General features: G+C 38.6%; 2 protein-coding genes and 1 pseudogene across 2 annotated transcripts; all 3 read left to right on the top strand.

Annotated features, from left to right (window-relative positions):
* The first annotated feature begins 26,126 nt into the window (after positions 1–26,126).
* Positions 26,127–26,297, top strand: LOC122890627 (annotated as a pseudogene).
* A 13,312-nt stretch (positions 26,298–39,609) lies between these two features.
* Positions 39,610–40,077, top strand: LOC122889504 (nucleoside diphosphate kinase A-like). Its single transcript, XM_044224702.1, has one exon. The coding sequence runs from the start codon at positions 39,619–39,621 to the stop codon at positions 40,075–40,077; it is 459 nt and encodes a 152-aa protein (XP_044080637.1). The 5' UTR covers positions 39,610–39,618.
* A 577-nt stretch (positions 40,078–40,654) lies between these two features.
* PI4K2B (phosphatidylinositol 4-kinase type 2 beta) lies at positions 40,655–68,986 on the top strand. Its single transcript, XM_044225859.1, has 10 exons — positions 40,655–41,124; positions 48,394–48,530; positions 50,165–50,365; positions 50,978–51,109; positions 52,938–53,091; positions 54,835–54,896; positions 56,517–56,616; positions 60,432–60,565; positions 61,134–61,193; positions 65,999–68,986. The coding sequence occupies exons 1-10, from the start codon at positions 40,815–40,817 to the stop codon at positions 66,170–66,172; spliced, it is 1,464 nt and encodes a 487-aa protein (XP_044081794.1). The 5' UTR covers positions 40,655–40,814; the 3' UTR covers positions 66,173–68,986.
* The last annotated feature ends 3,103 nt before the right edge of the window (positions 68,987–72,089 follow it).

The raw sequence follows: 72,089 nt of genomic DNA, 5'->3' as shown, positions 1-72,089 counted from the left end.
TCCCAAAAGGTGGGGAATTAGTCCCTCACTTCTGAGTGGCACAGAAAACCATCTTCCACAAATGAGAAAACATGGTTTGACCATGGTAATGCCAAGGAAGTTTGTGGCTCTTTACCTTAAGACCCCATAATGTGGCACCTATTCACAGCATTACCACTCTCCAGGGACTGGTTCTTCCTCTGCCAAATCCAAAACTGATGTGAGCTCTGACCGTGTCAGCACATAAAACATGGGTTAGTTTTAGTAGTACACTCCCATTAAGGTTCAGAGATAGCAGTGCATACAACTGGACACCAATTTATTTTACGAGTGGTGTAACTTTCATTAGAACTATAGGCATCCACAAGAGTTGTCTATTCTTTCCAGAGCCACCTATATACAGCTTCCCAAGCTGTATACTGGCTGTATACTGTGAACCCTAGGAACTGCCATTCACATGGACTGTAATGTCCCTTACAGACATAACTTTGCAGCACACCAGCTCTGAATAACCAGTAGGTTGATTGTTGAACATGGAATCAGGGTGAGGAGAGTCAGGTGGGGAGAGTTTAGAATTGGGTATCAGATAACATGGTTTGAGATATTCTTCCCCACTGCAAACATGGTCTGCCAATAGAACCATAATATGATATGAAGTCTGTTGTCCAAGGTTCCATTCCACGTGTAGCTTTGGAAAGGGATCTCCTTTTCATCATGTTTATAACCAGGAGAAAAGACTACACTTCATAGGCAAGTTCATTGCCTCTCTGCATATGATTCAGTTTAAGTAACCAAATATTAACTGAGTAAAATAAGCTAAAGCTTATTTTTCAATATTGTTCCAACAAGGCTTAAAAAGCATTTTTGTGTTTTTTAAAAAGAAATAAGAAATATATACTATTTTCCTTATGGTCCTTGGGGTGTAAAATTCTCTGTGCTAATTTAGGTAATTAGGAAACCAAAAAGTTTGTATTTAGTTTGATAAATGAAAACTCAGGTTTAGTAATCAAACAGACATCCATTCAAGTCCCACCTACTCACTTAGCAGTTTTGTGATCCAGACCTGGGTCCTCTAAGCCTCAGCTTTGTCATCTGTAAAATGTCAATAATAATAATAATGATAGTCAATCAATAGCATACTAAGGAGTATGAAATAAAATTACATGAAACAACACAGCACCTAACACATAATGTATGTTCCAAATGTTAAATATTATTGATTGAGTGGAATCAGAGGTTGATTCCAACTTTTTCTATAAAGGGCCAGACAGTAAATATTTTTGGCTTTGAGGGTCACATCTCTGTCCCAACTATTTAACTCCATAGTGTAGTGCAGACGTAACCACAAATACTATATTAGTGAATGGGCATAGCTCTGTTCCAATAAAACTTTATTTACAAAGTCAGGCAGTGGACTAGATTTGGCCTGTGACATAGTTTGCCATCTCCTGGACTGAAGGAATGGATTGATTTCATGGCACCATAGTACTATAAATGTAGTACCTTTCCATTATTTTTATTGTAAACTCTAGGGTTGATGCTCAAGGATTCCAAGGGAGTACATATGCCTCTCCTCACTTCTTAATGTGCATGAAATAACATCAACTTGAAGGGGAAAAAGTGGACCCTCTTCAAGCTCACAGCTTCAAAACCCAAGAGAAAACTAAATTTGACAAGTGTCTTTACTGGACTCAACATATCCAAGGTGTTTGAAGAGCCATCCTACATTTTCAAATGTCCTAACAGGTACCACATAATTAGGTTTACAATCTGTGCAAACACACGTTGCTCTGCATTCAGTGTTAGATCCCAGTTCTGTCAGTTGTGAATCTTAGCAGCCAGTAGGTGGCATTCCCATTTGATATTAATACTGAATGTTCCAAACAAACAAACAAACAAAAAAACTGAATGCTCACTCAGTTGCAGCTCCTTCCAACTTGAGGAAATAAGATCCCTCCCCACCACACACAAACATTTCAAAATATTTGTAATTAAGGTAAAATAATCATGGTCCCTAGAATTTCATCCATATGACTTTTATAAATGTATTTAAAATTACTCCTTACAGTCTGTAGTAGATTGAATTATGCCTCCTTCAAAAAAAAAATATGACTATGCCCTAATCTCTGGAATTTGTGAATATGAAGTTACTTGAAAAAAGAGTCTTTGCAGATTTAACCATGTTAAGTATAACAACACAAGATCATCATGGATGGCCTGGGTAATCTCCTAAATCCAATGAGAAGTGTCCTCTGAAGACACAGAAAAAGAGAAACATGGGGAGAAGAGGGAAGTCCGTGTGAGATAGAGGCATGGATCCATGGGGGCAGCCACAGGCCACGGAGCACCAGGAGCAACCAGAGAGACTGGAAGAGGCAAGGAAGGATTCTACCCTTGAGGCTTCAGGGGGAGCGCAGCTGGCCAACACATGGTTTTGGACTTCCAGCTTCCAGAACTATGAGAGAAGAAATATCTGTTGTTTCAAGCCACCATTGTTAGGGTAGGCCTAAGAACCAATATGCTGTCCCACTAAATAAAACCAAGTCAAAAGCAAGGCAGGTTGTTTAATAAACTCATGAAGTTTCAAACTCAACTACTTCACCAAAATGTTCAACCTACTGAACATTCTATGATCTTCTATGTAGATACCACTGTGAACATGAAGGTTTATATCATTTGTAAGACAGAATTACATTGGAGACTTGTGTTTCAATTTCCTCAAAGATAACAAACCTGTCTCCTCTAAGATCTAAGCACTCCCACACATCATCCAGGAACCATGAGACATTCAATTGCCCACAACTTTTCCACATGCAGTATTAGAAACAAAGCAGTTGAGCAGTGAAAGACAATTATATGGTTTCACTTATTTGTGGAACATAAGGAATAGCATGGAGGACATTAGGAGAAGGGAGGGAAAAATGGGGAGGGCAGGGACTCAGAGGGGGAGATGAACCATGAGAAACTACAGACTCCAGGAAACAATCTGAGGGTTTCAGAGAGGAGGTGGGTGGGGGAATGAGTTAGCCCGGTGATGGGTATCCACGTGTTGCATGAAGCACTGGGTATTATACACAAACAATGAATCATGGAACAACACATCAAAAACTAATGATGTACTGTATAGTGACTAACCTAACATAATAAGAAAAAAATAAAGTATCATTTGCTAAGTAAAAAAGAAAAGAAAAGAAAAGAATCAGGGACCATGTGCAGATAAACATGCATTAAGGCAGCCTTGAATTAGCTATTCTTCTCTTACCTATTATGACCTTGTTTCTGCCCTCCTTCAAATACATTCAGCAAGCATGTACTGTGGCAGTCAGAGACCGACTGGATACAGTTCTTGTGGTTTAGTTGAGAAAAATCAAAGTCTACTGAGAGAGCCTTAAGAAGCCAGATTAGGGAGCATGTGATGTGTGAGAAAGTACTGGAGCACAAAGAGGGGCACCCCTCACCCAGGGGGCAGGAGGAGGACACGGAACCTGGGGTGAATCTTGAGAGCTCGGTTGGTCGGACTAGGGGCTGAGACATGGAGTGTGTAAGGGAGCAAGAGGAAGAGCATAGAATTCTGGGAATCTGCCAGGGGGTTGGCACGTCTGGATGGAAGAACTATATCCGGAAAAGGCCAGGTGTGCAAACAGAGCTGCAGTGATGAAAGGCCTGGGTAAGGGGTTCTAATTTCATCCTTAAAACAACTGAGTGCGTTGAAAGTGTTCTGCCTTGGGTGTGCACCTTTTACTGGGCATTATGATCAGATTGCTTTTCCGAAATGTTCACCTGCTGGAGGGTGGACGCTGGGTCACGTGGGTCAGGGATAGCCTGGGAAACCAGATGAAGAGTCCATGGCTCCCCATTCATTCATACTTTCAGAAAACCTAGCAACAGCAGTAGGGGCAGAGAGAAGATCTAGAGAGGCTTTGGAGGGGCTAGGTCTTGGGACAAGATAACAGGGGCAGGGGTGGGAAGAGTAGAGTTGAGAGTCACTCTGTGGAGTTTTTGAACTCCTGAGAGATTAAGCACTGTCTTTTTATTCATCTCTGTGCCAGTCCAGCAAGTGGTACAAAATAAGTCTTCTATGTGTGCTTGAATGGGATTTCCTAGGTTTCTATTAGAAACTAAGGTTCCGGGTACTTTCCATCGCGCTCCTGGAATACCCTTCACTTTCAAGTATATAAAGCTGTTATGAGAAATAATTTACAGCTCTCAGAAGGGCCTCCTGTTTTTGTTCGTCTGCCCATTTAGCGGCTTCTTCCTGGATTAATGGCCTGGTGCATGAATCACAGTGACTGCCTGAGCAGAATTAAGTGCTAACAGGAGGGTTTAGGAGAACCAGCTCTGACGCTGCCCGGGCAAAGGCCAGACCCGACTAGAGCCCCCCACTCCACCCAGCCTCCCCCAGCCTCGGATCTTTCCCATGCATCCATAGCACATGTATCTTCCTCATCCTGTAGAGGGTCCTCCTGTTCTTGTCTCTCTAGCTACTGATCGCTAGAGAAATCCCTACGATACTGCCAATGGAAGCCTTTTTAAATCATTTGTGATTGAGTGACCAAGCCAGCAAAGCACGGTAGCCCCAAAGTGCTGGACACAATGGGATGGCAGACTGCATTCTGGAAGCCAGGGTGCCTCCAATGTGCTTTGATATACAGACTTTGACAGCAAGGAGAGAAAGAAATGGAAAAGGCAGGACGAAAAGCTATGCAGAAGAGCAGAGGACACAACAGCAGAGAGTCATTCAAGAGTCAGGCCCCCTGACTTGGGTCCAGGTTGGACAAAGAAAGTCTTACAGAGACACCTTAGGTTAGGTCTCTAAAGACAGGATTTAGCCCACATTTGGGGAGGGGGAGTGCTATTGGAAATTTGAGCTGGATAATAATGCTCACCACTGCCATCTTCTGCCCCTTAAGTACCAGTAGGTCCAAAATGCTTCCTGACACACACATGTTTTCAAGTACCCTTTGGAGGACTGGACTTTCCTGGGTATGAACCACTGATGGGTAGTGAAGGGATGTGAGAGACTGAAATGAAAGAGATAGAGGGGCACTTGGGTAGCTCAGTTGGTTAAGCATCTGCCTTCAGCTTAGATCATGATCTGGGGGTCTTGGGATCAAGCCCTACATTGGGCTCCCAGCTAAGCAGAGAGCCAGCTTCTCCCTCTCCCTTTCCCTCTGTGAATTCTCTCTCTCTCTCTCAATCTCTCTGATAAGTAAATAAATAAATCTTTTAAAATAATGAAATGAAGAAAACCCCGGTGTGAGGGAGGGACCCCTGAGACTCATTCTGGGACCGCTGGTAGAGCGTAGTGCTGTAATAGAGGATGGATAGGAAAACAACATTTAAAATGGGCTAAAAATGAGGTTTCTCATTAAATACTATTCACAGCATGTTTGAGTGGCCCCAAAAGATCATGTTAAACACTAATGTCAGGTCCAATTAAGAAGGCAAAGGCATATAGTAGATGGAAGCGAGCTCTGAACTCAAACCTAATTGAATCCCAGCCTCACTATTTAGTAGCTACTTCCTTGGTCAAGTTACTCATGTTAACGCACTCTGCTTTATCCTCTTCAAAATGAAGATCATGCTTTCTCAAAGGGTTGGCACAATGTCTTCATGCCAGAGGTCATCAAGAGGATGTGACCTAGCTGACCCAGGCACAGGTGGACAGGGACCATTGGAGGCTCCTCACTCCTTCCCCTGTTCTTAAAATGTACATTCTGCCCATTGTTTCCACAGCGGGAGCCACTTCAAGAATGTAGCCTTGAGAGAGTAAGGTGTTGTTGAGACCATCTGGACTTTACATATGACTGAACCCCACTGAAGTATCTATATAAACTCCCAAGGTTCTGATAAGCAGGTGCAAAGAACTACTCATCTTACTGTTAGCCAAGACTAGTTTTATCTGTTCAGTTCCTTTGTTTATTAAAACTGCCACCTACCAATCTGGAGTGGCATGCCTCTTTCTTCAGTCTCAGCTTGCCCTTTGCAAATGGAGGCCAGTTTTGAATTTCACCCAGAGATCACCTGAGGCTACAAGCCAAAGACCAAGTGATCTGATACCAAATCTGCTTGTCCTGATCCCACTGCAGCAAACATTCTTTTTGTAAGCAAGTCCTCTAAATTTTCATTGTATCTTGTTCAAAACTAATGGGAAATTTTTCCTTTTTTTTGTTAATCAAGGTAATATTTACAGTAATTTTAAGTGTCCAGTTTGATGAATTTAACATTAACATTTAGCATTTGACTGCTACCACATTCAAAAAAGTAGAACAGTTCTCCCATCCTAAAAAGTTTCCTTAGACCCTTTCATATTGATTTATCTCCCCTTAGCCTGACCCCAGGCAACCACTGATGTCCCTGTCATTATAGTTTTGCATATTATAGAGTTTCATATGAATAGTCATAATTTGGACATTGTGTTTGACTTGACTTAGTCTAATATTTTGAGAAATTTCCGTGTTGTTGTTTGTATTAATATTTCCTTCTGGGGTGCCTGAGTGGCTCAGTTGGCTGAGTCTCTTCATTTCATCTCAGGTCATGATCTCAGCATCATAAGATGGAGCCCCACATGAGGCTCTGAGCTCCTCAGAGAGTCTGCTTGAGATTCTCTCCCTCTAGCCCTTCCCTCTGCTCTCTTTCTTTCTTACTCTCTCCAAAAAAGAAAAAAAAATCCTTTTTATTGCTGTGTAGTTTTCCATGTTACGGATATATCACATTTTGTTTATCCATTCAACAGTGATGGACCATTGGCTTGTTTCCAGTTTGGGGCTATTATGAATAATGTTGCTACAACCATTCATGTACATGTTTTTGTTAGGATGGATGTTTGCATCTCTTTTGAGTAAATAGCCAGAAGCAGAATTTCTGCTTGTATGCTTGTATGGTGATGAATCTTTAACTTTGTAAGGTAATGCCATACTGTTTGCCAAAGTGACTATACTCCCACCAGCAGTGGATAAGTTCTGATTGTACCATATCCTTGACAACACTTGGTAGTGTCCGTCTTTTTTATTTTATCTGTCCTAGGATATAGTGGTATCTCATTGTGATTTAAATGAACTTTTCTCATCAAAATATCTATCAAATAAACTTCCAAAATCGTTATTGGGAGCATGATTTGCAAAGAGAGAGCCTGGAAATTTATCCTTTCCTAAGCACAGGAGGTGCTGAACAAATTAAACAATGAGACTTCAACTAGTGTACAATATTAATATTGAAATTCTGTAATTACATTTTGAAATATTTCAACTTTAAGATGAACCATTTGCTAAAGCACCTATTTTTAATTGGACCAATTTATGTTCTGAACTGGAATGAAATGAAATGTAGGAGGCCTATAATTATGCAGCATCATAAATGGAGACAACTTCTTTGATGAGGTTTTTCTTATGAAATATTTGTTGAAGAAAGGTACTCTCAGTGAAGGCAAAAAAGGCAGTATTTGTGAAAATATTTGGCCTGAAAAATTTACACATTGCAACATGCAGAAAGTTAAAATCATGAATATCCTTGTATTCATTTCCTCAGGCTACCATAATAAAACAGCAGCCATGGTGGCATAAGCAGACATTTTATCATAGTTCTGGAAGCTCTGGAAGATCAAGGTGTCAACAAGTTTATTATCTTGAGGCCTCTCTCCTTGGCTGCCTTCTGGCTGTGCCCTTACACGGTCTGTTCTCTGTGCTTACACACCCCTGGTGTCTCTCCGTGTCTCTAATTTCCTCTTCTTATATGAATGCCAATCAGATTGGACTAAAGCCCACCCTAATGGCCTCATCTTCACCTAATCACCTCTTTAAAGACCCTACCTCCTACAGTCGCATTCAGAGGTGCTAGGACTTAGGGCTTCCATATATGAATTTTGTGATGAAACAGTTCAGTCCATAACACTCTTGCTTTAGCAGAACCAGTTTCTGACCTCCCTTTCCCTTCCATGTGACACATGAGGAAACATAGCCACTAGTATCTAGAGATGGGTATTAAGAGGACCAGAAAGCAAATGCCCTCTGCCCTGTAATCTGCAGATGGATTGTGTTTTGTGCTTTTCCACGTGTCATTCTTGACCTGCCAGGCTCCACATCCACCTATTCAGACCAGTAATATCTACCTAACCCTTTCACATTGGAATACCCAAAAAGAAAAAAATTGTTTTGTTTCTTATTTTTATGAAATAATATATACTCATAGAAAAGAAAAAGAAGATCAAAACACTGGTGAAGTATGATAAGAAAAGAAAGTATATAATAAGAAGACGAAGAGCACCTCTGCAAACACACCACCCAGGGGTAGCTGGTTACCATATTAGTTGTATGCCCATCAAAATATTGTGTCTTAGGGTCACCTGAGTGGTTTAGTTGGTTAAGCATCTGACTCATGATTTTGGCCCAGGTTATCTCAGGGTTTTGAAATCAAGCCCCACCTTGGGCTCCCTACTCACCAGGGAGTCTGCTCAAGATTCTCTCTCTCACTCTGCTCCCCCACCCCACCCATGTGTGCACACACATATTCTCTCTCTTTCTAAAATAAAAGAAATATTTAAGAAAATATTTTGCCTATGCAAATACTTGTATGCTTTTTTTTTGGAGATTTTTTCTTTTTTTCTTGTATTTATTTATTTCCTCACCATAGCACATATCCTCCCCAATGTCCATCTTTTTAATATTAAAAATAGAAATAACCATAATTTTTCAGCTTTGTTTTTCCTACTTAATATATTATGGACATGTTTCCCTTTCAGTAAATAGTTAACACGGGACCTTTTAAAATCCAGGCTGGCAACCCTGCCTCCACTCAGAGCTAAGTTTTACTTAGACTCATTGCAATAAAGTGTAATTTCAGGGCCAAAAGGGCAAAGCCACTCAATGTGAAGCAAAGTCTAGGCAGTAGCCCATACAGTTCCAACCATCTTCCTAAAGGTGAGATGTAGAGATTGCCAAGGGGATGCTGGGCCCCGAGTCAGGGAGGCTGTCTCGTGATTTGGAAGCAGACAGCAAACAGCTTCTGATATCCTACAGGCTTGTGGGACTCTCTCTCCCAGGCAGGAGCTGTGCTCACCTCGTTTACTGAACTTCCTCCAGATTGAAATTGTGAACCTTGTCCACTCCTGATCACAGTTCTCTTCTCTCATTTAGGACACCAGGGGGCATCTTTCTTCCCCTAACTCTCAAACAGACACATAAAAAGCAACTCAGCATCACCCCCTCCCAACCTAGAGGAACTGTCAAAAAAGAATTTGCAAACATCATACATTTGCCTCTTTTGCCTCAAATACACAGTCCATCTTCCGGGAATTGGGCCCAGGGGTGTATAAGAAAAAAAAGATGTTTGCGCTAGTCTGTTCATTTCATCTCCTCAAGATAGGAGAAATTATAGGAAAAAAAAGCCCAGCAACACAATACCCTCTTAAAGAAGTGCTGAATGTTCCACCATAGAAATCATGTCATAACTGATTTCCTATTTCTAGATATTTTACCTTATTTCCAACTCTATTAAATGACACACCAGGGAATATCTTGGACATGTATTTTGCACTCTTGCCTTAATATGTTTCATTGGAATATATTCTTAGAAGTGAAATTTATGGGTTGAAATGTATACACATTTAAAGTCATGATAACTATTTCTGGGGTGCATGGGTGGCTTAGTTGATTAAGCGTCTGACTCTTGATTTCAGCTCAGGTCTCAGGGTTGTGCGTTCCAGCCCCACATTGGGCTCCACACTGGGTGTGGAGCCTACTTAAAAACAAAAAATAGAATTGGGGCGCCTGGGTGGCTCAGTGGGTTGAGCCGCTGCCTTCGGCTCAGGTCATGATCTCAGGGTCTTGGGATTGAGTCCCGCATCGGGCTCTCTGCTCGGCGGGGAGCCTGCTTCCTCCTCTCTCTCTGCCTGCCTCTCTTCCTACTTGTGGTCTCTCTCTGTCAAATACATAAATAAATAAATTTTTTAAAAAAAGAATAAAATAAAATAAAATAAAGTCATGACAATTATTTCTAATCTGTTCTCTAGAAATGTTATAGCAGTTTATATGATTTCAGTTATCTTGGATATATATCTCGAAATGAAATTGAGGGTCATTTGGTAAATGTATATTTAACTTCTAGAGTAATTATCAAATGGTTTTCCAGAGCAACTTTGTCACTTTATATCTCATCTACAATGTATGAGGATTCTGATTTCCCTAGGTCCACATCAACACCTATTATTATCTGTCTTTTACTATAGCTATACTAGCAGGAAGTGATCTATCTCATTGTGGTTTTGATTTGCTGTTCCCTAATGATAAATGAAGTGCTCATGTACTCATCGGTCATTTGTATATCTTCTTTTAAAAAATCCCTATTCAGATCCTGTGTCCATTTATCAAACAGATAGAGTTAGGTGTTCCTTATATATTCTGAAAACTAGTTCCTTATTAAATATATGACTTGAAAACATTTTTCCCATGCTATGTATTGTCTTTTCCCTTTCTCAATAGTGTTCTTTGAAGCACAAAAGTTTTAAATCTTAATGAAATGCAATTAATTTATGTTTTCTTTTTTTGCTCTGCTATAGGTTTCACATCTTAAGAAACCATTGCCCAGTCCAAGGACAAGAGCATCTATCCCATGGGTCTTATAGCTTAAACTCTTACATTCAGGTTTTTGATTCATTTTGGGTTGTTTTTGTATACAGTAGAAGGTAGGGATCTAACTTTATTCTTTTGCATGTAGATATCCAGTTATTTCAGGACTATTTGTTGAAAAGACTGATCTTTCGCCCCACCGAATTGTTCTTGGCACCTTTGTCAAAAACGAATTGACCATAAATTGATTTATTTCTGAATTCTCAATTCTATTCTAATGATCTATATTCTATCCTATGACAGTACTATATAGTCTTAATTACAATAGTTTTGTAGTAATTTTTGAAATCAGAGTATGTCCTTCAGTTATTTTCTTTATGTTTTTTAGGATTTTTTTGTATATTCTGGGTCCCTGGCATTTCCATATGTATTTTCTACCATTAATTTGTGAAGTTCTTTCTATGTCGATAGTAACCTTTTATTAAACATACTATTTTTTCTTGTTTCTTGTTTTTTCTTTTTAGTAATTTTAGTATTTAATTCATCTAATCTATTAACCTGTCACTCATTGTTTCAGGATTTGTCTATAGCTAACTTTTTGGAACATTACTAGTGTTTGCTCTGCTGAACATAAGCTAGCCCTTTAATCCTCCCATCCTTGATCACTATGAACTCAGACTCTACCTGAGTCATGATCTTGTTAGCTTCTTCTTATGTAAATAGTGCAAAAGATAAAAATGGCCAAGAGTTATTTACCATTCCTCCCATCAAGAGATAGGGTCTACATGCCCTCCCCTTCAATTTAGGTGGGTTCTGTAACTGTTTTCATCAATAAAATATGGCAAAAGCTCACTCTGTACCTTGGTGTAGGCATTAAAAGACAGGAAGCATTTACTTCCTCGTCCTTGGAACATTCTCTGAGAGCCTTAAGCCGCCATATTAGAAATCTGACTGCCCTGAGATCACCATGCTCTGTGTGGAAGCCCCCAGCAGTGGGGGTGGGGGGGAGTGTCCCAGCCTGCCAGTCATCTTCCAAGAAACCAGATGAGTAAAGACTTTCAAATCAGTCATCCACAAGCTAAAGCCACCAGGTGACCCCAGCTGACAATCATATAGAAGAATCATCCAACTTAGCGTGCCTGAATGCATAACCCACAAAAATCATGACATATAATTAAACGGTCATTGTTTTGAGTTTGTCAGTAATTTGTTACACAGCAATAAAGAACCAGCAGTTAGCCTGAGGTATTATCCCCCCACATACCGGTAAGATAGATGGAGGGAAAAAAATGAAGCATGTAATCCTTTAAAAAAAATACTTCCCTTTTAAAAAGAGGAGGAAAAATAATGGGTGCAAATCAAACATGGAAACTCCGTTAAGCTCTTGTCCTCTTTGCAGATTCTGAACAAGAGATTAAGACTATATGGGAGGTAGAGAGGTATAAAAAAGGTGAGGTTTTGAGGAAGTCAAATTAAGGTGGTGGATTCCTCCCTTCCTTAATTAATCTCCCTGAATACTCCTTCCCCAGATATAATCTAGGAAGAAGATTGTTTTTAATCCCCATATTTCTAGAAGTGAAGAGATCTTAGGAAGAGTAGACGGGCCAAATTCTATGCTTGCTTTCAAAGCAGAAACTACTCTAAAACTGCTTTAGCTGTTGGTGGAAATATAAAGATGCATTTGCTATGGAAAACAGTATGGTGGGTCCTCAAAAAGTCAAGTGTGGAATTATTTTATGATGCAGCAATTCTATTTCTGAGTGTATATACCAAAGAACCGAAAGCAGGGTCTCAAGGAGGTATTTGTATACGCACACTCAGCAACTTTCTTCACAACAGTCAAAAGGTGGAAACAACCCAGGTGTCCACGGATAAACAAAATATGTTATATACACAGGATGGGAAATTACTCAGCCTTAAAAGGGAAGGAGACTCAGGCACGTGCAACAACATGGGTGAGCCTTAAGGCATTATGCTAAGTGAAATAAGTCTTTCACGAAAGACAAATTTCACTTAATTCCAATTATATGAGGTAGGTAGAGTACCAAATTAATAGAAACAAAGAGAAGAATGGTGGTTTCCAGGAGCCAGGATGAGGGGTATATCGAGAATTATTGTTTAATGGGCATAAATATTCAGTTTTGCATAAAAAAAAAGTTCTGGAGATTGGTTACACAACAAGGAGAATATGTTTAACACTACTAAACTGAACACTTAAAAATGGTTAAAATGGCAGATTTTATGGGGCACCTGGGTGGCTCTGTCAGTTAAGCATCCGACTCTTGATTTCCCCTCAGGTCATGATCTCAGGGTACTGAGACAGAGCCCCACACTGGGCTCTGCACTGAGCGTGGAGTCTGCTTGTGATTCTCTCTCACTCACTCCCTCTGCCCCTCCCCCCAACACACGTGGTCTCTCTAAAAAGAAAAAAAAGAAAAAGGCAAAGTATGTGGTATGTGTATTTTTCCCACAATTTAAAAAAAAAATGCTCCAGATTTTTTTCTAGGTGGAGGTTGGGGGCTGTAGATTTTGGAAAAACAGCTGCTCTGCTGGGAAGGCTAAATTGTCAGCAATTCCAAAGATCAATTGTCTTCATTGTACAAAGAACTTAAAAGGGACTTATTATTTATGGACTATCATTCAGAAATTATACATTTTTAGCTCCCAAGATTAAATAATGGACACTAGTAGGAAGTTTTCTTGTAATTTAAAGCTGATCTGTAAGTATGCTTATGTTTCAAAAGTGTTTATGTTATAGCACTAATTTGTAGTAGCAAATATTAGTGTGGCCCTGTGCCATGCTACATGCATTAGGATGGGTTAGATTACACTGTGACACTGTGACAACAACCAATCCTAAAATAAGTGCAATCTTACTTAAAATTAATTAGACTTTATTTCTCACTCATGCTACACAGGGTGGCTAGAGACTGTGTTTCAGCATATTTTCTTTATCCTAAGAGCCAGGCTGATAGAGCTGCCAATATCTGGAACATTGTCAGCATCCTATTTAAAAAATAATAATTTTTTAAAAAGCATATACCCAAAGGTAACCAAACTGAAAAATTGGAGGGCATAGTCCCCAAGATTGTCCTCACTTCTGACACCAACTGCAAGTTCAGAGTTTCCCACAAATACCTTCAGTTTCAATAATTCACTACAAGGACTCAGAGAAGTCACTGAAAGCTTTTATGCTCACAGTTACAGTTTGCTACGGGGAGAGGATACCGATAAAAATCAGCTAAGGGAAGAGACACATAGGACAGAAACTGGGAAGTTTCCAAACATAAAGCTATGCTGTTCTCGGGATGCATTACCCTCCCAGCATCCATGTGGGATGATACACTCAGAATATTCCTGACCAAGGCAGCTCACCTGAGCTTCTGTTTCCAGAGTTGTTATTGAGGTTAGAGAGGCTCAATTAACTGAATGATGTAATGATTGATTGAATCATTGACCGATAACATGTGACCCAAAGTCCCCACCCTAAATCACATGCTTGGTCTTTCTGGGATGGCCAACCCTTGCCCTCACCAAAGACACTCCTATCAAGTAGGACACTGAGCCCCTCCTCAAAGCTGAGGGCAAAGGCCAGTCCTTTATTCAGGAAAGGCTAAATTCTGTGTTATCCAGCATATGTCAAAACACACATGCCTTTAAAGCTTCCACTCAGAAGGAACACGTGGCACTTCCTTTCATGTTCTTTTGGTTAAATCAAATCACAAGACCAAGCCCCACAACTTAAAAGGGGACAGGGAGATACCCTTCCCCTAGATGATTAGATATAGGCGATTCGAGATCCAGTCTATCTGTAAGTATTTTTTTTATTTTTATTTTTTTTAATTTTTAAATTTTTAAAAAAAACATAAAATGTATTATTAGCCCCAGGGGTACAGGTCTGTGAATCACCAGGTTTACACACTTCACAGCACTCACCATAGCACATGCCCTTCCCAATGTCCATAACCCCACCACCCTCTCTGTAACCCCCTACCCCCGGCAACCCTCAGTTTGTTTTGTGAGATTAAGAGTCTCTTATGGTTTGTCTCCCTCCCGGTCCCATCTTATTTCATTTATTCTTTTCCGACCCCTCAAACCCCCCACATTGCATCTCAGGGAGATCATATGATAGTTGTCTTTCTCTGATTGACTTATTTCGCTAAGCATAATACCCTCTAGTTCCATTCACATTGTTGTAAATGGCAAGATTTCATTTCTTTTGATGGCTGAATAGTATTCCATTGTATATATACACACCACATCTTCTTTATCCATTCATCTGTTGATGGACATCTAGGTTCTTTCCATAGTTTGGCTATTGTGGACATTGCTGCCATAAACATTCGGGTGCACATGCCCCTTCGGATCACTATGTTTGTATCTTTAGGATAAATACCCAGTAGTGCAATTGCTGGGTTGTAAGGTAGCTCTATTTTCAACTTTTTGAGGAACCTCCATGCTCTTTTCCAGAGTGGTTTCACCAGCTTGCATTCCCACCAACACTGTAGGAGGGTTCCCCTTTCTCCGAATCCTCACCAGCATCTGTCATTTCCTGACTTGATAATTTTACCCATTCTGACTGGTGTGAGGTGGTATCTCATTATGCTTTTGATTTGTATTTCCCTGATGCCGAGTGATGTGGAGCACTTTTTCATGTGTCTGTTGGCCATCTGGATGTCTTCTTTACAGAAATGTCTGTCTATGTCCTCTGCCCATTTCTTGATTGGATTATTTGTTCTTTGGGTGTTGAGTTTGATAGGCTCTTTATATCTATAAGTACTTTTATGTGCATTATTCACTTAATTCTCTCAACAATTCCTATTATTACCTCCATTTTTCAAATAAAGAAACTGAGTCATTGTGAGGTTACGTGACATGTCCCAAATCACACAGCCAGAAGGCCTGGGCTAGAAATGTCTGGTTTTCAGCTCAAGCACTCCAGTTCCATAGCTCATGTTCTTTAAGAAAACAAAAAAGAGGGAAGGAGAAAAGTTCATATTTAAGAAATCAGAATCAAGAGGGATGCCTGGGTGGTTCAATCAGTTAAGCGTCTGCCTTCTGCTCAGGTCATGATCCCGGGATTCTGGGATCCACTCCTGCACTGGACTCCCTGCTCAGTGGGGAACATGCTTCTGCCTCTCCTCCCCAGCTCATGCTCTGTCTCACTATCTCTGTTGCTATCTCCGTCTCTCTCCAGTAAATGAATAAAATATTTAAAACTAAAAATATTTAAGAAATGAGAATAAACCTGAGGAAGGCAAGTGAGGCTCACAGAGGATGATAGTAATGTCCCAGGCACCAACTGCCACCAAAATTATCATCACGTCTCATAGGCTGCAATTTTTAGAAAAGCATGAATAGCGACAGAAGGAGGAATTGGCCACCAGGAGCATGGAGAGATACCAGCATAATAACTATCTTATCTCTCTACTAAAAAGATTTAGTACTAGAAAGCTGAAGTGAAGTCTCATATCCTTAAAATTCATTACAGCCATAAAAAGCACCACCATATTTTCATGAGCTATTAAAACAAACAGTTAAAAAATAAAGCCCAAAGAGAAAAAAAATAAAGCTCATTTGGTATCCAATAGCCTTCACAAGATCATATTTTTTCATGTATTTGTGAAGCAACAAAATTTGGCTAACTGTAATACATCTCCTTGTAACTGATTCTGCTTTCCACATTCTCTTTTGCATCCTAAAAAAAGAAGCTACAATTTCCCTAACCATATAATTTCCAAATTACACAGACTTGTATCACCACATGAAATGCATCCTCTTCCTTTCTCCTCTTCACCTTTCCCAACTGATCTTTCATTTTAACAATTCTTGATGAAATCCCCCACAAACATAGAGTAACCTAGGCATGGGCATAAGAACAGTATAAAGGGAGAGTATTAACATTTATTTTGGCACCTACTGTTTGCCCATCACATCACATGTTCTTTTATTTCACTTAATAATGGCCTTAACCTTTAAAGGAGGTGTTATTGCCCCCATATTTCTGATAGGAAAGCCTCAGAGACGTCAAGTCATTGACCCAAGGTTGAACAGCTGTACAATAGTTTTTGCAGATATTGTTGATTGCTCATCAACCACTATTCCCCCCACCCTTTTTTTTTTTTTTGCACGTTGAACATGCTTCTCATTTAAAAAGTTGAAAATTCTGAATACACTTTATTTCAAACTTCTTTGCCTCTAGGGCATGAGTATATGACAATCTAGCCAATAGGGCATGAAGGAGAGTCTGCTGGGGATTTGAGGAAAGTTTTCTCCCTGATTAAAAAGTAAAATTCAAGGGCACCTGGGTGGCTCAGTCATTAAGTGTCTGTCTTTGGCTCAGGGCAGCTCCTGGGATAGAGCCCTGCATTGGGCTCCCTGCTTGACGAGTAGCCTGTTTCTCCCTCTCCCACTCCTCTTGCTTGTGTTCCCTCTCTCGCTGTGTCTCTCTCTGTCAAATAAATAAATAAAATCTTTAAAAACAAAAAAAAATCATAAGTAAAATAAAATTCACAGAGATGCCTGGGTAGTTCAGTCTGTTAAATACCTGCCTTTGACTCAGGTCATGATATTGGGGTCCTGGAATGCAGCCCCATGTTGGGTTCCCTGCTCAGTGGGGAGTCTGCTTCTCTCTCTCCCCTACCCTCCACTCGTGCTCTCTCTTTCAAATAAATACATAAAATCTTTTTAAAAAAATAATAAAATTCACAAAAATAACAAATAATAAATAAAATAAAGTTTATACACACAAGAAGGACTCTCTTTCTCTCTACTCGTTGTTTGTGGATGAGCACTTATAATGATGTGATACCTGAGCTACAGCAGCCTTCTTGAAACTGAAGGTATAAACCTGATGTTGAGTACTCTAAAACCCTCTAAGGATGGTGGAAAGGAAGAGTGGCTTTTAACGATATCTTTGAAGCTCTTATTTAATTAACCCTGGCACCTCTCTACCTTAGGATTTAGAACAGTGCCTGATGCCTCTTAGGCATTTAATAAACCTCTATTGAATGAATAAATGAATGGTTTTAACTTCTCAAATTTGTCTTCAAAGAAGATAAATATCCACCTGAACTAATCTTCATCTACCCTGTAACTCAGCAATTCTAGGTAGACATCCAAAAGAAATGAGTGGTATGTGTCTATAACAGACATGTGGAAAAGTGTTCATAATACCTTCAAACTGGAAACAATTCAAATGTCTATCCACAGGAGAATGGGTAAGTAAATGTTGGAATATTCATTCTTTGGAATACTATACAACAATATAAAAGAAGAAGCTATTAATACAATAGCATGAATGAATCTCACAGACATAATATGGGGTGAGAGCCACTGTACACACAAGAGTACATACTACATGATTCCATTAAATAAAGTTCAAGTGAACCCATGGTGATAGGAGTCAGTGGTTACCTCTGGGAGGTGGGAATGGTTATTGAGCAGTACAGAACATGAAAGAATCCTCTATGGTGATAGAAATTGTTCTACATGTTGATCCGAATTGTGATTATAGAAGTTTATACACATGTAAAACATCGTCAAGCTGTCCATTTCACAGGTGTGCCTCTTACTGTATATGCAATGCCTAAATTTTTCTTAAGGATAAAAATAGTTGTTTGTTTTTTTAAAGGAGGTATAGGACATTTTTAAAAAATATTTTATTTATTTATTTCAGACAGAGAAAGGGATACCCAGCTAGCTCAGTCAGTAGAGCATGAGACTCTCATTTCAGACAGAGAGAGAGAGAGACAGAGCAAGCACACAAAGAGAGGAGGGGTGGGAGTGGGGAGAGGCAGAGAGAGAAGCAGGCTCCTGGCTGAGTGGCGACCCCCATGTAGGGCTTAATCCCAGGACCCTGGGACCATGACCTGAGCTGAAGGCAGATGCTTAACTGACTGAGGCACCCAGGTGCCCATAGGAAACATTTTTCACTCAGTATTTGTTTAAGGATTATATTATTTTAAATGCCTTACAAAATAACTTTCATAGTAACACTATTAAGTTGGCATTGCTATCTATATACTACAGATGCAGATATGAGACTCAGAGAACTTAAGTTACTTTCCAAGGTCACACAGCTAATTAGTGTCAAGGCTGGTATTTGAATACAAGTTCCCAAATCCTGTGATCCTTTCTCTGTGTTTACTATAAAATGTGCAGGCACCTGCATAGCCAACCTGCCAAGGTCATGGAAAGAATAATCGCTGTGACCCAGGAATACTCTTCCAGAATGTGGATTTTCCTATAGAAATTGCCTAAATAGAACAGAAACGCCTTTATGTACAAAGATAGTCATTGCAGAATTTATAATAGTGAAAAACTGGAAACAACCTAATTATTCAACAGCATATAATTAAGCAAATGATAATACATATATGCAGTAGACTATTATGCAGCCATTAGAAATCATGCTCAAGAAAGCTTATGATGTAATTTTCAATGGGGTGAAATGGAATAGAAATTGAATTTGCTTTAAGAACACAACCATGAAAAGCAAAAAATTTTTCACTTACGCCTGTAGAAAGAAAAAACCTGAAAGTGTTTGCATTTAAAGAACATTAACAATGTCTGCCTCTGAAGAATGTGATTTGGCAAGGTGGTTGTAGGATTTGGGGTGGGCGGGGGGTTAGGAAGAGGACAGGGACTTTTTTTTTTTTTGCCTTATAAACTCTGCATTTGATTTTTTACAATGAATATGCAGAATTTTATGATAAAATTATGACTCATTCAAAACAGCTGGAAGGAAATTTGTAAAATATTAACAATGTTGTCTTTGGATAATGGGATTTGAGAGATGTTTAATGCCTTTTTTCACTTTTCTATACTTTATAAAAGTCCTCTGATGAGCGTATGTTTGCTTATATCCTAAAAAAATAATTTATTTCAATGAGATGATGCATTTGAAAGCACTCTGTAATCTGCGAAGCAATTCAATTATAGGTGATTTTATAACTACCATAAAGCCTATTAAATGCCGGCAATGCCTTTTGTAAGAGAAGAGGGCAGGTCCTCTATCCTACTGCCCAAGCATTCAAGCATTGCCACAGCTGCCTCCTTCAGAAGGTGGAGGGAAGCTGAGCAAACCACCACTCTCCCACTCGGGACAGTTGTAATGCTCAAGAGTCATTCTGGCAAAACCACAGGCTTTAGTTTGGAAGAACATTTCTTGGGGCTGCGCTTTCCACCCAGGCTGTATATTAGAATCACTTAGAGGTGATTTTTAACTGTTTTAAATGTTTTTAACTGTTTTAAATGTCCTATCCCCAGGGGCTGCAATGCAATACCCAGGTACAGGTATTTCTAAGATGTATTTCTGTTATGCCCCAATAATGGGCCCATGATTAAAGGAGCGAGACTGATACAAAGTGAAGGTCAAGCAAAGCTTTATTTCGCTCCAAGCATCAAGAATCTAACCGAACGTTTGGGCCGCACCTCTTACAAGAGAGGGCGACCCTTCTCTGTTTCACAGGCTAGCTTTTAAGGGCAAAGGCCACTCGATCGGGCCTGGCCATGCACAGGTGGCCAATGAGATTGTAACACACACAGGATGCTAGGTGACCAACTGAGTTACAATTTACCCTAGTAAACATTTGAACCAGCCTTTTACACCTTGATTGGGATTGGCGCCAAAAGGGCTCCCAAAGGGCGGGGTCCATACTCCTTGGTAACCAGGGAGACAGCAAGCATGCCCCCCACTGATCGTATGTCTCCACCTGGCCTGACCCACCTTTGTATCTGGACTTTGTTACCTGTAAATCCCCTGGGGGAAGGGGAGCAGGGACAGTTTCTAAATAGGTCCTTACAATTTCAGGTAATGCTAATAAGCAGAAGGGAGAGGGATGCCGTCCAGAAATGCTGTGGATACATTTCCTACCCAAGTGCAGAAAAGAGTTCTAAAACTCCTCTGGGAATGTTTAACTCTTTAACCAAAAAACCAGAAAAGCATTGCTTTCTTCAAACCAACCTGAGTTTGATTTTTTTAAGTAATAATTTTAATCCCTACTACTACTTTGACAGTTTATAAAGGGCACTCAAAGAGTTAATCTCATTTGATGATCTCATTGAATTACAATAATGTATGTAAGCTGCTAACAGGTGTAAGTAACTGCCTCCACAATTCTGGGAGGTAAGAGAGGCAGAAGCCATTATTTACATTTTGCCCAGGAGGGAATGGAGCAGGAAGTGTTTAGAAGTTTCCCAAGTTCTAATAACAGATTTGGACTCACGTACTCCTTCCTCCAGCTACAACATGCTGGTTTTGATCTGCCAGTGACATTACACTGGAACAAAAGATTAGGAAAAGCCTTGCCTGCCTCCTTTCTCACTGCATCGAAAGCAAAGTGTATGTATTGTGTGAGTGTATTTCTCGTGGGATTGTGACACCCAGTAACAGTGGTGAGAACAGAACCTGGACACATGAGAAAGTGCATGTTGAATGAAAGAATAAATGACTCTAACTTCAAAGATAACACTATGCCCATTTGTCTTAGTCCTTTCAGACTGCTATTGCAAAATACTGTGGACTGAGTGGCTTGTAAAGAGCAAGCATTTCTTTCTCACAATTCTGGAGGCTAGGAAGTCCAAGATCAAAGCTCTGGCAGATTCAGTGTCTGATGAAGGCTCACTTCCTGGTTCATAGATGGCAGTCTTCTTCATGTAGTTTCACATGGCAGAAGGGGTGACGGAGTTCTCTGGGGTCTCATTTATGAGGACACTGATCCCATTTATGAGGGCTCTACCCCCATGACTTAATCACCTCCCAAAGGCCCCACCTCCCGATACCATCACTTTGGTGGTTAGGACTTAACACATGTAGCTTGGAGGCACACAAACATTCAGTCTACAGCACCATTTTAGAGAGGAGGTAACTTGAGACTCCAAGGGGAAAGGTAACACGCCTGAGGTATCAGGACTTACAGGAGACAGACATGGAAGGAAAGAGAACTAAGGACAGTCAATCTTGGACTCTTTTTTTTTTTTAAGCTTTTATATATTTATTTGTCAGAGAGAGAGAGAGAGAACACAAACAGTGGGAACGGCAGGCAGAGGGAGAAGCAGGCTCCCCACAGAGCAGGGAGCCCAACGAGGACTAGATCCCAGGACCCTGGGTTCATGACCTGTGCTGAAGCAGATGCTTAACCCACTGAGCCACGCAGTCATCCCCCAACTTTGTTCTTTTACCCACTATACTCAATTACCAACTGGTTATAGTTTTAAACAACAAGACCTAAGGATCACAGCATTAAAGATAATTTAATGGCAACTCTACTCCAGATATTATAAACAGATATTATAACAGGAGGAATATTAAACAGGAGTTGGCAGCAGTGATTTGCTATTATAGTGTTTTATTGAAAACAATTCATTTTACTTAAGATTTACCTCCAGAATCCTTAGTCTGACTAATGACAATATTCTGAAATGATTTTAAAAAAAGATTTTGCTTCCTGAAAAATTCACATAATATAGTATGTGACAGATCACCAGAGTCATATATTTATATCCACAATTACTAGATACGAATAAAAGAGCCCTGGAGAAAGGATTTCATATATGCTTTTAATCAGGAAAGAAAAGACCTCTCTAATCAATGTCTTGCAAAACCTCTCTAATCAATGTCTTGCAAAATTAACCAAAATCCTAATCTGAAGCTCAAATAATAGAAAAATGAAATGATCCATCTACTCATGACAAGGAGACTGAAATCTTATAAAAAATGTTGAACGTATATATGGACGAAAAGGACTGACACTGTCATTTGGTAATTGGCTAAATAACAGTCATAAACAAATGGAAGAAATAAATAAGTTGAGAGCAGAAGTCACAATGTTCCCAATCATTGTCAAGAGGCCACAACACATTCATCCAGAATTTTGATGCAGAACAGAGTTGACAATGGTAAAAGGTTTTATAATTCATCCATCCATTGTCTATCTGTCTAGCCATCCAATCATCCATCCAATAGGTTTAACCACATCAAGTTGTCATTATTTGATCTTTTTTTTTTACATAAAAGGGGACAATTTCATGTGGTTCAACATAAAATATTCAGTTAATACTTGTTGAATATACTACTACTATATTCAACGCATTCTGCAATGTTTGGGGAGTAACGCTTGAATGAGAAATACACTCCATCCCTGCAAAACCCCAGTGGAAGAAATACTTACCAACTACTATTTGTAAGAGACTTATGAATGTACAAAGTACTATGAGATTATACTGATATATATGCGTAGGAAGAACATAGAGCAAATTGTCAGTAGGGACATGGTTGGTGGGAGTTTATAAAATTTTTTTTCCATTTCCTTATTTCCATTTTAAAACTTTTTATGCAATGAACATGCATTATTTTGTTCATTGGAAGTTCTTGAGAATGTACCATGAAGGTTGCAGAATTGATAGCTATTAATAAATATGTAAAAACGAAAGGATTTAAAAGTTAAAACAAATGAAGCAACCCAAGTAAAACAAATGAATGAGAGACTGATTATATATAAACAATGACCAAACCATATATAAAAACAGACTCTGACCCACAACCTGCAGCAATCAGCCTGGGAAACCAACCTATTATCTGTAGTAACTAGGCCAGGAAGCTAACCTTCAGACCACTATTTTTATCAAGCAGCCATTAAGCTAGACAATAATCTTTGTAACAATTGACCCCAAACAGCCAGGACTTGATTAGTAAGTGAACTTCATTAATTTTTTAACTTTGGACCAGCCAAAGATAGCCCAATACATAGAATGCCCCTAACCAGTCACATAGAACACCCCCTTCTAGTCAGCCCATCTCCAGCTTCCCCAAGCCAACACCCTCTAATTAGGACACACCTGAAGCCTTCTCTTTGTTTCGCTATAAAACTTTCCTGCTCCTCTGCCTGCCTTTCGGTCTCTGCCAAAATGCGAGTGATGATGGCTGACTCCCTTGCTGTTGTAGGCTCTAAATAAAGATACCTTGCCTGTTCTCATTTGGTTTGTCTTCATTTATTCTGCAGAATAAAAAGAAAAAATAAACTCGGGAATGAGCTTAGCACAAAATTCAAATGACAAAGGTAACAAAAGCATATGCATGTATGAGAAATGAGCATTATAGTAAATCTTCATACCCCACTAATCATAGGGACTAGCTGGGTTCTGATTAAGCCCCAAGAACATGGAGACGTTTTACTTCTTTATATTTCCTTCTTTATACCCTCTTCCGCATGGTTTACCTCTAACCCCTTAACCTGGAAAGGAAAATCCAAAGCCGCAAAATGTCACTGCAGTTGTTCAATCTTTGAAGGCTGAATCGATTTCAGAAAGACCTAGGAACCGAATTTAATCACTAAAATATCAACTCCATGAGGGAAGGGAGCATGTCCGTTCAGCTCAGTTGAACAACTGACATAAACATGTGGATGCAACCAGAGCCTAAGCACCTGCAAGAAGACAACTCACATGACTAGGTCATTTCAAAAACCTATCTTACTTCCCTGAAGTCCCCAAACCAAGATATAGTCAGAGAAAACCAATGATCCAACACACCAAATGTAGCCCAAACAGACTAGCCACACAAGAACCAAAGATTGGGGTCATAACTCCCTAGTAATTTGTCCCATGATGCTCACTGCTTAGTTGGATACAGCTGCATTTCTAAACTCTTTCTCTCATGCTCACTGGATAGTAAACATGAATTGCTATTAATAATAATTTTCCACTGCACGTCCGGAATAATCCATCCAGAGAAAATTGGAACTTCTTCTTTGCTGAGGTCCAGTCCCATCAATTTGAGGCTCATTTTATAGAAAGGCCATTGAGCAAAATTAATGTACCCAAACAAATAGAGTTTGTCCTTGTAACTGATTCAGAGTATGACAGGAAACAAAAGGGCTGCCTTAATGGCCTCCTCTGGGAAATTTATTTTCAGAACATTGAGTTATTTCCTTCTACTCTACCAGATTACATTAAAATCTTTATAAAAAAAAAAGAAGAAGAATAAGAAGAAGAGGAAAGGAAGAAAAACAAAACGTAGTTGTCTGTTTTCATAGAAATCACTTTAAGATTCAGCTTCATTTATATTCACTTGTTATTGTCCAAGTCAAGTAATGTTATAATCTCGGGATTATTTTGTTTCTTTCCATTTTCCATTTTTTTCTCATTTTCTTCACACTGCCCCCAGATGTTTTACTCCCAGCCTCTTAACCCAAAAATGCATTTACCACCATGTTCCAGAAATGAGGGCAGCTGAGCCACCTTAAAATTCTACCATATTTTGCCATGAGGTAGTACTTTGGACAGTTACCTGAAAACTCTGGTCATCTCTTTTCTGCTGTATTGGAAAAGTCAGTAAAGGTATCTGCCTCACTCTCAGTCACTGGGAAAGAAAAAAAAAATGCCCCCTTGTAGTCTCTGGAATGTTCTAAACTATGTGATCTGTTTGCCTCCAGACTTCCTCCATTACAACAGACAGGACCTAAAAGCAGCCCATTCATGGGCTAACCTTTGAAGTGATGAAGCATGAAAACCTATCCAAACAGGAAAGATAGTAACAAAAGAAGTCAACCAGAGTGCCATGTTGGAAACTAGATTTAGAAAATACAAAGAGAGAGTTGGCTGGGTGGCAGGAAGAGACTCTGAAAACTTGCAAGGAGAAAGCATGAGTGAGCCCATTGTACTCCTAAGCAGTGGCCATGAGGTCAGGAAAGCAGGACCAGATGAGCAGTCAGTGGTTAGCAGGAAAAGGACAGATGAGATGGGGCAGTACTGAATTAGAATTATGGCAGAGAATTGGTGACCCCTTGTTGCTGGGGGGTGTGGATGAGGGGTAAGAGAGAGGCTACTTCCTGGCCAGGTTTCTCTCAAGTTCAGCTGGATGGTAGTTTCTGTCACATGAGCTTCCTATTATCATGTGTAGATTTTTTTTAAATCCCACAAAACCCTATTGCAGAAACCTGAGTGAGTGTGCATCTCTTTTTTAATACAAAAGGGCTGGACACACTCACTCCTGTAAATACAAAACTTTGTCACATATTGTGGACCTTAACCTCCCCACACAAAGAGGAGGAACACATGCATGAAATTGTAGGCAGGCGGTCTAATCTAGCTCTGTTACTGATTGGTGGGGTAATCCTGAATAAGATGTTTTTCACCTCTAAACTTATTATTTCTACCATAAAATGGAGTTGGACCAGATATTTTCCCTGGGTAGCTATTTATTGAGCACCTGCTATGTGGCAAGTTCTGCACTAACTGATGGGGCAAGACAGTGAACTAAGCACAGTTTTTGTTCTTTAGGCTTATGTTCTAGTTGGTAAACAGGTAAACAGTTTATTAGAAAAATTGGTATTAGTTCTAATTAGAGAGTTTATTTGGACTGGTGAAGGAGGGCCCCAAAGAAGTTTTTTCAGGGAAATTGAGACCTGGAAGAGGGAGTGGGTATGTTCTAGCTAGATGGGAGGAGAAGAATGGTCAATGTGTCCACCTGGTTAGACTATAGTGCCCAGTTATTTAATCAAGCACTAGTCTAGGCATGGCTGTGAAGGTATTTGGGAGATATGGTTCACATCTATAATCAGTTCATTTTAAATGAAAGAGATCAGCTTTGCGCAGTGGCAGTATCGTAGCCAATGAGGTTTATCCGAGGCGCGATTATTGCTAATTAAATGAAAGAGATCACTCTCCATAATGTGGGTGGGTCTCAACCAATCAGTTGAAAGGAAATTCAAGACTACAGCATCATCAACTCCTCTCTGAGTTTCCAATATGCTGGCCTGACCTACAAAATTTTGAACTTGCCAGCCTCCACAATCACATGAGCCAGTTCCTCAAAATAAATCTGTTATATCCCATTGGTTCTGTTTCTTTGGAGAACCTTGACTGATACAATCCATGTGCAGCCATAGGCACAAGCCCTGAGAGAGGAAACCAGAAGGATGGGTTACAGAAAGTGGGGAGGGGAAATGTCCAGAGCTTGCAAAGCTTTGTCAACTCAAACAAGGTTTTTGGATCACATTCTAAAGTATCTAATTACGTTCTAAGTGAAGCCACTGAAGCTTTCTGCAGAGGAGGAACATAATTACAAATGCAAGTTGAGAAGATAACTCTGTCAGCTCTACAGAAGAGAGACATGGAGTGGAAGTCCTGATGGACACTTTCTATGGCTAATATCTTTTTCCTCCCTTACCTCTTACCACCAGAATTATAATTTAGTTTGGTGTCCATCTCTTCAAGGTGACTCAGGAAAACTGGAATCACATTCCCAACTCCAAGGATAAATTGATTGTCCAAGTCAGTGCAATGGTCTCATTATCCTTGTCAATGATTGATTCCACTCTTGGCATGTGAACCAGTTCTCAGCAAGGAGTTTTGAGGGAAGGTCTATCACAGGAGACTTATGGGAAAGGTATTTTTACTTGTAAGATTGCACTAGGGGACAATCTCTTCCTGTAGATATGGCCATGTCTGTGTATGGACATGCCTACAGCACTGCCTAGCCATGTTCACCCATAAGGGTAGCAGCCTGAGAGTAAAGCCAGCAATCTAAGCATGAGCTGAAATGGTAAAGAACCTGAGTCTCTGGTGACAGTGATGAGCCCCTGAGTCAACCAGCTCCCAAACTTGCTCACTTGCTGGCCTTCGTCCTTTGCAAGATAATGAATTTCTTTTAAACCAGTTTGCTTTGGGATTTCTGTTTTTGCTTTCCATGACATCTAAAATATTTTGGGGGTTAGAGCAGAAATAAGAGTCTAGTTAAGAGACTATTAGAGTGGGGGCACCTGGGTGGCTCAGTGGGTTAAAGTCTCTGCTTTCAACTCAGGTCATGATCCCAGGGTCCTGGGATCGAGCTCCGCATCAGGCTCTCTGTTCAGCAGGGAGCCTGCCTTCCTTCCTCTCTCTCTGCCTGCCTCTCTGCCTACTTGTGATCTCTGTCTGTCAAACAAATTAAAAAAAAAAAAAAGAGAGAGAGAGACTGTTGGAGTGGTCAAGAAAGAGATGATGATGCTTTGGATGGGGCTGGGAGTGACGAAAGGAAAGAAGTTGATGACTTAGGAGATATTCCAAAAGTAGAATCAACGGGATGAAGAGTGGGTGGATGGAGGGATGGATAGATTAAATCCTTAGGAAAGTGCCGTCCATGTTAAGAATGACTGTCTTAGTCCATTTGGTGTGCTCTAACAGAAATATTACATGCTGGGTGGCTTATAAACAATAGAAATTGATTTCTCATACTTGAGGAGGCTGGGAAGTCCAATTAATGGCACCAGAAGATTTGGTGAGTGGTGAAAGCCTGCTTCCTGATTCATAGGCAGCCAACTTTTTGCCGGGTCCTCATGTGGTGAAAGGGACACCAGAGCTCTTCGGGATTTTTTTTTAATAAGGATACTAAATCCTTTAATGAGAGCTCCAACCTCATGACCTAATTACTTCTCAAAGACTGCACCTCCAAATACCATCCCAATAGGAATTAGATATCACCGTATAAATTTTGGCAGGACACATTTAGCCTATGCTAATTTCTTAATAGCTTAATACGACATTTGAAAATTTTTTTGTGGGCCAGAAATGATTGCACTTTAACTTCTGAGGTTCTCTTGCTTCTACTTCATTGGCCAAAAATACTAACTCTGAGATAAAAGTTAAAAATAGTATCAGCATGTACATTTCTTTGTTAATCTACGTCAGTGTCCAGAAGTCTAACTGGGAGTAGAAAGGACTGTGCAACCTCTCTCAAGTGTTTCCTCAGAGCCAAGAGTGACCATTTCCAAAGAGCCAGAGTTTCTCGAACAAATAAACTTATCTTTTATTCTGAGGCCAACTTAAAGAGAAAGCCTAGTAGAGGAGCTACTTCTAGAAGTTGGTGGCTGGAGGTCATTTAGTGTAGGTGGGGCATCTTCTTGGATGGCTTGGACAGGTTCGGGTATGTTTACAAGCATATGGATCCTGGCCCCTTCTTAGCCTTTGATTACACCTGGATCCTGGCAGGTGGGCCTGTCATATACTCAGTGAGGAGGGGACCACCTGAGGAAGCTCAGAGCACATTTGACATGTCCCCCAAAATGAATGGAACCACATTCAGCTTGTGGTGTTTCATAGGCAGATTTTCTGGCAGGTTTCCTGCGACAAAGAGTTTTCATTGTGAAGTTTAGAATCATGATCTTTTCACCTAAGGAAAAAAAGAAAAAGCACAAATCTGGTTATATGCAGAAAGCAGTTTTGCTTTGGCTTACTCTGTCTTGTGACTACTTTTTAGGTTGGTTAATGTTTTCCTTTTTTGTAAAGCTGTACTAATATACATACCACGGCTTTGATGGGGGAACCTTCCATTTGATAATAACAGGTGCAAGTTACTGTGGTGGCATTTTACAGCGGAATGCATAGCTCCCCTCGACCCTTTCACCCCCAAAATTCGTGTCCACTCAAAACCTCAGAATGCGACCTTATTTGGAAATAGGGTCTTTGCAGATATAATTAGTTGAGATAAGGTCATACTGGATAGTCAAGGTTCTAAATCTAATGACTGGTGTTCTTATAAGAGGAGAAGACACCGAGAGATACACAGAGAGAAGGCTGAGTGACTTTGGAACAAAAATTAGAGCAATGGGTTTACAGGCCAAGGATGTTGGGAGTTACTGGAAGCTGGAGGAGGCAAGGAAGAGTCTTTAGAGGGAGTGTGGCCCTACCAAAGCCTTGATTTCCAAGTTCAGGCCCTCACTGTTGGAGAATGACTGTTGTTTAAACCCCCAAGTTTGGGATAATTTGTAAGGACAGACCCAGGAAATGAATACAGGCTTCAAAGCCTGAGCCGCAGACTCTCTGGAGGCCTGCACCTGTCACCTATTTCTTTCTCTCTGTTCAGGACTTAAGGATTTGACCTATTTTCCTTTTCTTTCCACACCTGTTGTCACCCACTCACCTGCTCTCCCCCAAGCCTAGCAGCGGGAGTGGGGGGGATACCCAGTTTGCCCAGCTCCCTATTTTCCTGCTGACAAGTTCATAGCCCTCTCCTTATTTTCAGTGTTTTTAATTCTTTACTTCAGACAAACAGGCAACCACAGAATTAAAAATCCCGGGGAAATGACAATGTTTATAAAACTTGTTAAACCACAGCCCTGTTCTCTAGTTCCTGGATTTATCTAGCACCTGCAATTAAACTGGCATTTGGGGATTATAGCTTTCTATCTGTTGAAATAAAAACAAAATTTGAGTTTTACACATCTATATAGTTGTCAAGTATTTAAAAATTTTCCTAATATAAGCTGCACAAACTGGAAGTACCAGTTTAAACTGGAAGTTCATTTTAATGAACTACATGCATTTTTAACCACCATCACAGATTTGCATCCCGTGAACCCATCCCTCTCCTTATCCCAAACCAGGATTTTGAAAAAGCAAATCTGACAACTCTTTTCTTTTCTTTTTAAGGATTTTATTTATTTATTTGACAGAGATCACAAGTAGGCAGAGGCAGGCAGGGGCGGTGGGGCGGGGAAGCAGGCTCCCCACTGAGCAGGGAGCCCAATGCAGGGCTCAATCCCAGGACCCTGAGATCATGACCTGAGCCAAAGGCAGAGGGTTTAACCCACTGAGCCACCCAGGTGCCCCACAAATCTGACAACTCTTTTCTTAACTGCCTTCTGAGTTAGTCTCTGAGGAAGTAGGCTTATGTCTTTTTTGTTCATTCTGGAGCATGGGGCTGACCAACTCCCTCCCTCTTTTCTTGCTGAGATGTATCCTTCACTTCAGGAGCTCCTCTTCTCATTTGGCAGTTGTGATCATCACTGAAAAGGTCATGATGGCCCTTGGCTGACATCTGAGAACTTGGTTTTAGGAGAGTTCCCACCATTCCTGGTAAAAGCGATTCACTGTATCCAAACTGCTTGCAGAAACAATATGGTTTATGCTGAGCTCTTTCTTTGCTTTTAGGGATCTGGAGTTTTGATGGATGCTAGGCAGAAGGTACCTATATGAACAGCCCCAATAAAAATCCTGGGTCTGAGTCTCTCATGGGGTTTCCTCATAGATAATATTTCACAAGTGTTGTCATGACTTATAGTTTAGAGAAGGTGTGAGGATCCTGTGTGATTCCACTGGGAGAGAGCTCTTGGAAGTGAGTGCCTGGTTTCCTCTACACTTCATCCCATGTACCTTTTTCCTTTCTTAATTCTGCTTTGTATCCTTTCACTATTATAAATCACGATGAATATGATTATATACTGAGCCCTGTGAGTCCTTCTAGTGAATCATCAAACTGGGGGGTGCTCTTGGGAACCTCCAACACAAATTATCTTGGTGATATTTGGAGAGCAGATATCAGTGCCATCAAAGAGGAGTTGGAGGTGATGGCTTCTACTACAAAATCCATTTACAGAATTCTTTTCAATACAATTTTACTCATTCATTCATTTGTTCATTAATTTCTGTAACTTTTGTCAAACACACTCTATGTTCTGGTCACTCTCTTAGTGGGAACTAGAGGAGGAGAGAGAGAACTATGGAGAAGAGAACAACACATTTCTCCTCGCAAGGGCTCACATCTTCGTGGTGCCTTCAAATAGGGAAATAATCCAACTTCAGTAGGAGAAGATTCCATCAGAGTTCAGAGCAAGGGTTTGGGGAGAATGCAAGGCAGAGACATAATGATCTCTGTTTAGGAAACTAGGGATAGTATTCCAAAGGAATTGACATTAAACTAGAATTTAGATGCTAGGTAGATGTTAATCCAATGAAGAAGAGGGTAAGGATATTCTGACAGCAAGGACAGACACAGAGACATGAAATATTCTAGATTCTAGAAAGAGGGAGAAGTTCAGGATGGCTATAAGTGGGACGAGGTAAAAGATAAGGCTTACGTCAGAGGCTAGAGCCCAGTCTTTGGGAGGAATTACATGCCATAGTAAATTATTAGTTTGTGTTTTGACAAGCAATGGGATAGCATTAGGGATTAGTGACAACGATCAAAACTGTGATTCCAAAAGAACTTTCCATTGGTATCCCAAGTGAAGGGAGGCTGCATAATAGAGTGGCTTAAGAAGATGAAGCCAGACCACCTGTCTTCAGTGTTAACTCTGCCACTTATGTGTGGGTGATGTGGGACAGAGTACTCAACCTTTATATGCCTTAGTTTTTCCATGGGCAGAGAGGGGATAATAAGAATCCTTGCCTCTGTAAGTTGCCATGAGGGTGCATATGTTAATAAACTCAAAGTACCTGGTATAGCAGCTGACTTTCAGTAAACTGTAGCCTTCATTAATATTGCATTAAACCGGCATTTTATTTATACATAAGTTTTTGAGGACAGATTCTGCTTAAAACAAGATCCAATATTAGTGTAAGATAAATTTTGAAAATGACAGGAAACTGGGAATTAAGTTTTCTTTAAATATACCTATATTCTAATTACAACATGCATATGTCAGTGTTGAAGTAGAGCAGAATACAGATTGAAGGGCTTATCTAGAAGATCTATGTGTTTTCTCAATTTAACAATAGATTCCCCGTGAAGCAGAAGTCCACTGCAGCTAGATTAACAAAGCCAAAAACAGATTACCAACCTGTGGCTATTATCAAATTGACTCCAACAGTAGTGTTCTCTGTTTTTTGCATTTACTGATTGCATAGCAGTTGAAACACAACCTTTAGAATCACATCTAATTAAAACTTTTGTCTTAGTGAAATAGTTCTTATTTTTTTTCCCCATTGCTATAAAAACTTTGTATGCCCTAAAATCATTTTGAACATAATTTTTTGGTTAAAAAAATTCAAATGGTGTGAAAGGTATACAGAAGTCGAAGCTCCAGAATTGCTTCTTTTTTTTTCCCCTCCAAATTTCCATATAGAAAGAATTAGTATATTTGGGAGATTCTCCCAACAGCCTAATAGCTATCACTATCACACTCAATTCTATCAAGATTCTTCTGGTGTGCTTGACTATTGTAATTGTTTCTTCTGGCTGTTGGCATTCCTTGGCTTCCCTGGCTTGTGGCCACATCACTCCAGTCTGTGTCTCATCTTCACATCTGTTCCCTTTTGTCTTCTCTCTCAAACCTCCCTCTGTCTGTCATTGCATTTAAAGCCAAAAGATAATCTAGGATAATCTCATCCCAAGATTTTTAACTTAATCATATTTGCAAAGACCTTTTTTTCAAATAAAATAATGCTCACAGGTTCCAGGGATTTGATGTGGGCATATCTTTTGGGGGAACCACCATTCAACCCACTATAACTACCGTATTATGTAAGATAGCACATGCCCATTCACACCACCATCATTCTGTATTCCTCACCCCGCATTGTCCTTTTTCATTACATGTGTTATCATTTTACGTGCTAAATCCTCTTCATTACCTGTTATTGTTTATCTCCCCCATGAGAATGGAAGCTTCTTGAGAACAGAGATGTGTTCACTCCTCTCACTCTAGCGCTAGGAGAACACCTGTCACATAGTAGGGCAGTAAGTTTTGTTGAATGAATGAATGGAGAAACTAGGACATTTTGAATCTGTATTTGCTTAGTAAGTATGGTTTTCAACTTAGATTGGGGAGCCTTGAAGGAAAGAGGGTTGCTGATGGAGCCCAACCAGTAGCAACAAGCCACTCATGGTCCTGACACGTGTATAGAGAGAAAAGTAGATCTCCTGCCCACCCCAATCTCTAATTTTTCATTCCTTTTCCAGAGGCAAATACGGTTATCACTTTTCTGTGTACATTTATAAAAACATTCAATGCATGTATGTATACATGCTTAAGATTAATCTTCAACAGTATTTTAGAGTTATGTGTTCTGTTCACTTATTAGAAGAATCAAACTTTTGTTTAAAATCTTTTAAGCTATCCTTAAAATACCTTTAAGCAGGAGCCTGTGTGGCTCAGTTGGCTAAGCGACCTTGGGCTCAGGTCATGGTCCCAGGGTCCTGGGATCCAGGCCCGCATCACACTCCCTGCTCATGGAGAGCCTGCTTCTCCCTCTCCCTCTGCTTGCCACTCTGCTTACTTATAGTCTCTCTTTCTCTTAAATTAATTAACTTAATTAATTAATTTAAAAAATACCTTTAAGCAAAAGCTGTTATCCTTTTTGAGAGAGCTATGGACTCAATGAATTTCCAATTCAATCCAAGCTCTCTTCAGACCCACAAAGTCCAGCTTCATAAATGCCCTAAGTCTCTAATCTCATCTTTTGCTATTCTCCACCCTGGGTTCTAGCCAGAGAACGGAGGGGGCAGTCAGAACCTTCAGCAAAAGGGTGAAAATCTCGGCATGAGATTTGTAATGAAAGGCAACACAATAAAGACCTAGACTACCTTTTGAACCCAGTGTCTTATTTCTCTCTCTCACCACCACCACTCATTCTGTTCTCCTTTTGGCACCTAAATCACAACAGGCACTCCTCAGGGTCTTTGCTCAAATTGCCTCTTATGCCAGGATTTCTCTTTCCCCCATTCTTTTCATAAACAGCTATTTCTCAGCCTCCAAGACTCCTTCTAAATGTCACCTGCCCTTGGGGTACCCAGGTGGCTCAATCAGTTGAGCATCTGATTTCAGCTCAGGTTGTGATCCTGGGGTCCTGGGATTGAGCCCCACATAGAGCTCAGTGAAGATTCTGCTTGCTTCTCCCTCTGCCCCTCTCCCTCACTCATGCACTCTCTCTCTCTCAAATAAACTTTAAAAACCTTAAACAACAACAACAACTAAATGTCATCTGCCCTGAGGGCCCTCCCTTTCATCCATTTGCCCAGCAAAAGAAAACAGCTGGATTGCTGAAGGAAATGTCAGAAATTTCAGTAGTAATTTTACTCCAGCCAAGTCTCTCCCCTACTCCTAGATTCTCTTTCTTAACGTCCTTTCCTGATCTTTGCCCCTCTTACATGAATTCATAGTAGTCTTCACATGGTACTTAGTGTACTGTATTATAATTGCTTATCTGTCTGTAAGTTCCATGTCCTTGTAATCTCCATGAGGGGAAGAACTTCGACCTCTTTGTGGAGTTCTGTGTATTATTCTACAAATTACAGAATCTGAGGGAGTCATGGGATCCCCCCAAATTTGTAGACAGTTGGTCATAAATGCAAGTGGCCTGGGGGCCCCCTGAAATACAGCTGGCTTCTGAAGGGAGAGCAGGTTTACATAGGACTGACCCCTTAACTTACGGGTTCTGTGCTAACACTGGATGATTAGTGCCAGAATTGAACTGTAGCATGCCAGTTGGTGTAGGAGTATCTCTCCTGAATCACCTAAATGCTCCTTGCTTCAGGGTGTAAAAAACCTGAGGCTCCTAGCAAAGATTAGAAATACAGATTTTGGAAAAGTGTCCTTAGACAAAGGCCCATGAGATAGCAGCAATTCTTCCTGCATTTTCTTATTAAAGGAGCATTATTTTAAAAGTAATGGCCACATTAGACATGGTGCATTTAGTCCTGTGTTAAGATGTCCTGAATACATAGATATTGTAGAATAAGTTTGTGGGAGTGGTGGCAAGTTTCATTTAAAGATCTTGCCTCTTCTAGACCCTGACTACTATAAAAAAATGCACTCCCTTGAAGGAATATTCCATGGAAACAAAACAAATATCTGTGAGAAACACTGAAGGTGGCAGAGCCCTCAAAACTGAGATGTTGACACAGGAACATATTTTACCATATTCATGTGAATTTTTAAAAGTCTTTTTTGACTTATTGATTTGCTAACGCAGCTTGGCTTTACCAATTAACTTTTAAGTTAGCTGTTTCACATATATTGAATGAGTCAACTTATAGTTCCAAGGTTTTGTTAAGATAAAAGTCATGTAGCAAATAGTATCATATTATTTAGCAGGTAGTATCATATTATATTTATATTTAGCAAAATATATTTATTATATATAATGTATAAGTTTATCTTTATATCTAGCAAAATATATTTGCTACATATATAAATTTATATTTAGCAAATAGTATCATATTATGAATTAAAAGATAAGGTGCCTTGAAGTGAAAGAGTTACAGTGCAATTATTAATAATTGGATATGTTTTTAAAAGCCTTTTTGATATATTTTCCAGAAATTGAGAAAGTAAAAAACTCAAAGGAGGACCTGAATTAGGTATGTGATGATTAATCATAAAAGTAATTTTTGGTAATAAGATAAAATACTCTGTGATCTTTGGTACATATTTTGAAAGAAAGATCAAAGATTTGAGTGACATTGCTATTATAAAATGTTTCCCATATTCATCTATTTATTTCAACAGATTTTCTCAGCATTTATGTCTTTGAAAACTAAAACTGCAAATAGAACTGATGCTGAATCCTGCCTTACCAAGCAATAAGTAAGAGTCCAGTACTAACACGTAAACTACTGACAAAAATATAGTACCATTTATCTCATTAAAGGATACATTTCGGGGCGCCTGGGTGGCTCAGTGGGTTAAGCCGCTGCCTTCGGCTCAGGTCATGATCTCAGGGTCCTGGGATCGAGTCCCGCATCAGGCTTTCTGCTCAGCAGGGAGCCTGCTTCCCTCTCTCTCTCTGCCTGCCTCTCCATCTACTTGTGATTTCTCTCTGTCTACTTGTGATTTCTCTCTGTCAAATAAATAAATAAAATCTTAAAAAAAAAAAGGATACATTTCCAATAAAATACGTCAAAGGAGGTTGTACCAGAGTAACCCCTTTATGGATAAAAATGCTAAACTTTAGGGAAAATACAAAAACAATTATTTGAAGATACTGGAAAGCAACCAAAAGCGGGCAGGCAATAATAGAAAGGATGGCTGTTCTTCAAAAAATTGAAATACAACAAGTATGATTTATGCTCGTACATCTTTTCATGGGGGTGGGGGAGGATTACTCAGTCTGTACTGTGAACAGCACCTGGAAGTCAATCAGAAAGCCACAGTCCTAATGGCTTAAGGTTAGAGTCTGGAGCTACCAGAACACCTAGAAATGGAGGAGGAAAATCCTGAGAAGGAAGGACTAACAGAGGGAGAGAACTCCAAAATCTACACATACACCCTACCCAAATCCTTGGTTGACTCCTGAACTCAGTGCATGAGAGACTCCAAGGAGCCCAGGAAAAAACAACATCAAGATTGCTGAAAGAAATTATCAAAAATTTCAGGTGGAATTTGACTCTGGATTACTTTACTACATACTAGAATATATCAACACTCATCAGAAGAAGAAAATTGAATCTAGAGGTTCCACAATATATCATCCACAAAGTCTAATATGCAATTCAAAAAATAACAAATATGTAAAAAATGGGAAAATTTGACCCATAGTCAAGAAAAAAAGTAATCAATAGAAATTGCCTCTAAGATAACTCAGATATAAGAATTAGCAAAGATTTTCAAACACTTTACATATACTCAAGGATTTAAAAATATATATAGTCATAATAAATTAACAGATGGAAAATGTTAACAGATACATAGAAACTCTTTAAAAAGAGTCAAATGGAAATTCCAGAACTGAAAAGCACAAAATTTTGAAAATACACCCAGGGGGTGGGTTTAACAGTCAATTAGAAGTAGCTGAAGGCTTGGCAAATTTAAAAACAGATTAAGAGAAATTATATAATCTGTAAAACAGAGATAAACTTATTGAAAAAAATTAATACAGCCCTATTGATCTTTATGACATTATCAAATAGTCTAACATATATATAATGAGAATCCCAGAATGTGACAGGAAAAAGTTTGAAAAAATAATGGCTGAAATTTTTCCAAATTTGTCGGAATACGTACACCTACAGATCCAAGAAGCCAAGCAAAACTCAAGCAGGATATATATAGAGAGAGAGTAAGAGAGAGAGAGAGGGAGAAGTTTATATCAAGAGCATCATGGTGAAATTATTGAAAAAGCAAGGATAAAGAAAAAATCTTAAAAGCATCTAGAAAAAAATGACATAACCACCAACCTGGGTGGGTGGGTGGAGGGACATAATTCAGAAAAAATGAAGGGTAGAGGACAATGAAATTACATTTTTAGACTTGAACTTGGAGGGGGAGCAGAGGGACAACATAATCCAGAATTATTTATCTAGAGAAAGTTTATCTTTAAAATGATGGTGAAATAAAGATAATTTCAGATAATTGAAAACTTAAAATTTATTGCCAGCTGATGTCTATTACAAGAAATGCTTTAAAAAAATTCTTCAGAGGGAATTTATACTAGTTGGAAACGTGGGTCCTCAGAAAGAAATGAAGAGCACTTAGGAAAAATAAAAAAGAGCATTGGAAATGGCAAATATGTAGGTAAATATAAAACAGTATAATGAATAATGTTTTTCTGAAAATAAATAAATTGAAAAAAAACAGTATACATGGTTTTCTTAATTTCTTTATAAAACATGTAATTGTTCAAGACAAAAATTATTGACTATATTTAAATATATGTGGATCTAATATATATGACAATAATAACATTAAGGATGGGAGAAAAGTAGAACAACACTTTCTCAAGGTTCTCACATTTTACATCAGGTACTACAATATAATCTGTATGCACACTGAGATAATCTAAGGATGTATACAGTAAGTGCTAGAATAAGCACTCAAAATTAATGTAAAGAGGTTTAGCAGAAGGCCAATAGAAGACTTAAGATGAAGTATGAAGAAATAATGATTAACCCAGAAAAAAGCAAGAAGGGACATACAGAAGAACAAAAAAAGGATTAAACATATAGAATATGATTGCAAATGACAGTAAATCTAAGTCCAACTACAATATTACATTAAAAATAAGTAGACTAAAATCTCCAAATGAAAGCCAGAAATTATCAGACTAAATGTAAATAATAAAATCAAGATTTTATTACCAACTATAAGCTATTACAAGAGATGCATATTTACAAACACACCCACATAAAGATACAAATTGATTGAAAAGGGTGGAAAAAGATTTATCGGGCAAACAGTAAGCCTGAGAAAAGTGGAGTGGCTATATGACTATCAGACAATATGGACTTCAAGGCACAAGTATTACAAGAGATAAGGGGGGACAGTTCATTACAAAAGGAAGGAAGGAGGGAAGAGCGAAAGGAAGGTAGGTAGGAAAGAAAGGAAAGGATCAAATAAAATCATCAGGTAGAAATAAAAACCCAACTGAAGACATAAAAATCCTGTGTATGCACCTAATAACACAAATTCAATATATATAAAGCAAAACTTCAACAAACTAAAAGAAGAAATAGACAAATCTACAATCACAAAATGTAACCCTCAGCTCAATGAGTGATGGAACAACTAAATATAAAAATCCATAAGGATAGGAGGGCCTGGGTGGCTCAATCAGTTAAGCATCTGACTCTTGATTTTGGCTCGATTTATGATCTCAGATTCCGGGGATTGAGCTTGTGCTCAGCCCACGTGGGGCTTGTGCTCAGCCTGAAGTCTGCCTGTCCCTCTCCCTCTGCTTCTCCCCCTGCTCTCCTCTCTCTCTCAAATAAATAAGTAAATTTAAAAAAATAAATATTTTTAAAAAATCCATAAGGGTATAACTGATGGGAATGACACTATCAATACTGAACTGATATTTATAGAAACAATAGTCAGTTACAGAATCACTCACCTGCAGAATATACATTCTTCTTAAAGAGCACATAGACTGTTTACTAAGGCAGGTAACATGCTAGGATATGAAATGTCTCAATAAATTTCGAGAAAGTTTGAAATCTTGATTTATCTTCTCTGGCCACAACAGAATTAAATTAGAAAAGCAGCTAAATATTTGGAAATTACACACACATTTCAAAGAAATGAGTCTAAGAAGAAACCATAAGGGAAATAAAAAAATATTTTGAAATGATGAAAATGAAAATACAAAATAACAAAAATTGTGAATGTAGATAAAGCAGGGCATAGAGGGAAATGCATAGCTTTAAATATTTCTATTTTTAAAAAATGGAAAGGTCTGGAATCAATAATACACTCTTCTACTCCGAGCAGTTGGCAAAACGAGAGGAATCAAATTCAAATTAAGTAGCAAGAAGGAAATAATAAAGCTCAAAAATCAATGAACTAGAAAACAAAAAATCAGTGGAACCAAAAGACGGCTTTTTAAAAAGATTTTTTAAAATGATAAACTTCTCGCTAGGCAGCTGGACCAGCTGGAGGGGACCATGGCCAACAGTGAACGCACCTTCATTGTCATCAAGCCTGATGGGTTGCAGCGCAGCCTCGTGGGAGAAATCATCAAGCGTTTTGAGCAAAAGGGATTCCGCTTCATTGCTATGAAATTAATTCAGGCTTCTGAAGACCTTCTCAAGGAGCACTACATCGACCTGAAGGATCGTCCCTTCTTTGCCGGCTTGGTCAAGTACATGCAGTCAGGGCCCGTGGTTGTCATGGTCTGGGAGGACCTGAACGTGGTGAAGACAGGCCGAGTGATGCTTGGGGAGACCAACCCTCCAGACTCCAAGCTTGGGACCATTCGTGGGGACTTCTGCATCCAAGTTGGCAGGAACATTATTCACGGCAAAGACTCCGTGGAGAGTGCGGAGAAGGAGATTGGCTTATGGCTCCAGCCTGAAGAGCTGGTGTATTACAAGAGCTGTGCTCAGAGCTGGATCTACGAGTGACAGGAGAGGAGAGACCTCCATGCTTTGTTCATTCCGTTCCCTCTCCCTCCCCTGAGCAGGGGGCCAGGCTCTCACAAAGTTACTTAATTTTGAGAACTTCCTTCTAACCTGGAGGGGATCTCCTGGAACTGGGTGTGCTCACTGTACAGTATTATGTGTTGCCGTCAGATTAAAATATTTTATCCCCTCCCCCCAAAAAACTTCCAGCTAAATTAGTTGTGGGCAGGGGGGAGAGATAAAATACAAATAACCAAAGTCCAGAATGTCTGAACAAAAGACAAGGTCCCCACTCTCGTGGGCTTGTAGTAGATGTAACAAATGTTAGTCACAGAAATAAAGGTGTAGTATGGATTGTAGTAAATTCTACGAAAGAATTCTGCAGTGTAGGATAGTCTGACCTAGGTCGGACGGGGGAGCCTCGGCGGACGTAAATTAACGCCAACCCCAGCGCTCCTCAAGCACACCCACCCCACCTCGCAACTTCCCGCTGCTCCAGTTGCAGGTGACAGCCGCCCCATGCCCCGCCCACTACGCCCCCACCCTTCTGCGCAGGCGCAGGGTTGGCGCGAGGTGGGGCGCGGCTGGCGACTTCGCGGGGACAACCGCCTGGCGGGCCGGGAGTCTGTGAGGTGTCTTGGTTCCGCCACAGCGGCAGCAGTTCTCCGCGATGCCGAGGCCAGAGCCGGGCAGCTCGCCACTCTGAGCCGGTCTCAACACGGAAGGCACAGAGGGAGGCCATGGCGGAGTCCTCCGAGTCCGGGCGGCTGGCGTCGGAGGACGGCGGCGGGAGCTTGGAAGCGGAGGACGACGAGGAGCGGGAGCCGCTGCTGCCGCGGACCGCCTGGGCCCTGCCACCTAAGGGCGCCCCCGGGATCGCCGTCAGGCTCGTGGAGGCTGCCGGCCAGGAGGGCGCGGCCTCTCCTCGCGAGGCTGGAGACAAGGAACTGCTGCTCCGGTCTTGGGACGCGTCCAGCCGGCCCTCCCGGAGCGTGAGTGTCCGCCGGAGCTCGCCCACCCACCCCACCCGGAAACGCCCCCGAGGTGCAGGTGCGACCCGGCCCTTACACCACCCCGCAGCCCCCCTCCCGGTCCCCTGCCGGGAGCGCGTCGCCGCCCAGCCCCTGCAGGGCCCCATCTCTGTCCCACACCAGCACTTGCCTGGGAGGAAAGGCGGTCATGCAGGCACCCCTCCCAGCCGGAGCACGGACCAGGGGGCCCGCCGGCCGTCGAAGCTTGGACCCCTTGCCTTTCTCTCCGCTCCCCGGTTTCCTCGCATCTTTCCCAGGGGGCATAGGCCACTTCACCTAAGGCCTGTAGTTGTCACTCTGATCCTTGGGGCCTCCCGCAAGAGTAAGCCTAAACTTTTGAAATCAGACACTGAGAAAAACTTAGCACGGTAAAATGACGTAAGTTGTTTGCTCAAGTTTGGACTTGAGGTTTGGCTTAAGAACCCTGAACTGTCAGGAAGGTTCCCCGAGTTGTGAATTTGCCAGGCAGATGGATGACAGCAGAGAGATGAACAGCAAGACAATCTAGATGCCATCCGGACACATTTCAAAACTTTCTGGTTAATGTTATTGTGACGTTAGTCAGAGGGGGGCAGAGGCAGTTGAATTTCTCTAGCTGTGATTTCTCTTGCAAAGTTTTCTTTCTGGAGCCCTTTCTGTTCTTACACTTCAAGGGGGAGGAGGGCACTTTTTCACTATTAAGTGGACCGGTAGCCTCAGATAGAAAAGAGGGTAATTGGTACGATGTTGAAGACCAGTAAAAAGTGTAGGCATGCTCTTGCAAGCATGGATATTCCTTGATAAAGTAAGTTTTTTGGCAAGTTGAGTCGAGTTTGGCTACTTTGATAGTAAAATAGGGTACATTTGTATGAATCATAGCTGAAGATGAGATGGGCTCGTTTGTAAAATTATGCTTAAATCTATTTGTTGGCGGTTGGGATGGTTTAAGTGAGATGATGTGTGTACTGTGCCTGTAGTAGAAGTCTGTATGTGATGGCTTAAAGAAAAGCTACAGAAAATGCAGCTTTAATTAATACTGCTTGCTTATCCCTGAGTTTTTAGATTTTACATGTCCTGCTACCACTACAATAATGGGGCTCCTACAATTTAAGGAATTTGGGATAGAATAGGTTATTCAAGTTGTAGTTGAGCTTACATTCAAACATCCTCTCAGGTAAATCGGAGAGGCCCCGGAGAACCAAACTTTCCCCTTCAGGTCTTTCATGAATAAAGCTTTAGCTAATTGCTCTGACATGCCAGGTCTGCTGTCATTACGTTAGCTAACAGGTGCATTGACGGTACAACACTGAACAGAACAAACATGATGATCACAAAGGGACCCACATTCACCTAGCTATGTAATTTGTTTCTGTATTACCTAGAATCCTTCTGTAAAGTAACTAAAATCTGTGTGGCTAGTTTGCTTTTTTTTCCTACGCTAAAGCTACCTGGGTAGCTAGATTTTAATGGAGCCTAAAAGAGTGTGGTTATTCTGTGTGGTTATTCTTGAGTGTGGCTATTCTATGAAAGTGAGGCTTTGTTTAAAAAAAAAAAAAGAAGAAGAAGAAAAAGTATTAAGTCTAGAAAAAGTAAGAGTAGAATAGACTGTAGTACTCTGAATAAAGATTGGTAACTAAAGAGAATTCTCCCGTTTTAAATGGTAATAATTTATATCACAGTTTACAGTTGGCTAAGATTTCTTTTTGTGTAGTTCATGAATTCTCACAACAGCACAACAAGTTGTTATTCACCCTCACCCGTGTTATGAGGATTGAAAATGAACAAAACTGTGATGACTAGTAGTAGGTCATAGAACTTTAGCGGTAAGCCGAAGTCAAGTATACAGGAAGTGGTAAAGCCAGAACTGAGCCTAGTTCTTCCTTTTATGCCCTGCACTTTTTCCATTTTGCTGTAGATCCCGAGTATTATAAAGTAATTGTTATTTGTGGTTATTAATGGAAGTCTTATTTTTAATGGACTAAAAAATAGTTTTGAGTTATAAAAAGTATTTTAAAAATTTCATACTAGTCTCCTAAAAAGTTTATGATTGAGTAATATAACTAGATTTTTAAGTTATTTTTTAATGAGTTATTTTAATAAGTTAATGGTAACTTCCTTTGCCCTTTACCACCCAACTTCCATGAAGCCACCTCTTTAGTTCTAAGCAATTCTTACCTTTAGCTTGATATTAACATGATTTTATCTTATGCTTAATGCATATGCATTTATGCTTATCTATTTTTTAAAGTGTAAATAGGAATTTTATGTAGTTCAGCCAGTGGAAGAATGTCTGTAACCTTCACTTGAGCAAGACACTGACAAAGTCTGGAACCAGCATAAACACAGTGTTGGGTCAGTGTCAAAGTAGAAAGATTAGTGGCATTCCTTGTTGTAGTTGTCATTTTAATCAGTGAGTTGGAGAGTAATAAAGATGATAATAGTTAATACCTAGGTAGCAGTACGTGTAGGGCATAGTTCTATGTGCTTCAGTACCATTAATTCATACTAACCCCATGAAGTGTCTACTATATGTTAGTCTCATTTTAAGGAAGCACAGAGAGATGAAGTGACTTCTCAAGGTCCCAGTTAATACAAACCAGGAGCACTTAGCAGTTTTTTTAGAGAGTCTACAGTTAGGGAATGGTGTTAGAACACAAAGAACTACCAAAGGAAAAGGAAATGTATATTTATAAGCCTTTTAACAATTCATGGTGCTTTATAAATGTATGAACAAAATAGCATCATTTAAAGTAAGGAAGAGGGGCGCCTGGGTGGCTTAGTGGTTTAAGCCTCTGCCTTCAGCTTGGGTCGTGATCTCAGGGTCCTGGGGTCGAGCCCTGTGTCAGGCTCTCTGCTTGGCGGGGAGCCTACTTCCCCCTCTCTCTCTGCCTGCCTCTCTGCCTGCTTGTGATTTCTCTCTCTCTGTCAAATAACTAAAAAAAAAAAAAAAAAAAAATCTTAAAGTAAGGAAGAAAGATGTGGGTGGGAAGTAAGGTAATGGAGGCTGGCATAAGAGTACACAAAATGCACATTGGATGCTTGGTGCAGGCAGCCCACAAATCTGATCTCTAAAGTTCCTGAGGAGCCAACTTGAGAGGAGCACAGTCAATGTGCCCATAAAGTTAAACCAGTTATTTGAGTCAGAACAGACCTGACAAAGGAAAATCTGTCACGTATCTTTTGGAGAAGAGACTACGTGATGAATAGTATCTTTGCAATAAAAGTGATGAGTTTCGTAGGGGTATTTCTTAGAACGTCCCTGAAGCCCATTGTAATAGAAGAATTTCTAATGTGTGGTGCTGTAAGTATTGCTGGATCTGTATTCTAAATGCTGATAATCTGGCTGAATTTAGAGGAAGGTGTTAGAAGAGTAGATGCCCTAGGTGTCTTGATAGTCCTCCATAACTGACCTTTTGAAAGGTACTGATTGAGAAGCCACTTCTCTCTCTCAAGAGATTATTCTTCAACTAGTAAGATGAAGACACCTATTTTTTGTTTTCCATTTATTGCTGAGATAAATCAGTCTCAAATGCTTGAGTGCCTGCTGGGTGCCCGTGGGAACTGAGACCTTGGGGAAACAGTGGTGACCAGATATCAGATGTGTGTTCAATTAGGAGCCTTGTCCCCACATAGCTTTTTAGCCTAATGGTGGAAAGAGTCAATTAAAACAGTTCCAACAGCCAGTGTATTTGAATGGGGAAAACTGGGGGTTCCTTGAACTGTGTCCTGGATTTAGGGGCCAGGGAACATTTAGCAGAGGAAATAGTATCCAATTTGAGACCTAAAAATGGCCCTGGAACTCCCAAGAGCAGGGTTCAGATCACCAAACCAGTAAGCTAACTACTTATCTTTTTAGAAACTATTCCGGTCATTGGGTAAGATGGAATCCCAACCCCTGAAGTGAGGAGGGGCTCATTTTGGTTTATTTATTAATATGAGACCTTGATAATTACTACATGTACTTATATAAAAGGTTTATAAAATGGATTCTCTTATTCTGTTTTCAGTTTTGGTTACTAAGAGGCCAGTGATAACTCTTAAGTGTGTTCAAGGGGATAGTTTGTTAATAAATAATTGTGAGATTTATCAAGGGCCTGCTAGGTACCAGGCACTGTTTTTAAGTGGTTAGAGTATACCAGAGAGCAAAACAACAGTCTCTGCCCTTCTGGATCTTAGGTCATTTTGTCCTAGTGCTGCAAGTGAAGAGATGGAGTTCAAGGATCAGTAAGAATCAGCCGTGGGAAGGAAGCTTGGAATATACATGGGGAATAGCATAGGCAAATGTTGAGAGGATGTGCTGGATATCTTTTGAAAAGTGAGGAGCTCAAATAGGACTGGAACTTGAATAGAAGATCGACACATCTTAGAGGAGACCAGAAGGGAGTACACAGAGGTAGAAGTGATATTTTCCTCAGAAAATTCTTTGATACACCAACAAATCAAAACCTTATAGTTTATTCCTTCAGAGGGATAACAGTAATTTTACCTGAAAAAAAAATTTCTTTTTTTTTTAAAAAGATTTTATTTTTTTGACAGAGATCACAAGTATAGGCAGAGAAGCAGGCAGAGAGAGGTGGGGGGAAGCAGGCTCCCTGCTGAGCAGAGAGCCCGATGAGGGGCTCCATCCCAGGACCCTGAGATCATGACCTGAACGGAAAGCAGAGGCTTAACCCACTGAGCCATGTAGGTGCCCCCCAAAAATTGGAAACCACTGGGCTGTTTTGTACAAGAGTAACATAATCTGACATCTTTTTTTAAAAAATATTTATTTATTTATTTATTTATTTATTTGAGAGAGAGTGAGCACGAGCTGGGTGTGTGTGTGGGGGCGGGAATTAGGACATAGGGAGCGGGAGAAGCAGAATCTCCATTGAGCAGGGGGCCCAACTGGGGCTTGATCTCAGGACCTTGAGATCATGACCTGAGCCAGAGACAGGCGCTTAACCCAGTGAGCCACCCAGGTTCCCCAGATCTGACATGATTTAAAAGAATTACTGCTATAGTTTCTCTGTCGAGTATAGAGAAGGCATGGGTGAAGACGGAGAGTGGTTAGGAAACTCATAATAATCCAGGTTAAGAGTTGATAGTCACTTGGATCACATTGAGGGGATGAAGATGGTTGGATTCTGGGTGTTTATGTAAGATAGAGTCATGCAAAGTGCTAATGGTTTAGATGTTGATGGTAAGAGTTTTAAGATGATGGATGATTCCAAGGTTTTTGGTCTGAACAGCTGAAAGATTTTGAGTTGCTGGCAACTGAAATAGGGAAACTTGGGAGGAAAGCAGTCAGGAAGGGTGACAAAGATAAGAATTGAGTTTGGGGGAGTAAAGTTTGAGCTGTCCATTAAATATCCAAGTAGAGATATTGAGTATAGTAGTTTGGAGTTCAGGGCAGAAGTCCAGGCCCAAATATAAATTTGGGAGTTAATCAGTGCTGATGAAGAAGAGAAAAGGATCATGAACTGAATCTGAGGCATTGCAAAGTCAGTCTGTCAGGGAGATAAAAATGAGCCAGCAAAGAGACAAAAAGAGAAGCCAATGAAGTGGAAAAACCTGGAGAAGGGGAATCCTGGAAGACAAGTGAAGGAGGAGGGGGTGACCAACAGGGTCAAATGTTGGAGTTGGGCAAGGAAGATGAGTTTTGAGGTTAGATTTAGCAATATGGATGACTGCATACCCCAACAAAAGCTTTATGAATGGAGTGGTTGGGACAGAAGCCTGATTTAAATGGGTTCAAGAGAAAATTGGGGAAGAAAAATTGGAGATGGAAAATATAAATAACTATAGAGACCATCAAGAAATGCGGAACATCTAGGAGTAATGTGGGAGTTAGATTTAGGATGAGAAAAATTATAGCATGCTTTGTATGTGATGGAAATGATCCAATAAAGAGGGACATATTGATGCAGGGAAGAAATGCTGAAGAAATGCTCTGAACTCATCAGGAAGAGATAGGGTCCGGTACACAAAGTGGATGAGCTGATCTTGAAGCTTAGACAGTTCATCTATAGTAATAGGTGGAAGGCAGAGGGTATCAGAGCAGATGTGGTGCAGAGGGCTGATGATAGTTTTTTCTGACTGCATCTCTTAAGGCTCATCTGAGGGAGAGGAGGTGTTGAAAATTTGAGAAGAGAGGAGGGTTTGAGAGTTGTCCAGAACAGTGGGAGAGACTGTGTACCTGGAGATGTGTTAGTTCAGGATGCTAGAACAAAATACCATAGACTGAGTGGTTTAAACAACAGACATTTATTTCTAACAGTTCTGGAGAATGGGAAGTCCAAGAGAGAGGGTGTCTCTCATGAGAGAGCCACCTTCTCACTGTGTCCTCATGTGACACAGGGAGAGAGAGAGCATGCCCTTGGCACTAATCCTGTCCTGGCAGTCTTACTCTCATCACTTCACCTAAGTATAATTACCCCCCAAAGACTCTATCTTCCAATATAATTCCATTGGGAGTTAGGGCTTCAAAATATTTTGAGAGGACAGTCAGTCCATAACAGGAATGTAATATGCTTCCCAAGCATTATGAAGGGCCCTCCTGAAGTTTCTGGTGATGAATTTAAATTCAAGTGAGCTATCAGGCATTGTGTTTGTGTTTGTCTAGTTGAGTTTAGTTGTCTGGGCCTCGGCATACTCAGCAGACAGTTCAATTTAACCAGGACTGGAATTTTTCCAGGTGACCATGATGAGGGGAGGGAGGAAAGGAAGAGTGGTTATGTGATGACTGACCATAATTTAAGCTGGCCAAGAAGGGAAATAAGGACACAAAGATTAGTGACAACATGGTAGATCAGTGTTTTGTATACCCTAGGGGGTTGGAAGAATTTTGGGGATTCAGGGTACCAGAGGGAATGAACTAGGAAGAGAGAAGTTACTTGAAATTGAAAGGTATGGAGAGGTTGCAGGTATTAGTAATGACAGATCTGAGGTATGACTTTGCGGTTGGAAGTTGAGGTAGGCTAGAGAACAAAATCACTGGAAGAGAGGAATTCAGAGTAATGAGGTATTGGTGTGATTATTTGAACAAATAGGGATTTTCTTTTTCATGTGTCATTACTTGAAGTTAAGAGAAGTGGGGTTAGGGAGGAAAGAAAGAGGAATCCAAGAAACCCATATGCTGCTTGATTACATTTTTTTCTGTACCTTAATGTCCTAATGCTAATAACCTAACCCAGTATTACAGGTCCCCATCATGAGCATTCTCATAGCTGAACTTTTTTTTCTTCATAGTCTATATTAACATTAGTCATTTTTTGTTTGTTTGTTTGTTTGTTTGTTTGTTTTAATGCGGTAATTGTTGGTTCTTCAGTATTGAATACATTCTTGGATGATCCTGAATTTGCTGATACTGTGTTGAAAGCAGAGCAAGCAGTAGAATTTGGAGTTTTTCCAGAAAGAATCTCTCAAGGTTCAAGTGGAAGTTACTTTGTGAAGGATCCTAAGAGGGTGAGAATTTCATAGATCTAGTATACATAACAGAAGTTTTGGAAAACACTAATTTAAATGTGAAATCATTGTGAGGTTCTGAAGATATTTTCCTAATAAATCTGATTGCACCCTTTTCAAAAATAAAGGTTAGGTTTTTTGTTTTTTTTAACTAAAGCACTCTATTATTTAGAAATAGAGCTCTTCATCTTAAGACATAGTTTGCTGTCCTATTATTTTAATACATGATCTCAAGCATTTATGGAATACTCATATTCACAGCAAAAGATTTGTTGAGTTTATATTCATAAGTCCTAACTTTATAGTAACTCTATTAGCCAAGCAGAGTAGAAATTTAAACTTTAAAAACATATTCAATGTAATTTCCAGATCTTTTTCAAAGGCTTATTTTGCCCTAGGAATTTTTTCCCAGAGGAGCCTGGGCAATCTGAAAATTGAAGGCATTGGAATGTGACATAGTGAAATGAACCAAAGTATAATTTGAGGGCAGAAAAGAGAAGTTGATATGGGACTTTGTTCCACTTAGTCTAGAATTTTTCAGAAATCTATGTTATTATCTCTAAAAGCTTTCTAAATGATACATAGCCAGCAGTTCTTTTTTCAGGAGTAAGAAAGATTATGATTTCATCCTAATATTTTTTACAAAGATCAAAGTTGTATTTTAAAACATAGTCTTTTTTGAATTTTAAATGTATATGTAAGTCATGTCAATCTATCAACCTTTATTCTGAGTTTGATTTTGTAATTTGTTCTTGTTGACTTTTTTACTAGTGATTTAGACTTTATTGCATTATAAAGCAATTATATACTTAAAATTATAGTAAGGCTTTTAAATCTTGTCTAAGGATAATTCACCCTCTAATTTAATATGAATATATTTTATTAGACTGGTAATAAAGATTATAGACTTTAGACATCCATGAGCAGTTTTTTTTAAAGGAGAGAATTTATTTAAAATTGATTCATTAAAAAAAAACTGGAAAATGATTAGGGTAGGAGAATCTCACAGCATAGATGTTCACATATAACTATCATTACCTTTGGATTTAGAGACTACTTTTTGTCATTGGATTTATTAGTTCATTTAACAAATGCTTGAATGCCTACTGCATACCGGGCACTGTTCTGAGTAGTTGGAATACAGCCCTAACAAGCAGTCTCTGCTGTTATAGAAGGTACATCTAATGAGAAAGTAGATGATAAATAAACATATAATTTTGATAATTAATAGATGCTGAAAGATAAAATCATTTGACCTAGAGTAGTGGTTTTCAGATATTGTAAAATCGCTGTAACTCTTCCATAACTTGGAAGTCCAGTAATAAAACAGATAAAGTCAAGAGTTGATCCAGTTAAGTGGCATGGGGTCTTAGAGTCATACCCTCATCTCTACTCTCACCTTCCCTAGTATTTCTCAGAGCACAGTTTGAAAACTACTAGCCCAAAGGATTATTGATTTTAGATTGTTGAATGAGAATGAATATAAAAAAATAATTAAAACTTTACCTCTTAATATGTAAGAGTAATGCCCAAATCTGGTGGGAAGAAATACAAAAAGATTTCTCAAAATGCATTTTGTGGATTATTGTCTCTCTATATCAGAAGTCTAACAAAATTTCTACTTTTTTATATAGAAAACTATAGGTGTGTTTAAACCCAAATCAGAAGAGCCTTATGGTCAACTGAATCCAAAATGGACCAAATATGTTCATAAGGTCTGCTGCCCTTGCTGCTTTGGTAGAGGCTGCCTGCTTCCTAATCAGGGATACCTTTCTGAAGCTGGTGCCTCCCTTGTAGATGAAAAGCTTCATCTGGGCATTGTACCTAAAACAAAGGTAAAGGAGAAATTGTTTTTAATTATGTACTTCTAATTTATAGCCTACTTCTCTGTGAACACTTTAGTAATATTTCTAATGACAGCCTAAAGTTGAGCCTTTGGTTTGGTATCCAGAGTTATGAGAAACTAATTGATTCTAGTGGAAATCCACAAAGTGTCCTAGGGGAATATCCCACACTCATACAAGCTTAGATGGTGCTGACAAGGGAAAAAGAACTAACAGTTTGAAAGCAGAAAAATATTGAGGTTCTAGAACTTCTCCTGAAGGTAGAGATAACTAATGCGCTCGAAAGACTGCTATTTTTTTTTTTTCTTCTTAGCCTTTATAAACTTTTACTTGAAGACTTCCTCACAATATTTGTTCCTAAATCTGCGGACGATTACTTTTTACTTCCACTGGCCAGTTTTTGGCTGTCTCTCCCAGAAATACATGCCATTTAACTGAGTTTGCAAAATCCCTAAGCCTTTCTCTTTTAGATTCTCTGAGGCATTTACTATAGGGTTAAACTCTTCTAATTAATGGTTTTAAAGTACATTTCACGTAGTGTATGAGTAGGAATATTATAATGCCAATTCTAATAACCATTTTTCTAAAACTGTGTGTTTCTAGGTGGTTTGGCTTGTCAGTGAGACATTTAACTACAGTGCAATTGACCGTGCAAAATCTAGAGGCAAAAAGTATGCTTTAGAGAAAGTGCCTAAAGTAGGTAGAAAATTCCATCGGATAGGACTCCCTCCTAAGGTAAATGGGTAAATGACTCTGCTAAGTTTTATTTGGGGGGCAATTCAGCATGTATTAACTGAGCACTGTGTGCTGTAGGCTGCAGATATAATAGGAAGGAAAACGGGTTTTTCATCCTCAAAGAGCTTATAGTGAACAAACCATCTCAGTGCAATATGATAAAGCTGTTAGGATGGTTAAATACAGGAAAGTCAGAGAGGATAAAGGAGGACTGTCTAACTTAGTTTGGACAGGGAGTGTTTCCAGGAGTTTGCACCTACAGCTTTATAAAGAACCAGACCTGGGTTTTCCTCCCAGCTTCTCCACCAGTTAGCTCTGAGACCTAACTGGCCAAGTCCTACTTTCTAAGCCCTAGGCTCTATAAAATGGAGGTGAGAAAAACTACCTCCTGGGGCTGTGAGATTAAATGAAGAAATTCATGTCAAGTACTTGGTATGGTGCCCAGCACACAGTGTAGTAAGTTGTAGTAACTATGTGTACTGACTACATACCTTCTTTCTTACCACTGTAAAATAAAACGTCAGGAATGATTAGCAGCTAGCTAAGCAAGAGTGGGGACAGTAAATGGGAAAGCATTCTACAAGAACTTTGGGCTGTTTTTTGTTCTTTGTTTTTTTTTTTTTAATTGTGATTTTGTTTTGTGGTTGCAATGCATTTGTCTAGATAAAAGAATCTGAAAAAAATTAATGGTTAACTTAAATTGTTTTTAAAATTGTACTCCAGGTATGCAGGAAGTTTGAAAATCTTTATAAGGCCTGTTATTCCTTGGATATGCTGAAATTAAGTGTAATTGAAGAAGGCTATTGTTTCCATGTTTATGACAACTAGGACTTAATTATAAGTGTTTTAAAGAAAACCTTTTAGAAGTAGTTAAAATTTCATGCCAACAACAAGAATATAGTGTTAGGATAAGAAATAGATTTTCTTTATGGAAGTTTATATTTATGAGGCCAGCTAGGTGACCTGTAGGTCCTATGCTGGAAATACATGTAGTAATTTTAGTGACAGAAATGCATTTCTTTTTATTTTATTTTATTTTATTTTTTTAAGATTTTATTTATTTGACAGAGAGAGAGAAATCACAAGTAGGCAGAGAGGCAGGCAGAGAAAGAGGAGGAAGCAGGCTCCCCATGGAGCAGAGAGCCCGACATGGGGCTTGATCCCAGGACCCTGGGATCACGACCTGAGCCGAAGGCAGAGGCTTTAACACACTGAGCCACCTAGGCACCCCAAGAAATGCATTTTAAAGTGGACATATTTTCAAGGAAAGGGTTTTCTTAAAAACCACTGTAGAGTTTATGACTGATTGATAAGTTCTTTAAAATTTATGACAGGATCTATAATCTGCAAAGTCAAAGAATGCATTCTTTTTTAAAAACAAATCTGTATTCTGTATGTTGTTAAAAAAAAAAATCCTGAAGTATTTCATTAGTAAGATAAAATTGCACTGTTATTAAATGACCAGAATAGGTGTACTATTTGGCTTCCATAATTAAAGTCATTTTAAGGAATATTTTTAGAAAACAGCATTTTGAGTTGAGATTATCACCTTGAGAGACATTTTTTTTTTAATTATCCTAAAATAGTTTCTGTGCTCCTCAAAAACCTAGGGTTGAGCATTTTTAATTTGCTATGTATTCTTTGTATAATTATTAAAATTAGTGTATAAAAATAGTTTTGATAAGTGTGGTTATATAAATTAGGGTTAACTTTTTTGTTTTTCTTACTATGTTTATAAAACATTTTATGATAATACTGCTGAGAAGTTAAAAAAGTAATCCCTTTGTTCTTGTACTTTCTTTTCTAACTATAGTTCTTAAAATTATAGATTGGTTCCTTTCAGTTATTTGTTGAAGATTACAAGGAGGCTGAATATTGGCTTAGGAAATTTGAAGCTGACCCTTTGCCTGAGAATATTAGAAAAGAATTTCAGTCACAATTTGAAAGATTAGTTATTTTGGATTACATCATCAGAAATACAGGTACTGAAACTCTCTTATTTGTTCACTCAGATCTTGTTAGCTTGCAAATTATTCAACTCTTTATTTTTTTTTTAAGATTTTATTTATTTATTTGAGAGAGAGAGAGAGTACAAGCAGGGGGAGAGGGAGGAGCAGACTCCCACTGAGCAGGGAGCTCCATGTGGAACTCAATCCCAGGACACTTAAAATCATGACTTGAGCGAAAGGCAGCCACCCAACCAACTGAGCCACCCAGGTGCCCCTATATATTCAACTCTTGATGCAGAAGTCTTGAGGCCACTTTTTATCTACCTGCCTTGGAAAATGGAGATGTAGTACTGATTCCCGTGGGCAAAGTTAATCCTGTACTTGAGATCCTAACTCTTAGAAGGCTCCTGCTGAGGTGATAGAGGTCAGTTCCTGGCCCTACTGGGGAATTTCTGGGCAGTAGGACAAAGCCAGAAATGTTATCTGCATAATATGAATAATTAAAATTATTTGTGTAAATTACTTGAGATGCTTATTTTGACATTAGATAACTGTAAGTATAGTCTATAAATACATTAAACTCTAATTTTTTCTCTTCTAGAAGGGGGCCATGATGTAGATAATCTAAAACAGTGGTTCCCAAATGTGGTTCCCTGGACCTTATGGGTCAGCATTATATGGGGACTGATTATACATGCATCTTCTCAGAGGAGTGCACCCCAGCTCTACTAAAGCAGAAAATCTGCAAATGGAGGCCACCCGTCTGTTTTAACATGTCTTTCAGATAATCCTGATGCACTCTGAAGTTTGAGAACCCCTGATTCAAAATGTTTACTTATTTATATTGGTTTCTGGAAAAGCATTATTATACTTTTCCAGAGTTACCTTCTTAATTAATGTGGTCCTGGATTAATGTTAAAATTGATGTAGAGACTAGAGTACTTCTATGTAGACATTAGGTGAGAAACTACCCAGAAATTTGCCTGGCAATAGAGGTAGATTTTTTTTCTTCCTTAGGTAGAGAAGTTATTCTGGATTTTAACAACCTTGATTTAATAGTTTTGCGGGGGGGGGAGTTTAAGATTTTTTTATTTATTTGAGAGAGAGGGAGAGAGCGGGCACTGAGCATGGGGGAGGAGCAGAGGCAGAGGGAGAAGCAGACTCTACACTAAGCTGGGAGCCTGAAGTGGGGCTTGATCCCAGGACCATGAGATCATGACCTGAGCAGAAAGCAGACACTTAACTGACTGAGCCACATAGGCGCCCCAATTTAATAGTTCTTAATAATAATTATATATATATCTCACAGAGTGGTTATAAGGATTTAATGAATTAGTACATGTCACATACTTAAAACAATGCCTGACACAGAGTAAACTCTCAAAAAATGTTAGCTAACATTTGTAAGTATTTTTTAGTTTGTGTGTGTTAAATTGGAGCTCTTAATATGTAAACATATGCCACAGATAACCAGTCGAGGTCTTGAAAACCAAAGGCAACTAGATTATTCCCTTTGATATTAAGCTATGATACCCATAAAAAATGAAGTAACAGGGATGACAGGGTGGCTCAGTGGGCTAAGCCTCTGCCTTCCGCTCAGGTCATGATCTCAGGGTCCTGGGATTGAGCCCCACATTGGGCTCTCTGCTCGGCAGGGAGCCTGCTTCCTCCTCTCTTTCTGCCTGCCCCTCTGCTTACTTGAGATCTCTCTCTGTCAAATAAATAAATAAAATCTTTAAAAAAAAAAAAAGTAACAAATTTGTTTTCTTTTGAAAGACAGGGGAAATGATAATTGGTTAATCAAATATGAAAAGCAGAAACAGGGAAAGGAAATTAAGGTAAGGAAATTTTAAAATTATACACATCCACACAAAATTTCTATAAAAGATTCCTTAAATTTATGTTATCCTTCATTTCTTCATTTCCTTCACTTAGATCCTTGGTTTTATCTCCTTTTTCTGTCTTTTTCATCTTTTTTCTTTCTTTCCTCTGTTTACATTGCATTTTTAAAATTCTATTTTTCTAAATCTCTGCAGCTTTTTTTTTTTTTTAATGTTGTATTGGAATGGAAGAATGATACCAGCTGGGTACTTATTTTTTAGAACTTGGGAAATTTGTTTTAGAACCACTACATTTATTTTGCCTTTATGTAATAAAAATAAAGGCATCTGATATTTTTTGGTCAACATGTTTATATTTTAGTAATTCACTTCTTTTTGAGTCTTATGACTCAATAATGTGGATGAATCTCAAAATCCTGCAGAGTGAAAGAAGCTACACCCAAAGGGAACACACTGTCTGATTCCACTTACATGAAAACCTAGAAAGTGCAAACTAATCCCTGGTGACAGAAAGCAGACCTGGTTGCCTGTGGGTGGGGCCGAGGCAGTGAGGGAGGGAGAGACTGCAAAGGACACCAGGAAACTTGGTGAAGATTTCACATCTGCAAATGCTTATCAAATTGTACACTTTAGTATGTGAAGTTTATTGTGTGTAAATTATACCTCAGAAAGTTGTAAATAGAAAAAAGAAAAAGAAATGGCAATTGTAGCAGAAATGGGTTTAAAATACACACATAAATATATATATTCATAATAGTTTCTAAATATATTTCATTGGTATATCTTAAGCAAGTAGATTTTCTTGAAAACTTCATTCTTTTACTCTTAAGTATTTTGTGCACTTTCATTGAGTTAAGATACTTGATATAAACTAAAAGAAACAAACCAGACATATATCAAACAGACCTTCATGCTAATACTTTTAATTTTAAAGTTATCTTTTTTAACTTTTTGTTTTTATGCAGGCCACTTAATAATGGCAGCTGTTTATGTTTACGTAATGAGTATTCCTTAACATGAAAACCCTCTTGCTCTCAAGGTCTTTGTTTCAGCTATGGAAGACTGTAGAAGTTAGGAATGGCCTGCATTCTGTAATTAATAGTATCTTGAAGATTCCTTTTGCTAGACCTTAATTTATTTGGTTTTTGGGGAATTGTATTTAGAAACATTTTGTATTTGGACTAATTATTTCTAGGGGACCCTAGAAAAGATTAAGTTTTTAGTAAGGTAACTTTGTTAAGTTCTCTTAAAAATATAAATATTTTGCAAATGTCATACATTTAAGCAGTGCACCTAGCAAAAAATTGTCTGAAACAACATACTTGTAAACCTTAATAGTTCTAGGTCCTCTTCCCCAAAGAGGAAAAAAAAGAAACCATTACTACCTAAATGTATAACATTTAAAAAACAATGATTATAAAATCCTTACTGATTTATAAGACAGTTTCTCCCCTTTGAGGGTAAAAATTTTTATTTTCTGGCAACTTATTTTTTATTTTTATAGGCTCTTCAAATAAAATGTTATAAACCTCAGTAATTTTTTAAAATTAATTTAATGCTTGACCTTTTGGAAATATTCAAAAAAACTTATCAGCAGCCCATCTTTTTCATCTTTAGGAAACGGAATGGATTGATGATAAAGAATCACTTATTAAAATAGCTGCAATTGATAATGGTCTGGCATTTCCCTTTAAGCATCCTGATGAATGGAGAGCATGTGAGTATTTAGAACCACCTATGGATTCTATAACTACCCTATTCCAGAATAGGAAAGCAGCAAAACTTATTGATATCAAAAAAGGAGAAGAAAACCTGGGTGAAGGATAACCATTGATTGGGGCTCTCTGTTCTAGAGGCTGGGGATGGAGAGACAGTGTACTGCAAGGGCCTCGCCTTGTATTGTTTACTTAGCTTTGAATGACTGGGTCTGGTTTTGGTTTTTTGGCTTATGTTAGTCTTATAGAATAACTTTTTACATGTTTACAACCTGAGCATCATCTTTTTTAATATTTGGGTGGAATTTAACTTTAGTGTTTTGGGTAGCATTCACTTACAAAACAGTTTAGGCCTACCTCCCTGCCTTCTGCCTTCCGAGTGAGTGACTATTGTTTTACCTACCTGACCAGTCTCTTTTGTGGTTAAAGGGCTGGTTTGCTACATCTTCTTGAGCTAGTTTAAGACATTTTTATTTTCCTTAAAATTGTTCATGACATCTTGAGATCTAGATTTATGAGTACAAAGTTTTTTATAGAATTATCTTACAATTAAAAATAAAATCCCCTCTATGCATGTGAAGTATTAAGGGGTGAAAGGAAATGATATCTAATTTGCCTTAAAATATTTAGGGGGAGGGAGAACAGGGATAAGTAAAACATGTTTTGTAAAAATTTAAGAATAATTAGATTATTCAAAATATAGGAATTGTACTAATTTTAAATTTTTTTGTTATTTGAAATACATGTAATGTATTTTTAAAATAATCTCGTATTAGAGCACTTGGGTGGCTCAGTTGTTTAAACATCCAACTCTTGATCTCAGCTCAGGTTTTAATACTAGCATTGTGAGTTTGAGCCCTGCACTGGGCTCCACTTTGGGTGTGAAGCTTACTTTAAAAATAAATAATAAGTAATCTCTATATCTATGACTATGCTTTTTTAAATACCTACTGTTTATTAGTGGGCTTTTTTTTTTTTAAATCATTAAGCTTGCCACAGACTTGTCTATTATAAAGCATTGGCCTTTTAACCTTTATTATTTATTTATATATATATAATATATTTATATAAATATATTTATATATAATATTTATTTATTTATTACCTTTATTTTTTGCTTTTTTTTTTGAAGATAATTGGTCTTGTGTTGGTCAGTTTTTCATTATGTTTCTTTGCTTTTTCTCTCATTGATTTGTGTTTTCCATCATTATTCTTTTCTTCTATTGTATTCATCCCATTTTGCTTGCCTATATATTTTTCTCTAGGCATCCTTTCGGTTAAGCCACAGATTAGATAGGGGCTGTTCTGTTGTTTTGCTCTGTATGTTCATGCTATCAGATTTACCCTTTGACGTGAGTAACTTAGGATGATTTTGTTTGGTTTTAAATTTTCTATGCCAGTTGATTTAAAAAAAAGAACTACCCGTTGTCATCGAGTTTTATTGCTTTGTGATCTGTGAATGTGGCTGCGTGAATTCTGTTTGAAATTTGTTCCTAATTCCTTTATAATCTTGTAGATGGTCAGCTTGAAGGTACTTGAAAAGAATGCATTTGGACAAGAAGTTCTGCATCTGTCTATTAATTAAAGTTTATTAGTTGTTAGCCAAGTCATAATTGTTTTTGATCTGTTAATTTTTGAGAGTTAAAGTTGAAGTTCACTGTGATTGATTCTGGCAATTTCTTACTGCATTCTATACCCTTTTTGCAGTGTATTTCATGTACATAAAGGCTTAGCATTTTATCTTGGTGGTGGCTTGTTTTATGGGTGTGAAATATATCCCACTTTATCCCTCTCAGTGTTTCTTACTTTTCTTATTTTACCTGTTGTAACATTGCTATACCTCATTTCTTTTTATTAGCATTTACCTGGTATTATTTTATACTTCTATTTTTTGCTTCCATCATTTTGTTTTAAGTATATAATTTATAAACAACACTTAACTGGATTTTTTTTTTTTACCAATCTGAGATTCTTTTAATAGGTAATTTAATAGGTACATTTAACTCCTTTTAATAGGTACATTTAACTCTAGTTAAAGTCTCAATAAATTACTGATGTGTTTGAACTTTTCCTGCCATTTTATTTTTTTTCTATTGACTGTAAATTCCACTTGTTTTTATTTTTCCCCTTTCCTATCCTTTGTTGAACTGACTTAAGATGTCTTTGTTTCATTGTTTTTTTTTTCCCTCTAATAGTTTGGAATTTATATGCAAATTTATCTTAAAGTGTTAAGTTTAAGGTTCCTATGATACACCTGGGAAACTCTGCTAAATATACAGATGAGAATTAAGAATCTGAAATTTGAAAGAGGAATTTGTGTTGAGGATATAGGTTTTAAACTGTCACCTTGGTAGCAGAAGCCATGGTGTGGTTATTGTCCAGGGAAATCATGGTAAACAAATCCCATCACTAGGACAATGCGAGGTACACAAATATGCAGTAAATGTTTCATGGATGTTTAGCACATGAAGGAGAGAAAGGGGGGAGTGGTGGCATTGAATACAAGAGGAAAAGCCAGCAAACCAGAGAAGTGGCTTAAAAGATAGAAGGTACACTTTGTGAGAGCAGTGTTTCCAAAGCCACACAGGAGAGAATTTTATGGAAGGAGATGATCAAGAATAGCACTACTTGCTATGGAGACATTAAGTAGCATGAGCACAAATGGGCCTTTGGAGAGACTCTTATGAAATGACTGGTGGTCTTAGGAGAGAGGTTTTTTGGTTTGTTTTGTTTTTTTATTTAGGTAAAGAGTGTACTTAGCTGGAGAGGAGCAGAGGGAGAGGGAGAAAGAATCTCCAGCAGACTCTGCACTGAGTGCGGAGATGTAGGATTCAATCCCCCAGCCCTGAGATCATGAACTGCACTGCATTTGAGAGTCAGATGCTCAATCGACTAAACCACCCAGTTACCCCTAGGTGAGAGAGTTTGAACTGAGGGATAGGGATTGGAAGTAAAGGCAGGCATGGAATATGGACTTTTGTGTGGATTGGTCAGGAAAAAGTGAAAAGGAAATTAGATACAGCTTCTGGGAGATGTGGGTTAGAGGAAAGGCTTTCTTTGGAATGGATAGTGTACTTCCCACGGTGCACAAGGAAATAGTAAAAAAGAAGTTAAGAAGGAATGACTCTAGATAGATTTTTTCCTGAGGGCTTTCTAAATGGTAGGAGCCATCAAAGCTGGAGGTTGTCATTGGATGAAACCACAGTGGTTCTGTGGGCGATCATATTGTCATAAGCCTTACACTTTCTTTCAGGAATCTGAATATACACCTACTCTAGAAGATTCTACTACTTTACAAATCTTTCTGATCCTAGTACTATGTAGATTGAATGGTCTTCTTAGAGAGAACTAGAATTAGCCTGGAATATTGGCTCTTTGATCCCTTAAAGCCAGTTACCTATTTACCTACTAATGATTTAAAATTTTGGAACATCGTATGTGTATGCACATGGTCAATTCCTGATGATTTGTTACTAAGAGGTCAGGGAAACGTCAGCAATGGCATTTGATCTGGGGCTGTGAACAAATTATGTGTGTCCCATAATTTCCAAACTCAGGAACCAGAGATTCAGATATAGTTCTTGATGTAGGGCTGTTTGAGATAGGCTCATTATTGAAATTCCTCCTCTTTACTATTTAAAAGTCAGGAACCTGATTAGTTCAGTAATACCTTCCTGTGCTTTACATCTGCACTTGATCTTAGCTGAAAGGCCAAGAAGAGATTGTGCTTTACCTTCTAAATTGACTGTCCAGACTTGGAATTGGGATGATCATTCTCTGATAACTTCTTCCTCTCTTTCTTTCTTTCTTTTGTTAGATCCATTTCACTGGGCTTGGCTCCCTCAGGCAAAAGTTCCTTTTTCTGAAGAAACAAGAAACTTAATTCTACCATATATTTCTGACATGAACTTTGTGCAAGATTTATGTGAAGATCTTCATGAACTTTTTAAGGTAAATGAATTTTTAGTCACTTATTGCAGAAAATGAAATCTTATAATAGAAGAGATTTTCTTAATAGACCTAATTTGCAGTTTAGTGCTTCTGGTATCACTACTTGCAATAGAACCTAACTTAAGAAGGAATTAACAGTTTTACTTTACAGGAGCATAAATTTGTGACGCTAACACTGATTTTGAGGGTATTCTGAGACTATATTAAAACTTGACAAGTTCTCTTCAAAAGTTGAGGTTTTACAAAAGTATAATTTATATTAAACGCTTAGTGAGCTGCTATGATTTAATTGCTCAAAAAAGCCTAAACCCATTGGCTGGAAGGTAATTTTAAATCCTTTTGGATCTAGTTGGGGTATAAATAAACTATTATTGTCATTCTAGAGGCATTCAAAAATAAATCAAGTAAAAATACTCTTTAAATGTTGTTTTAACTATTAAGAAGGCTTCGAAATGGCCTTACATGCTAAGTTGAAGAGTTCATTTGTCTTCCAATATATGTTTCAAAGATCTTGATTTTTGAAATTATAATAACATGGGTTTTTTTTTTTTTTCCTATTCCATGAAAGATTGACAGAAAATTTAACAAAGCCACTTTTGAAAGTCAGATGTCTGTGATGAGAGGTCAGGTAAGTTAATATTATTGTGATCTTTTTCATTAAGAAAAAAATCTTTCGTTGAAACAGTTGTTAACTTTTTTCTCCATGGTGACCCAAAGATGCAGTTCTTTTATGCTGAACCAAAATAGCGCATATGATTAAAAATGAAATGGATTTCAATAGTGGCTTTCCTCTTGTTCTAAATTAATTATTTTTGAACTTTTTGTATATCGTTTGTTAGCCAGTTTCCCTCTCCTTTGAATTCTTTGTCCTTATTTTGATAACTCTTTTCCTAAGTGTTACTGTATTTTTCCTCCTCAAATCTCCTTGCTTGGATGTTTCAGTACCAGGTTCTGTCGCACGTTGATTTTTCTCACAGAATATGCTTGGCCTTTCCCGGAGCAGTCAGTGAATCACCATGTCACCAAAGCTGAGCAGTGACTGAAGCATAAAAGTACTAATTGTAACTCAGTCCTGTCATCCTTCATATCTTCTTTACTTAGAGATACAAGGTATTAGGTCTGCTGGTGTGGACCTGCAGGCTGGCTGACCTACCGACAATGTCTGGTCCTTCCACTCTCTCAGTACTATTTAGATTCCAAAAGGAAGACTTGACATGAAAATAAATTATTGTAAATAATTTTGTAAATATTACAAACAAATTATTGTAAACATTGTCTTCCTAAAGTATGCAGTTAATTTAAGGTAGCTATATGCTGTATACCTGGGGCAAAAAAGTCTAGTTTTTGTACTAATTTATATAACTTTAACAAATACATATAATTAAATTAGATAAGCATTCATTCACCAAATATTTATTGCCAGAAAGTGTTCTAGTGATAGAAATAAAACCTTGAGCAAAATCCAGTTCCTTCTTTGCTAGAGAATGAGCTATGATGAGGAGGCCAGGAGTCATGGAAAAGAGATGGATTATTACTTCTTATACCTCTCTGTGCTCCATTGTATTTATGTGGTCCTTTGCTGGAATCATAAGTTTTAAATAGTAAGTGAAATGGCTGGAGAAGTAGGCCACAGCTAGATCTTGGAGGCCGTAAGTGCCAGAATACAGATTCCATGTGGAAGGGTTTGGAGCCCTGAGAAATTACCATTCAGAAACAGTGTGGTGAGACTAATATTTCTGGAGAGGGCACCTCCTGGGTTGCTTTTGTGAACTCCCTGAACTTGTGCTAAATTCTGTTTATATGTGCATTTTGGGGTGGGGGCAGGCAGTAGGATTTATGTATCAGCAAAAGGAGTCTCCCACCCAAACAAAGGTTAAGGATCACTGCAAAAGGTGAGGCTGGACAGTGAGGTGTAGATTTGCTCAGCAGATGAGGCGGCTGAAGCCGGGGAGCTTTGGAGGGAGGTGAAGTAGGTAATGCAGGCATGTATGAAGGGCTCTGGTGATCAGTGACTATAATTATATTGAAGAGTGTTACCATCCCAAACTATAGTTGAACTAAATTTTCTGGCATAGATAATTATGCCCTAAGTTAACCCTTTTGCTTGAAACAAAATTGATTTATTAGTATGCTCCATCTTCAAGAATTCTCTTATCCCTAAAGATATATCTTATCATAAGAATTCTTTTTAAGGGAAAGCTGTAAATAATTGTGTCAGTTTTAATTGTAGATTAAAGTTAGTACCTGAGGGATTTAAATATAAATTTTAAAATACTTGTCTGGAAAGATATGGAGACATTTCAGTTCAGAGGTCTGTCACAAAGTTAGACCACAGGCTGTCTGCTATTTTAGGTTTACTTACTCAGATCCTGTCTCATTCACAAATAAGTTAAGGTATTACACAAATATGTGTAATAAGATAAAAAATGACAAACTCAAGATCTGGGGGAAGAAAAAGATAAATGATGCCTCGGTTATATGATTTAATTTGATTTTGCTTTTTAAAAAAATTTTAATTTGGTTTTGTCTTTCTGATAGCCAAAAAGAATAAGGTACCCTGACCATGTACATGATTACATATGTGTGTATATATGTATATTTGTATATGCATATGTATGTGTGTGTGTGTGTGTGTGTGTGTGTATCTTTCTTTTTGGTTTTAGCGGTTTTTTTTAAAAAAGGATGTCTGAAAAGTTAGATACTACTTTATGTCCTAAAGTAAATTAGTAAAGTTTGAGGACCAGTGAACTAGTCTAAGAGAGAACAAAGTCTGTATGTGGAAGTTTGTGAGTGTATATGACTTGCCTTTGGCCTAACCACTGCATCCCTACCCAGTTCTCAAATGTGGCATCCATGGAGACTAGTGTTTCTCCTTGCCTGCAGTTTTTAGGCTATTTCTAAAAATAGTCTTCTCTGATTTAAATACACAACAATAGATTTGTTTGTTCTCTCAAATGAAAAAATGGGTGATATATAAGGGAGGGAATCAGATTTTAAGTCAGAGTATAGGGTCCTTTGTTGTTCATCACTTTTCATTCCAGTTATTTGTTCATATGGCTGTTTCTAGAATATGTGTAATGTGTGTTTCTAGAATATGTATACTTTAGTGTGTTTTTTTTTCTCCTGTTTAGTCTTCTCTCTGCACCAACACAGTACATGCTCTGTAGATGTTTCTTTAATAAATAAATGCAAGATCATCAAGTGTCTTCTCAACTTTCAAAGAATCATTAATATTTAGGATAACTTTAGGATTGAGTGATTTTTGCTATTATGTGTTTAAAGATTGTTAAGCTTGTAGAATGGCTTTCATTTTCTTTATACCATTCTGTTTTCCAGATTCTCTATAACAATCAGGTCTTCAGAGTCAGGAAATTACTAGATACTACTTAAATTAGTGTATTTAGGGGCACCTGGGTGGCTCAGTTGGTTAGGCGGCTGCCTTCAGCTCAGGTCATGATCCTGGAGTGTCAGGATCAAGTCCCACATCGGGCTCCCAGCTCCTTGGGGAGTCTGCTTCTCCCTCTGACCTTCTCCCCTCTCATGCTCTCTCTCTCAAATAAATAATAAATAAAATCTTTTAAAAAAATTAGTGTATTTAGACTAACATTTTTAGAATTCAATTTTTAAAAAACCAGAAGAAGAAATTAACCAGAACATTTCATTCCTCAGCCATGCTGGTTTTTATTTTCGTGATAAAGACAATGCTTATAAGTGTGAATTTTGTGAATTCACACTTTTTGTGAATTATCCGAGTATAGCCAGCCTAGAAGATTTTAAGGCAAGAACTTAAAAGGGATCCTAAAACATAAATACAATGAGTAACTACTGTAGATAGTAAAGATTTATTTTCCTGAGTTGTTAAATACTTCAGATTTTCTAGGATCTAAACCATCCAGTTTTATTCTATTCCAAGTATTTGAATTTTATTTATTAGTATGGCTTTATGTTGAAACCTTTATGCTATCACTATTAAATAATCTTTACAAGAACCACTAAAATGTATACTATCCATATATTAGATATTTCCAAATACCCGAAGGAGCATCTTTGTTTCTAAAGTACATAACAAAGGGGAGTTTTTTATCCGATATGTGGAAAAAAAGAAAATGAATTATTAAAATTTTTTTTATCTGAACAGAGTAGAATAGGCTGTAAGCTTTGCATTAAGTTTTATAACCTTATTTATGTGCTCAAGTAGCAATTCTGAGAGTATGTTTAAACATGGAATGTAATATATTTTAATCTTCCTAGTTTAATTTTTTCTATATAAGAGTATAAACTTTTAAATGAAACTTTATTTTAAATGGCTACCTTCCCTAAATTTCTAACTCCCTTGGCTTTCATCATGCTTTTCCCATCGCACGTTTACCCTGTAATGCTTGGAATAATTTAGTGATTTGTGCTTATTGACTCCTCTCCCTGCTAAAATGTAAGGTCTATGGAAGCAAGGGTTTTGTTTGTTTTTTACTGATATAGCCCCAGCACTTAAAGCCTAGCACGTAGTAGGCATGCAATAACTTTTTTGTTTCTGAATGAGTTTATGAAGGCAAGTATGTAGTTAAAAGCAGACTTTTTTAAAGTTTCTATTAAATTCCACTTAACATACAGTGTAATATTAGTTTTAGGTGTACAGCTGAGTGATTCGGCACTTCCATATAACACATCACAAGTTCACTCCTTAATCCCATCACCTGTTTCCCTCATCACCCTCCACTTCCCCTCTGGTAACTATCAGTTTGTTCTCTATAGTTAAGAGTCTGTTTCTTGGTTTGCCTCTCTCTTTTTCGCCTATGATTACTTATTTCTTAAATTCTGCATATGAGTGAAATTTCTTACATTCTACTTTTGAGTGAAATTACATGTTATTTGTCTTTCTCTGACTTATTTCACTTAGCATAATGCTCCCTAGCTCCATCCACATCTTTGCAAGTGGCAAGATTCTATTTTTTCTTACGGCTGAGTAATACTCTTCTGTATGTATATATTCCACATCTTCTTTACCCATTCATCAGTGGTGGCCATACACTGCTGGTGGAAATGCAAACCAGTGCAGCCACTCTGGAAAACAGTATGGAGGATCCTTAAAAAGTTAAAAATAGATATGCTATGATCCAGCAATTGCACTCCTAGGTATTTACACAAAGAATACAAAAATGCATGATTTGAAGGGTTTGAAGGGTTACGTGTACCCTGATGTTTATAGCAGCACTATCAACAGTAGCCTAATTGTGGAAAAAGGAGACAACTTGGACCAGTCTACGTTTAGCTTCTATGTCATATGGAGAACGTGAAACCATGTACTTTATTCAGTCTGTTGGGCTGAAATATGGGGTGGAATAAAAACTCTAGTTATGAATAAATGGTTAAAATAATGTCCGTGAACTGAATGAAGGTTTTTGTCCTATGAACTAGTGAAAATATCTCTTTCCACAGATCTTAAATCTTACTCAGGCCCTGAAGGACGGGAAGAGTCCTGTTCAGCTGGTACAGATGCCCTGTGTGATTGTGGAGCGCAGTCGAGGTAGAAATCAGGGTCGGATTGTCCATTCGAGCAGTTCTTTCACCCAGACTGTCCACTGCAGGAAGCCATTCTTTTCCTCCTGGTAGCAGATGTAAGAGTAAAAGAAGCAAACCGTTCGGCATTATTATGTTGTTAAAACAATACAGTAATGCAAATCTGTTAAGAGCTCCCATTGCCAAAACCTCAAATAATGTAAGTCTTTAAAAGGTTATCTTTTGAATGTAATCAAAAGTTTACAGCTTTTTTGTCCAAATATTAAATTTCTATTTCAGGGAAGAAGTGATAGATCGCCTATATTGTATTTTTGTAGAAAAATTGTATTTTATGTTGTTGATGTTAGTTTAAAAGGTAATTTCTTAGTTTACATATTCTGAAATGACTGTAATTACTTTAGAATCCAAGTAGTAAAGTAAGGTATTTGTTGACTTTGAATAACTTTTTATATTCTTTTTAAACATTGAGAAGGATGTTCATGTTCACTCTTCTTACATTATAAAAGGCCTGTGAGGATGAAACTGCTCTTGTGAGTTTTAATAAGTGGTTAATAGAAAAAACAGGTAAGAATAGAGCAATGTTGCCTTAATTGAAAAAGCTGCTATTTTAGAACTTGAATAAGTGTCCCTAAAGTGACCATTGCTATTAGGGACCAGAAAGTTATATTTTGTTTGAGTAGAAGGTGACCATTTTATTTTCTGTACTTCAGAATATTTTTGGTCAATTATTTTTTAATAGTAAGGAAACAAATCTAAAGATATTCTCCCTTTAGAAAAAAAAATGGAAACACTCAGCTGAGACTGGAGGGGACTAATAGGAAATTAAGGCAGATCTCTAATATTTTGAAATTCCAAAATAGCATTAGAAGTCCCTTTTGTTTCTTGCATGGGATCAATTACTTAATCTATTAGTACTTTAGAGTACTGATCTTACTCAGTTTAGTAGTTCAGTTAGTGTTAACTTTACCGAAAAGTAAACCAAACCCCAAAGTATATATTGGATTGCATTTTGGGGTCCTAGGGCATAAGTCCTTAAAAATAACAGTCATATTGTAGAGTACTTGAAATCACCATGTTAATATAATTAATGGTCAACTTTAGAATATCAGCCCTAACTAAAGGGGAACGTGACAGAGATAACCATGAAGTCATTTATAATTTGATTTTGAAAATTAGTATGCCAGACATCCTAGGACTTTGTAGGACTTTGTAGCACCTTTAACTCACCAACTGATTTAAATTGAGACAAGCCGAGTATGAAGATGTGGTTGCAAGGAACTAGAAGCTTCATTCTTTCCTTCAGGCCCAAACAAGTAACATCACCACTCAGACTAAACTGGCATTTGTGGTCTGGGCCTTTTGGTTTTTTAGCTCTCTGTCTTGTAATTTTTTCTTTTTTAATTAAGTATTTTTGGTAAAAAGTATTTCATGAAGGTTAAATTAGGACAGAAGACAGGTCTGCAGATCCCTCTTCCTTCACCTTTCTCCCGGTCTTTGTGGATGCGGCCAGTGAGAACACTGCCGCCCTCAGTACAGCCCCACTGGACACCTGTGTTCTTCTGCCTCCCCCGAACTTCCGCCATCTTCATGCTGAGAGCATGGGAAATTGACTGGAAATTCAAAATGCAGCTACCATCTTTAGATAAATACTTGTAATTAAAATGTGCCTTTTGAAGATGTGTTCTAAAAGAAATAAGTTGTTATGATGTGGGTACTGCTTTTGTAAAACCGTTTTTTTGGTATTTTGACAATTGCTCTATTAATTTTTATAATGGAAAACTTAGTAAATTCCTACTGTTTTATATCCTGAAGTTAAAAATAGTGTGGAACTATTTTTTAAATGGCTTGACCCAGGCTAGAAGAGTAAAGTTGAAATATTTAAGATATGATCATAAGTCAGAATATATTGGTTATATTTTGTAAATTTTCATGAAATTGATTCTTATTTAAATACTGTGTTAATTTTTTCAGTGAGTATATTTATAGTGTCAAACTTGGTAGACTAAAAGTAATAAAAATCATTGTCTTAAGGTCACGGTTCTCCTAAAGTATATATATTGAATATTTAGAATGTTTGTGAACACATTTATGTTTATAAATGACATCAAACCATCATTTCCCCAGTATATTAGTGGTATAGTTTAATTCTTTAAAATTCCAAAAGCCTTATTTAAGTGGAACCTTTATAATTGGAGACATTTTACTTTTGTTTAAATATATGCTTTCTTATTCTCCCCCAAATTTGTCAGCAATTGGCAGCTGTGGAAAACCTGTGGTAGGTTTTTTGCAGACTTGAAAACGGTTTGAGTCACAATTTTTTTTTATTTAAAGTTCTGTACTGACGGAATTAAAACCTTATTAAAAACAGCAAGTGTTCTTTTATCACATTACATCTGAAATCCTTTTACAGACACATGAAGAGATAAGGTCTTAACGTTTTACAGTCTGTTTTTTCTCCCAGAGTTGCTTGGGCAATGGTACAGAGTTGTGATCGCTCTACCTCTGCCAGCCTCTGTCGTGGCTCGTGTGGGGCCATGTGACTGAGTGTTGGCCAGTGAGATGTGGAGACAAGTGATCGATGTGACTTCCGGACCTGGCAATAAAACTCATTGCCCTCCCCTGCAGTGGTCATGATTGACCACTCTCTTCTCTTCTTGTTTGCGTGTATACAAAGAATTGGCAGAATGCAGGCAGCCAAGGCCTGTTGGTCACAGCTTGGGAGACTTCCAGGGGAGCACGCTGTGTGGACTGTGATGTGGATGTGAGCAAGGAATAAGTGTTTGTGTTGCGTCTCCAAAGTCTGGAATTTATGTATTGTTGTGGCATTGTCTGCCCTATCCTGGGCATTATAATATAAATAGAAAAATACAAATCATTTTAAAATAAAAAATCAGTTTTAGGAGATACGATGGTAGCAGCAGCGAGTGGTTTTTTTCCTCTCCCCGAGCCCCCAGGTGTGCTATCTTATAGCAAAAAAAATAAATAAATAAAAACAAAAATACCATCTTTGCTAAAATTAGATGGTTGAGTAGTAACCCTGTGAATCCCAGAATCTGAGCAGTTTGGGCTGAAACCATCAGTCGCAGTAAGATCACTTGGGAAGAACGGCTTTCGAGAAGTAAGCAGAAGCAAAGCAAGGGGACTTTTAGTGTCTGGCTCCAAAACCACAGTCAGAACAGGGCTATTCAGCATTCAGTTGGCAGCTAGAAACAGGAGCCCACAGAAAGGTCTGAGGGTGCTAGGGCAACCCACTCTGCAGAGGTCCCAGCAGTAGCCCAGAAGAGCACATGCAACTGCCCTGAGGGAAATGATCAGGTGTAGAGCACAGATTGGCAAGGGAGGGAAATTGGGGGGGTGTGTATAGGAGAGAAGGTTCTGACACTGTTGGAAGAGGGGACGCAGTGAGACCGAATATGGAAAGTACTAACCCGGTTCACAGAAAACCATGTCCTCCCTCTGCACAGTAACTGCAGGGAGAACCCTCAGACCACAAAATTAGGAAACTATCCTGCCCCACCTCACCTCCTACACAGGAATCTTCTAAAAAGACAGGGAAATCCTTCTTAAACACAACCACATCCTACACCGTGCTCTAAAAAAGAAGGATAATGGTCTGTATAGCATACGCATGGAGAGTGAAGATCCCAAACATTCGTAAAGCAGAGGAAAACTGATCTAATATTTTTAAAAATTATGAAGGAATTGAGGAATGATAGAAGCTCAAGAAAGAAGACTGTAACATCAATGTTGGGAAAGCTCAGTTTAGATAAGCAAGCAATGGGAGGAATTAAGATGAGAGCTGACAGGGCTCAGAGCAAATATTAGAGTTAAAAATACACGTCAGACATAAACTGGAAGGACTACAAGAACAAACAGACAACATGTCCACAAAAACCCTACAGCAAACATCATACTGTTGAAAAGTCTCAGAGATCTGTATTAGTTTCCTATTGCTGCTGTAATAAATTACCACGACCTTTAGTGACCAATACAGATCAGTTATCTTGAAGTTCTGCAGGTTCGAAATCTGATATGTTTCACTGGGCTAGGGCTAAAATCACGGTGTGAGCAGGACTGCGTTCCTTTCTGGAGGCTCCAGGGGAGAATCTGTTTTCCTACCATGGCCAGTTTCTTGAGGCCTCACACATTCTTTGGCTTGTAGCCCTCTTCCTCCCATCCACAAAGGCAGCAGCAAGAGGTTGAATTCTTTTCTCATCACATAGCTCTGACACTGAATTCTGCACCACCCCCCCCTTGCATTTTTAAGGACCCTTGTGATTACATTGGATCCATGCGGATGATCTAGTTTTTTTCCCTATTTTAAGGCCTGCTGATATACAACCTTAATTCCATCTGCAGCTTTAACTCCCCTCGGCCATATAACGTGTTCACAAGTTCTGGAGAGCAGCACATGGGCATTTTGGGGGAGCTATTCTGCCTTCTACACTTTCCCTCAGAAATCGGTTACGTGACCAGGATGTGACACACACACACACATATACACACACACAACACACACAGCGAACCTTCACCTTCTCCCCATATATAGACCTAAATACAAGAGCTGAAACTTGTAGGAGAAAACCTTAGTGAAACCTTAAGAAAACCCAAGTCTTCTTAATAGAAGACTTCTCAGAGCAGAAATGGCACAAACCATAAAAGAAAAAATTTGAGAAATTGGTCTTCATCAGAAACTTGTACACTTTAACATATACTTAAGAAAATGAAATTTCCAGCCACAAACTGGGAGAAAATACTTGGCGAACATATCCAATAAAAGAACTGTATCCAGAAAGCCAGAATACATAAAGAGATTATACAACTCAAGAAGTAAAATGACCCAATTAAGAAATAAATGATTTTTTTTTTAAGATTTTATTTATTTATTTATTTGAGAGAGACAGTGAGAGAGAGCATGAGCGAGGAGAAGGTCAGAGAGCGAAGCAGACTCCCCATGGAGCTGGGAGCCTGATGTGGGACTCGATCCCGGGACTCCAGGATCACGCCCTGAGCCAAAGGCAGTCGTCCAACCAACTGCGCCACCCAGGCGTCCCAAGAAATAAATGATTTAAGCAGACCCTTCATCAAAGAAGGTATATGTCAATGGCCAATGAGCACCTGAAAAGGGGCTCAGGATTATCATCAGGGAAATGCAAATAAAAACCATGGGTGTAGTTAAACATCTACCTATCATGCCACCCAGGCTTTATCCTTACTGCACAAACAAAAACAGACAGCCACATAGAAATATTCAGAGCAGCCTTTTTTGTAATACCCCAAACTGGAAATAAAAATTCACCAAAAGGTGATATGTCCAAAAAAAAAAAAAAGTCCATAAAACTAAAGGGAACAGGCTATTGGTACACACAGCACCTTGGATGAATTTCAGAATCATTATGCTAACTGAAAGAAGCTGGAAACAGAGCATACCGTAAGATTCCATTTACATAAAACTTTTCTAAAATGAAAATCAGTCTATTGTTAAAACAGAATGGTCTTCTCCAACTTCAGAAGAGTTGTGAGGGCTAGGAGAGTCTGGAAGCAGATCTAAAGGGCACCAAACACACGTGAAGTATAAAATTTATTTCTAAATGATCTGAAGCAAATACAGACTGTCCACCTTTGTTGAAATCTGAGTGGTAGGGAATTTTTTTTAATATTCTCTGTTACTTTCCATATGCTTCAATTATTTCATTTTTTTATAAAATAAGTTTTCATATGGGAGCATATTGATCTGAATGCTGTGTTTGCCAGCCTTTATTAATGTGCTCCAGCTACCATGACAATTTCCACTGAGTGGAAATTTATTTTTTCATAGTTCTGGAGGCTGGGAGGCCAAGATAAAGGTGCTGGCAGGATTGAAGTCTGGTGAGGCATGCCTCTGGTTATGGAAAGCCACCTTATGTCCTCACATGGCCTTTTCTCTGTGCACTCATCCTGGGGTTTCTTCTTTATTGATTTATTTGTGAGACAGCACGCACTAACAGGGGTGAGGGGCAGGGGATGAGCA

The sequence above is a fragment of the Neovison vison genome, chromosome 11, assembly GCF_020171115.1.
Source record: "Neovison vison isolate M4711 chromosome 11, ASM_NN_V1, whole genome shotgun sequence".
Classification (NCBI taxonomy): domain Eukaryota; kingdom Metazoa; phylum Chordata; class Mammalia; order Carnivora; family Mustelidae; genus Neogale; species Neogale vison.
The sequence above is the reverse complement of the archived record's forward strand: the minus strand, read 5'-3'. Positions and strand labels throughout refer to the sequence as shown.

What these genes read in the sequence shown, in the direction of transcription:
- LOC122889504 (XM_044224702.1), top strand. Translation starts at nt 39,619, where the DNA reads ATGGCCAACAGTGAACGCACCTTCATTGTCATCAAGCCTGATGGGTTG.
- PI4K2B (XM_044225859.1), top strand. Translation starts at nt 40,815, where the DNA reads ATGGCGGAGTCCTCCGAGTCCGGGCGGCTGGCGTCGGAGGACGGCGGC. An exon ending in TTGTGAAGGATCCTAAGAGG is followed by an intron (nt 48,531 to 50,164) that starts GTGAGAATTTCA and finishes TTTTTTATATAG; the next exon opens with AAAACTATAGGTGTGTTTAA. An exon ending in GCATTGTACCTAAAACAAAG is followed by an intron (nt 50,366 to 50,977) that starts GTAAAGGAGAAA and finishes GTGTGTTTCTAG; the next exon opens with GTGGTTTGGCTTGTCAGTGA.